We start from the raw sequence: 72,089 nt of genomic DNA on the forward strand, positions 1-72,089 counted from the left end.
GTAGTAATTCTAGAGCTAATATGTGCATCGAACCCCGACTTTGGGAAGGGATGCATTTATTAGATAAAAGTTCGATGCGGGCTCTGCCCGTTGCTCTGATGATTCATGATAACTCAATGGAACACAAGGCCTTTGTGCCGACGATGCATCATTCAAATTTCTGCCCTATCAACTTTCAATGGTAGGATAGTGGCCTACTATGGTGGTGCGGCTATTGCCAAAGAAATTCCAAATGAAAAAATTCTTGCTAACTATATGGCCATATGGAGTCCTCCAGTGAATCAGATATTGAAGAATATGTAATATTTTCCTGGCATGGGACTAGGGAAATATCATCAAGGAGTTCCAAAGCAGCATAGTTTGGTAGTGAACAAAGGAAAGAATGGTCTCAGGTACGCTCCTCAGACCACCAAAGGAAATAAGGTACTAAGGATGACTAGGAAAATATTCGCCTCTTACTACCTTACTCTCAATGGGTATTTTGTAAGAGAAGGAGAGGATTTCCCTTTCTATAGAAATGTGGAGCTATGGTTTGATGAAACCGCTGCAAAGATGCAACCAGGATTTGAAGTGTTTTATCAAGACGAGTGTGACTGGATGACTCATGAAGTGGAACAATAGCAAATGCTAGTCAAAGAAAGTGACCAAGATAGTTGCATCACTGGGATAGCAGAAATTGCACTGATTGAGAATGGGTCTTCCTCTGGTAACCCTACAACATTGATCCGATCAAAGGAGGTGCCAAGTCCTTGAGTCCTCTTGAAAAGAGAATGGGAAAAGAAGATAAGGCTCACCTGGAGTCTACCACTTCTCTACAAGAACCAAGAGCCCGAGAGCTACATAAGCTCAAGCCTCATCCCTTCAGAGGAAGAAGTGCATATGCAAAGCAGAGAAGAGCATAAAGAATGATGTTTTGCATGTACTATGCCTGAATCAACTACAACGAGAAGGTTCGTGAAGGTGGTCAAAGATGTGATCAAGGAACCGGGATGGCCTCCATCAATAGGCTTGACAAGGTGGACTTTATAGAAAGAGGATTGACCAGTCTCCACCAATCGTCGCCCCTCCGAAAGTTTGGCTTCCGAGAGCACGAAATTAATCAGCTGGTATTTGTGAAGAAGTAGGCACTTATCCAGAAGAACCATTGTACTACTGAAGAAATAGCAATAACTTTCTCAGAAGGAGAGGAAGGCCCGTTGCCACATCTCCTCATCCATCGAGCCATCGAACCACTCCTGAATTGGACTAGCATTGGGGAGAATTTTAAGTTTATTCTTACTGTTGAGTCAATTAAACTGAATACCACGGATGAAAGCATCGAACCAGCCATCGAGTCTATAGTTGATTCAGTTGTTTAGTCTTCTATTTATGATCTCATGTTAGCCTCTCCTCTTCAGTAGAGCCCAAAGTCTATGTATGTTGAGTCTGTTACACCTTCTTTTGTGAATAAAATTTTTGATTCCGAGTATGACTTACCTCCTTTTTTCTGATGATGATCTTAATAAATATCAAGAATTAACAAAACAATGCAAACCAAAGAAATCCCAACCCATCCATTAGGATACTCTGGTTATTAATCTAGGAACCAACCAATGCCTTCGAGAGGTGAAAATTGACACTACCCTTGATGACGAAGAAGCAGAATAGATGATTAGTCTTCTGAAGGAATTCACCGAGGTCTTTGCATGGTCTTATGAGGATATGCCTGGTATCGACCCCAACATCGTGTAGCATCAATTGCCAACTTACCCTGGGGCAAAACCTGTAAAGCAGAAGCTATAAAGAATGCATCTAGAATGGAGTGAAAATATCAGAGAAGAGGTTGTGAAGCAGTGGAATATAGGATTTCTACAAGTGGTTAAGTACCCCCAATGGTTGGCCAACATAGTACCAGTACCAAAGAAAGATGGCAAGGTACAAATGTCCGTGGACTTCCGAGATCTTTACAAAGTAAGCCCTAAAGATGACTTCCCATTATCTCACATTGATGTATTGGTGGATAACATGGCGGGGTATTCTTTGTTATCATTCATGGATGGATTCTCGGGATACAACCAAATAAGTATGCACCCAGAAGATCGTGAGAAGACAGCCTTCACCACTCCATGGGGAACCTATTGTTTTAAGGTGATGTCTTTTGAATTGAAGAACGCCGGGGCAACTTATCAGAGAGCAGCTACGGCTATATTGCATGATATGATGAACAAAGATGTGGAAGTCTCTATGGATGACATGATAGTGAAGTCGAAACACGACAGGGGCATATTCCCGCACTAAGGTGATTCTTTGAAAGGATCCAGAAGTATCAGCTAAAGTTGAACCCTCAGAATTGTGTATTTGGGGCAACAACAAGGAAGTTGTTTGGTTTCTTGGTGAGTGAAAGAGACATTGAAGTCGACCCTATCAATGTCCAGGAAATTCAGGAGATGCCCACACCTCGGACTGAGAAGCAAATATGAGGATTTTTGGGTCACATCCAGTATATCAGCAAATTCATAGCTCAATTGACTACAATATATGAACCAATTTTTAAGCTGCTGAAGAAGGATCAACCCGCAGAATAGAATAACAAATGCCAACAAGCTTTTGACAAGATCAAAGGATACCTCATGAACCCACCAGTATTGACACCACTGGTGGAAGGAGAACCACTCTTGTTGTACTTATCCGTCGGAGAGTATTCCATGGACTCATTGCTAGCACAGAAGGAAACAGAAAAGAGGGTCGAGCATGCCATATATTATCTTAGCAAGAAGTTCCTAGAATATGAGACGCGGTACACATCTTTGGAAAGAACTTGTGTCGCATTGATTTGGGTAAAAAAATGGTTGCGACACTACATGGTAGCTTATCCGGTACTTTTGATCTCAAGAATTGATCCAATCAAATACCTCCTTGAGAAAGAAGCCCTAACAGGAAGAATGGCCCATTGGCTACTTTTTCTATCAGAGTTTGACATCACCTATGTTACTCAAAAGTCTATCAAGGGGCAAGCTATAGCCGATCATTTGGCCGCACACCCCACGGAGGATGGAAGGGCCTTGGATGATGCTTTTCCCGATGAAGAGATCATAGCAAAAGAGGAGAAGATGCATTTAATGAATGGCAATTATTCTTTGATGGAGTGGCTAATAAAAAAGGGTGTGGTGTGGTAATATTGCTTGTCACTCCTAACAGCCTTTATTTACCTTCATCATTCTGCCTCGATTTCCCCTGTACCAAAAATATTGTTGAATATGAAGCTTGTGCCTTGGGACTAGAAACGGCCCTGATCATTGGGGTTAAAAGGATCAAAGAGTATGGAGATTCATCCATTGTCATTTGTCAGATGCAAGGAAAATGGAAGACCAGAGATGAAAAACTGAAGTTGTAATAAGAACATCTGAAAGTGATGATTGAACACTTTGAGAAGATCTTATTCGAATACTTCAAGAGAGATAACAACAAGTTTGATGATGCCCTTGTAACCTTGGCTTCCATGGTAGAATGCAACCCTATGGCTAGGGTCCAACCATTTTTGATAGAACAAAGAAGCAAGCCTATTTATCAAAATTCGATGAACTCTCTCACCATAGATGGTCAGTCTTGCTTTACTCACATAGTGGATTTCATCAGAGAAAGAAAGTACCCGAGTGGAGCAATTGATAGAGAAAAGAAGTTTCTAAGGAGATATGCCACCCAATTCATTCTTCAAGAGGATTTGTTATACAAGAGATCCTACAACGAAATACAACTATTGTGTGTGGATGAGAAACAAGCAACAACAATCCTGGAAGAAATTCATCAAGGCCTTATGGACCCCATATGAATGTCAAGATGCTAGTTAAGAAGATTCTCAGGCTAGTATACTATTGGAACGCAATGGAAGCAGACTGTGTAGGTTTTGTCAAGAAATGTCACAAATGTCAGATATTTGCCAACATTATACATATCCTGCCAACAGAGTTGCATTCACTCAGTTCTCCTTGGTCATTTTTCACTTGGGGTATTGACATCATTGGAAAGGTCAACCCCAAAGCATCCAATGGTCACGAATTCATCTTGGTAGCCATTGACTATTTCGCCAAGTGGGTAGAAGCTCAGTCATATGCAATCCTCAAATCTGCTAAAATAGTAAAGTTCATCCAAGAAAATATCATTTTCCAATATGGAGTACCTTAAGAGTTGATATCGGATCAAGGGTCCCACTTTTGGGGTAAAACTGACAAGATATGTACAAAGTTTGGTATCAAAAGGCATCGCTCTACCCCACAGACCAATGGGATAGTAAAAGCAGTCAAAAAGAACATCAAAGTGATCCTACAGAAAATGGGTCAAACATAAAAAGATTGGGCGAATAAGTTACCACTTGCTTTATGGGCATATCAGACTTCTGTGTGATCCTCGATAGGGGCAACCCCTTTTTCTTTTGTGTATGGGATGGAAGAAGTTCTACCTGTGGAAATCCTAGTACCATCCCTGAGGGTACTTCTTGATAGTCAATTACCTGAAGGAGAATGGATGAAGGCTAGACACGATGAACTCAATTTCCTCAATGAAAGGCATATGAAGGCCATGGATAATTTGAAGAAATATCAATTGAGAATAGCAAGGGCCTTCAACAAGAATGTGAAGCCCCGTCACATAGAGGAGGGTGAACCTATTCTTCGAGAACAAAGACCCCCAATTCATGACCCAAGAGGGAAATTCAGGGCCAACTGGAGTGGTTCATTCACTGTCAAAGAGATTTTACTAGGAAAAGCTGTAAAACTCATAGACCACAACGACGGAAAAATACTTGGACTGGTCAACATGGACCAACTCAAGAAATATTATGTCTAATAGGGTGAATAGCCCAAACTACGTCAGACTTGATTCCACTTAAGGGATACGTAGGCAACTTGACATGTCCAAGTGCGGTCTCAATAATCTCAAGGCAATAATTAGTTCCTAAATTAATAATCATGGTATCTTAAAAGATCATCATAGTTTATGTCCTCCAAGAATCGCCATTTGGCATGCAAGGCCATTAGGTATCTGTCATTCACCTGTGGTCCTTCCAATTCGTATCCAGGATTCTATCTCCCCCAAAAAAATCCCCACCTGGCACCAGCTTGTCAATGTTAGCTTATTCTCCATCCTTGATGAGTAAAAAAAAAAAAAGAGAAACTGATGCCACAGTGGTAAAGGTTTGGCTGTGTCATTAGCTAAAGAGTAATGCTTTGAAAAATCATTATACCTTCTTCTTTGCTTGTGATAACTACAGGATAAGTCATGGACCTTGGACATAAGTATAGTGGCACCAGGACTACTAGAATCCATGAATAGGTCAATGCTCAGCCGAATTGGGTGCATAGAGCTACATCACAATCTACTCCGACAGGTGCCTCAACATTGGGATACCGATCTTCATGTGTTTCAATTTGGGTTGGTTGAGACCTGTCCAACTCCCAAGGAATTCCAAGTTTATATGTTATTTCTACCTAAGGGCGAGTTGATTCAACCATCTTTGAAGAAAGATCACTCAGAAGAAATTCAGGACTTTTTCGAATGGGAAAAAGAAGAAATGAAGCAATTCATCAGATATGAAAAGATTAACATTCTTAAAGTGGCTAGGAACTTCATTCAATACCTACCACTAGGAGGAATCCATCAGCAAAGGTCACAAGATGCTTATTTACTGTGCATAATAGCCCACTATGTTCTTCGAACTCGGGGACGTGGTGCACCAGTTGTCTTGATAGAAGTGATAAAGCAATTGAAGAAAGGAAGAGATCTCATTCCCACAGTCCTTGCAAAAACATTCAAAGGGCTTGATGACATGAACCATAGCTATAGATTCGGACTCGACCATTATCGTGGAAGTCCCACCATTTTCCAACTATGGCTAATTGATAAGCTAAAGCTGAACAAGCCATCAAATGGAGGTCAACTTGGGGCTCTTGGTTACCAAGAAAGGAGGGAAGCCCCGAAATTTAAACTCATTGATGATTGGAAAGAATATCTACAAGGAAGAACTACAGAGGACATTGCATGGAAGTGCCCGAAAAAGCCACAAGAAGATTTTCTAATGAAGACCCTGGCTACAACTACGTCAGATTGATGGGATTGACTCACACGTCCTTTTATTTGCCTATGTATATCAACCGATAATATAGGCTCGAGGTGATGGACCCGAAAGAATTAGTGAACTTTCACCCACCCCAAGAGTTGTCTCCCCATCTTGTTACATACCTATCTTGCCTATGGTAGGAAAGTTGTTCCCCTCTCCATGTAATTCACTTGGTAATAGAGTGAGGAAATATTTGGATTTTTGTGTTATCCCGATTATTCTAATGAAGACTTGAGTTATGGAATTGATTATGCCTATATATTTCAAGTCATAAACAAAAAAAGAAAAATATTTTCTTTGTACCAAAGATAGGTTTTCATTCGTAAGATGCTAAAATTAACAAATAAAAGGGAGGGAAAAAGAAAAAGAATACACACATGTTTGTGTTTACAGGAAATACAGGAACAAATCCCTATGGGTCAAAAGTCATGATCTGAACCATGCTCGGCATCATTATCATGAAAGGCCATAGAACTGGATGGTCTCAATCCTGAGCTCATCAGCTTCTATGCCTAGTCCTCAACTTGCCTCCATAAACGGGCAATCTGTAGAAACACAACTCTAAAACGATACAGAAGATAATGGAAAAACAAAACAAACAATGCACACAGATTTTACGAGGTTTGGTAAGGTTGCCTACGTCCCCGGTGAGATGAGATCCTGTTTCACTATCAATGGAGAATAGGGTTACAACGCTCTTCCTCACACCTCTCTGTATTGCTTGTATTACAGAGAAAGAAAGCCTCGCTACAAATATATATAGCGAAAAAACCCTAATCCAAAAAGTACACAATTGCCCTCAAATAAAAAATTCGAGCGGGACCGCCATCTTGCCTGTCTAGGTGCTGCACCAGTACTCCCTGGATTAAATTGCGATGGAATACAAGACATCATACACCAACACAATCTCCCATCGGCAAGAACTAACTTGTCTCCTCAGAGTATCGTTCTCCCTTTCTTGGAGAACACATGGAATGGTCAAGAAAAGAAGCAATAAAAGAGCAAAGAGGTTAAGGACAGGAAAGTACCCTCTCAACCACGACCTCAAACAAGCCCTAGTGCATCCTCCTGAGTTTGGCATAGAGCTCTAGAGACACCTAAGAACAAGCATGTCACTTAAAAGAGTCAACAATCAGTTCAGCACGAAGTATTTTGATACTCACACAGTCATATGGGATGGGAAGTCCAAGGGAGGCATCTCTGTCTACCCTATGCTCCAGGAGCTAAGGAATACCCGAATGGGTCACGCTGGGATAAGACCTACCTCGGAATCCACTGAAAGGACAGACAGCCATCTGAAGAGGTCCCCTCACAACAATGGAAGCCTCGACCTGAGATGAGGAGGTAGCACCTACTCGGGACCAAGTAGGAGGGGGAGCCACATGTCTTGCCCTCCACTAAAAGAACATTAATAAAAAAAGAGAAGAATTTGAAATATGGAAAAAATGTTCAAGAAAGGAAACATACTAGTGGCCCCCTGGGGTCAAAGGAAGCATAAGCGGTCTCCACAAGAAAGGCCTCATAATCCCTTCTATCATCCAGCAACTGCCTGACTCTCAGGGAGATGCCTCGGGTAAAGCATGGTAAATGGAGGGAAACAAGGAGGAAAGCGTACAGTAGGATTAAACCACTGAGGAGTAACACGCTCTCCCAGATACCAGGCATGGCCCTAAATACCCCAGAACAATGTCCGACTCTCTGTCAAGCGCTTGGCCTGAGCAAACTTGTCAGGGTATAATTTTTTTCCTCGGAATGGCCTCCAGTTGACCTGCAAAGTGAAGAAGAAGTAAGTACAACACAAGGCAAAGGAAAAACTTGATATTAAATATGGCTTACCTCTGTGAGACAGTCCAAAAGAGAGTGAGGAGTGATCTCGATAGAATAGCATCAGTTTCTCAACACCTAACTCTCTCCCCATCTGCTTGCCATGGGGAAAGGCAAACTCAAAGGGTCCTTCAACACAGGGCAAAGATATCTAGATGCTCATAGCACCAAGGCTGAATTGAGATATCACAAGTTAGGATGTACTATGAAAGAAAAGAGAAAAGAACCAAAAAAATTTGCAAAGTTACCTGAAGAATGTAGCCTGCCCCCTTGAGGCCCTGGTCCCCGTATGCCAATAGATCTAGGGTCCACAGAAGGTATGCGTAGACGGCCTTGCCCCAATCTCAAGAATCAACCTCTTAAATGTTTCGAAAGAGGGCAGCCATACGAATATCTACTCCACCCTGGAGATCACTAAAGAGGCACTGTACCACAACAAATAACAGGAAAGAGCAGGTTACCTGTGTGAGGTTACCCAGGTTCACTCTCAAGTCCCTCCTCATCCAGTGGGCAGTAATCACACCAAGGTGGATATGTGTATCATCGCCCGAAATCTCAATGCCCATCAGCTCTAGGAAGTCCTATGCTGACAATGTCTCAGGAAGCAAAAGGGGCCTCCCTCCGAAGGGTATGCCAGTCAAGGTATAAAAGCATAAAGGACTGATCGTGATCTCACCGGTGGGAAGATGAAAGGAAAGGGTTCTCGGCCACCACCTCTCCACCAAGACTCCCACCACCGTCAAGTAGAATTTCCTGGTCTTTAGTAGAGCCAGGCGACAAAGGTAGGTAGAATCCACTTGTCTCTGTGCCCTATGAGGAAGCATGTCATACCACTCCCGAACAGCATTGGGATGGCCATACCTGGGCAATGTGGGAGGTGTCCCATCATCATACTCCTACAATAAATGTAAAAAATGAACAAAAAATAAACAAATGCAAAAATGAACAAAAAAAATGCAAAAATAAAGGAAAGGGAAAGACTTACCCATTTGCCCCACGTTGCATTACAAATGTGGTGCCGAGACCTGGAAAGTGTTCGCCCAGCATACCAATCAGTAGGACTATCATCCCCTTGAGAGGATGTACTACATCTCTCTTCGATACCCACCTGGATCTCTCCTGAAGTCTTCGTTCTTCTGTCAGACATACTTCCCATAATTTGTAGAGAACCCCAAGAAGTTTCACAAATTACAAAGGAACCCCAAAAAGTTTCACAAATTGTAAAGAACCCTAGAAAATTTCCCAATTTACAGAGAGGCCCGAAAAGACTTCAAATTCTCCAAATGGCCCCCCTCCTCAAGTACTAGGAAGAACTTCAAGGAGACTAAAGAACTTCAAAGGAAAACTCAAAGAAAACCCGAGAAAATGTGAAAAACTTTGAATCTTCAAAGAAATTCAAAACCCATGTTCACCCACTCACAAGTCTTTCCAAACTCAGTAAACTCAGAACAGTGAGTAAATAGGAGGTGGGGGGACCATTTTATGGTTAAAAAATTCATTCTCCACCAAAAACAAAAAAAAAAATTAATTCCAAGGTGTAATTTAAAAGTTCTTACCACCAAAAAGAGAAATTCAAAATAAATCCTTATGGTAGGTAAAATTGGGATCACATGGCAAGTAAAATCTACTTGGTAGATGAAAACACATGAAAGTGAAATTGGTAGATGAAAAGTCAAAATTGGTGAGGTAGATGGAAATTACCACATAAAGATTCCAAACAAAGCATCAAAGTTCAAACCAAAAGGCAAAGAATCACAACCCAAAAGGCAAAGAATCAAGATTCCAAATCAAGAGCCAAAATCAAGACTAAGAATTCAAAATTCCAAATCAAAAAGCTAAAATCAAGATACCAAATCAAAGTCAAAAATTCAAAGAAAGTCAAGAATCAAGATTCCAAAGCAAAGACCAAAAATTCAAAGTTAAAAGATTCCAAATCAAGAGCTAAAAAGCAAAGAATCAAGATTCCAAACCAAAAGTCAAAATTCAAAGTTCAAGATCAAGAGCCAAATTTTTAATCAAGGTCTTAAACCCAATGGCCCATTTTCATTGACTCAGCCCTAGGTGGCCCAATCTCATTAACTCGGCCCCAAGTGGCCCAATCTTATTGACTCGGCCCCAGGTGGCCCAATCTCATTGAACAGGCTCCAGGTGGCCCAATCTCATTGAACCGGCCCCAGGTGGCCCAATTTCATTGACCCGGCCCCAGGAGGCCCAATCCCATTGAATTGGCTCCAAGAGGCTCAATCTCTTTGAATCGGCTCCGAGTGACCCGATCTCATAGACCAAATCCCTAGAACTGGCAGCAGAAAGTCCAACCTAAAAAGAACATTTTTCATGTACTAACATCTTCTGCATGGAGGGCTCAAATCTCTGCAAATGATGGATCAATCCCTAGGATTGGCGGATGGAAATCCATCCTAGGAAGAACATTTTTCATGTACTAACATCTTCTGCAGGGAGGGCTCAAATCTCTGCAAATGATGGATCAATCCTTAGGATTGGCAGATGGAAGTCCAGCCTAGGAAGAACATTTTTCATATACTAACATCTTCTTTAGGGAGGGCTCAAATCTCTGCCAAAATGATGGATCAATCCCTAGGACTGGCGGATGGAAGTCCAGCCTAGGAAGAACATTTTTCATATACTAACATTTTTTTGCAAGGAGGGCTCAAATCTCTGCAAATGATAAATCAATCCCTAGGACTGGCGGATGGAAGTCTAGCCTAGGAAGAACATTCTTCATGTACTAACATTTTCTACAAGGAGGGCTCAAATCTCTTCAAAATGTTAGTTCAACATCTTCTAACAGGAATGAAAGGGCTCAATTTCTTTCCCGCCAGCAGCGACCCAAATAAGTCCTTAACTTTGAAGTAGTTAAGAGATATTACCTGTTACATTTTCAGGTCTATCATTAATGAGCAAGATGACGGTAGTACATGCTCCGGGTGGCAAAATGTGGTAATTATTTTCTTTGCCCTTCGGCTATTGGCACAGGCCTAGGCCAAAGAGGGACATTCTATAGACACCCAATTTTGTCACCCTCCCCTGGCTATGATGACATATGGATCTTGGACACAACTTTCATTTTCAATCGACAGAGATGATAACTGACTAAGGTAGCTATTCCCAAAAGTATTCCACACTCATCAAAAATTCCCAGAAAACCTGCGCGAGAAAAACAAAGGGTCCAATTATGACATTTCATATACGAAGGAATATGGTCAAAGTGACCATACGGACACATAATACTCAGAATTATGATTCCAACAATATATGGTACATCAAAATCAGACCATCGGATCTCCCGGAATCATTCCCAAAAATCGCACTTCAATTGCCCAAACCCCGCCCATGCGAGAACTCATGCCTTGCCTTGAGTGCCCAAACCCTGTCCATGCAAGCACCCATGCCTTGCCTTGAGTGCCCAAACCTTACCCATGCAAGCCCCGTGTGCACACGGCTAAGCCCTGTGTGCACACAACCAAACCTCGTGTGCACATGGCCAAGCCCAGCATACACACAACCAAGCCCCGCGTGCACACAACCAAGCCTTGCATGCACTTGACCAAGCCCTGTGTGCACATGACCAAGCCCCACATGCACTCGACCAAGCCTTTTGTGTACCCAACCAAGCCCTGTGTGTACCCAACAAAGTCCCACATATTTCTGGTCGAGTTCCTACACCCATGATGAAGCTCGAACACCCATGCAGTAGCCCCAGCACCACTATTGGAGCCCCGGCTCCACTACTGGTGCTCCCGCGACCTTGCTAGAGCCCCAACAGCCCTGCTGGAGCCCTAGCACCCATGTTGGAGCTCCAGCACCCCTGCCGATCCTTTCGCACCTCTGTCAAAACCTCCACCGCTCCCGGTAATGATAAAAATCCCCCTTCCGGTAATCAGATCAAAGAAGGAATTTCCTCTTCACCCACCTATGTACCCTACACTGCCCCACTAGCGTACCCTACACTGCAGCGTTCTATTGGTCAAAAAAGGAATCTTTTTACCTTATTGGTCCAAAAAATTTACCTTTCACCCCATTGGCTATTTTTTATTACCCTTCACCGCACTGGTCCAAAATTTCTTACTTTCACCCTATTGGTTTAGAAAAATTATTTTTTACTAACATTGGTTAAGAAATTTTCTCTCTCCTCCCTATTGGTCCGAAAATTCTATAAATGCCCTGCTCTTTTGGATTTGAGACCCAAAAACCTACCAACATTACCCACAACACCCCATAGTAGTGAAGATCTGCCCTCTCTCCTCCTCTTTCCCCCATTGAGGTTTTCCAAGTCTACGAAGAGATTTTCATTCTTCAGATCTTCGAAGTGTTCTTCAAGCCTTTGGGCTCTTCAATCTTTTTCTTTCTTTGAGTGAGATTTTTAGGAAAATTTTCCTCCTAGCCCTCCGATAGCCTACTCCCAGCAGAAGCTCTGTCCGAGTGCCACCTCAGCCTAGCCCTCTAATAGCCTATCCCCAGCAAAAGCTTTGTCTGAGTGCCACCTCAGCCTAACCCTCCGATAGCCTATCCCCAGTGGAAGCTCTATCCGAGTGCCACCTCTGCCAAAATCTAAAAATAACCTTCCCTAGCCGAAGCTCTGTCCGAACCCAAATCTGAAAGTAACTGTTCCTAGCCGGAACTCTGCCTGAGTATCACTACAGTTAGTATCTCTCAAAAAAGAAAGTTGGAGGTCAAGATCATCTTCCCCTGAGCGAGGAGAATCCACAAGAAAACCCTTACCAGCATCAACCTCCACCCCTCTTGACCCGAAACAGGGGTCAAACTCAGGTATAATTTCTCAACAGAATTAGCACAATGTAGACTTTATATAGACCTTGTTTTAGTGTACATAGTTATTTAAATTCAATCAATGTATATATGTGTGATAACTTAGCCATGCATGTGGAATATGAATAATCGTGAAAAATGTTCGTTCTTAAGCATATCTAGTAGGAAGACTGGTTGAATCGAGCATATTGGATGCCTAACACCTTCCCAATTCTATAACCTGACACTTACCCTAAATCTCTGGACTAGACCAAATTTTAAGCCCTTTTCTCAGGAATTGGGCCCACCCCCGGGTCTTAGGCCCATAATCCTAAGTGGTGACTCCAAACCCTTTTGTATGATCTCATTCCCCGTATTGGACCATCGTCAAATCCCTATCTCGAATGATGAACTTTACACTCCTACGAGATAGGCCTCCACGTATCTCCAACCGACGATACGACGGTGTGGACCCTTGGGTAAGCACACATGACACACCCCACCCTCATAAAAGGGAAGGAGAGGAGAGAGGGTGGAATGAACGCAGGTCCTTTTCCCCCCAAGGGGAAGAGAAATACATTCTCATTTTCGGCCGCTACCCACACACGAGGGTGGGTTTGTGTTTCAAGGGGATAAGCCCAAGAAACCCAAGAAGGTCATCATATCAGCCCTCCAAATGAAGAAGCTACTAGATAAGGGATGTTAAGGCTACCTAGCATCTGTGACAGATACTGAGATAGAGGTTAGACCATTGACCAAGCTAGATGTGGTAAGGGAATTTCCTGATGTATTTTTGGATGACTTGACAGGTTTAACCCCAGACCGAGAGACAATGTTTGTAATAGATCTACTCCCAGGCTTGGCACCAATGTCAAAAGCCTCTTACTGCATGGCCCCCACAGAATTAAAGGAATTGTAGGTGTAACTTCAGGATCTTCTGAAGAAGGGATTCATTAGACCTAGTGTGTCTCCATGGGGAGCACCGGTACTATTCGTCAAGAAGGACGAAAGTATGAGGCTATGCATTGATTACCTAGAGCTCAACAAGCTAACCATCAAGAACCGGTATCCCTTGCCAAGGATAGATGATTTGTTTAATCAGTTGCAGGGTGCCAAGGTATTCTCCTAGATTGACCTTAGATTGGGCTACCACCAGCTTAGGATCAAGGATAGTGATGTCAGCAAGATAGCTTCCAAATCAAGGTATGGACACTATGAGTTCTTGGTGATGTCATTTGGGTTGAGCAACACACCAGCTGCATTTATGGATTTGATGAACCAGGTATTCTAGGATGCTTTAGACAAGTTTATGATCGTATTCATTGATGACATCTTGGTATACTCCAAGAATGCAGAGGAACATGTTGTTCACCTAAGATTAGTACTATAATGTTTAAGAGAGAAGCAACTCTACGCTAAATTCAGCAAGTGTGAGTTATGGCTATCACAGGTGGCATTCCTAGGCCACATTATCTTAGACAAAGGTATAGAGGTTAACCTAGGCAAGGTGAAGGCAGTTCTAGAATAGGAGACCCCCAAGAATGTCACAGACATACGTAGCTTTTTGGGATTGGCCAGATACTACATGAGGTTTATTGAGAACTTCTCCCTCATTGCTACCCGAATGACCTGACTCACACAAAAGGGTGTGAAATTTGAGTGGTCTGATGCTTGTGAAAAGAGCTTCAAGGAGCTAAGGCAAAGGTTGGTATCAGCACCGGTCTTGACTATTCTAACTAGTACAGGTGGTATGGTTGTGTATAGTGATGCCTCCAAATTGAGATTAGGTTGTGTATTGATGCAGCATAGGAAGGTCATTGCTTATGCATCCCGCCAGTTGAAGGATTATGCGAAGAACTACCCACCCATGATTTGGAGTTGGCAGCAGTGATATTTGCATTGAAAATCTAGAGGCATTACTTGTATGGTGAGAAGACTGAGATTTACAATGATCATAAGAGCCTCAAGTGCTTCTTCACCCAAAAGGAGCTCAACATGAGACAGAGGCGCTAGTTAGAGTTGATGAAGGACTATAACTGTACTATCCACTATCACCTAGGAAAGGCCAATGTGGTAGCTAATGCATTTAGTTGAAAATCTCAGTCACTGACTCTTGCATCACTGACCACTAATGAGCATCTCATAGAAGAGGTCAGTAAACTAGATTTGGAGCTACTGGTGGAAGCTGTCACCTTATTACTATCGGTATTGGTGGCACAACCTAAATCTAGTGGATAGGATCACTGCAGCTTAGGGTACTAATGCAGAGTTGCAGAAGCTGATAACAAATTGCAAGGAATGAACCTAAAAAGACCCCAATTTCTCTGTGATTGAAGGAGGGATTCTCAAATTCAAGGGGAGGTTGTGCATGCCTAATGATGGTGGGGCTCCTACTAGTGGAAGGGAATGGAGAATGATGTGGCCACACATGTGTCTAGATGCCTCACATGTTAGCAAATCATGGCTGAAAGACAAAGGCCCCATAGGTTATTATAGTCACTACCTATTCCGAGGTGAAAATGGGAGAATATTACCATGGACTTCGTCATAGGCCTACCCCACACTTAGAAGGGTATGGATGCCATTTGGGTAGTTGTGGACTGCTTGACCAATGCATCCTAATTAAGGTCATATTTTCCATGGATAAGTTGGCCAAGCTGTACATTGACAACATCATCCGATTGCATAGTGTACCAATTAGCATTATCTCTGATCAAGTTCCCAGATTCACTTCCAAGTTCTGGACATGTGTGCAGAAAGCTATAGGAACACAATTGAGTTTTAGCACAACATTTCACCCACAGACCAATGGTCAGTCGGACAGGACTATCCAGACCTTGGAGGACTTACTTCGAGCATGTGCCTTGGATATGAGTTGCAGTTGGGATGAGCACCTTTCGCTTATTGAATTCTCCTACAACAATTATCAGGCCACCATTAGAATGTCCCCATTTGAAGTATAGTATGGCAGGAAGTGCCAGACTCCACTTTATTGGGACGAGGTTGGTAAGCGGCATATTCTGGGTCCAGGCTTGATACAGGCTACTAATGAGAAGGTAAGGGTAATCAGAGAAAGGATTAAAGTAGCTCAGTCCAGACAGAAGAGTTATATAGATATCAAGAGAAAGCATCTAGAATTTGGGGTTGGAGATAAGGTGTTCTTGCGAATCGTCACATTTAAAGGGGTAATGCAGTTCGGAAAGAATGGAAAGCTAAGTCCTAGATTTATGGAACCTTACAGTGTACTAGAAAGAACCAGACTGGTGGCTTATAGGGTAGCTTTACCACCAGAAATTGGAGGGTACACATGATGTCTTCAATGTATCCATACTGAGAAAGTACATTCCCAACCCCACTCACGTCTTGACTTACATACCCCATGAGTTGGACGAGGACCTTGCCTACTTGGAGTATCAAGAGAAGAAGGTCAGCCGGAAGTGCCACATTCTCCGCAATTGCACAGTATCCTTCGTCAAGGTGAAGTGATGAACCACCCAGAATAGGAAACATCTTGGGAGCGAGAAGAGGAAATGAAGAAGTAGTACTCCAGATTGTTTGATGTACCAGGTACGTTCAATTTCGAGGACAAAATTCTTGAAAGGTGGGGGGATGTTATACTCGTGCCCCAACCCGGTCTAATTTGAACTATTGTGATAGGTCTCAGACTGGAGGTGAGAAGTACCACCAAGTTTTGGCTCACGACTACCCATTGCAGAAGGGGGAGAGATGACCCCACATGCTCATGTATTGCTTACCAATCCAACTGGAGGGAATTCAGACCTTTCGATTCAAGATGGTAAGTGACCCGACACCCCACACCTGAATCTCGGCATGCACCAAAACTTTCTGAAGACCATGAGCACAGCCTAGGGAAACTACCTATGCGAGACCAACTGGTGGACAGCAAGCTCCAATTTCTTCCCCACACCTTCCTCATGACATGCACACCTTACAGACCAAAGGGGTTTGTTCTACGTGCCTCAAAAATCAGATTAACCTAGTTGGATCAGACTAAGGTCAGCCAAACAGGCCCTAAGGCTTAACTTACTATATAATTGGAAATGAGGAATTATTCTTCATTTCTCACTTGTACAAGAATGTGGGAGAGGGAAAGGAGAGAAGAGAAAGGAAGAGAAAGGAGGAGGAAGAAGGAGGAAGGTTTTGGACTCTCACTTGCTCCTGACTACAAGCATTCTTGTCTGAATCCCTGTCGGAGGTAAGTGCTACCTCTCCTATCACTCTCTCTTCATTTTGAGCTAGGGCAAGCTAGGTATAGTTGGAACCTTGGCCCACATACCTTCTAGAGCTCGGGGATTACGTATTTCACCTCCTCGGTGCCATTGTCGAGCTTAGACCAAGTTCGGTTAGCTCGGGTAACAAGATTGACCAAATGACTATATAGGGTTTTGATTGTTCGATTGATATATATCCCAAATGGCTCAGTGGAATAGGGATTTTAATGGCTTAAAATGATGCTAGGAATGTCCCCATAAACTCCATGGATCAAATCCCAGCGATCAAGCCTGAGCCAAAAAGCCCCAAAACTCACGAGCAATTTTCTATACTGCAATGGAAAACACTGGGTCTATTTCCGCTGACTATTTCTAGTGACATGAGCAGCCTTAGGAGCTCTGTAACATTCATCGAAAACACCTCTGATGTTTTCGGTGACAGTAGTATCAACTTGGGACTTTGTTTGTGCCGTTTGGGGGTGACTCCTGTGGGATCCTTCTAATGTTTCCAACACGTAATAACACTCAACCACTCTTGTGCCTAGGATAGAGACTCGCATGTACCCCGAGGCCGATAGCTAATTGAATGACCGGTGGCCATACTTGAACCCCAATCCACACAAGCATAATCAAGGTGAGGGATGGTTGACTTTTATTTTTTTGGAATATTTAATCATTTTAGAACTACTCACATGTATAGATTTTCGCATGATTATTTAAATTGCTTAAATGATGATGATGTTAAATTGCTTAAATGATGATGATGTTCTATCATATATATTATTTTAATGGAAATGATATGAGATGTATAGATTTTTGCATGATTATGTGTGGCAGAATCTGGTGTGGCCGAGGTGGTCCCGGTATCGTGATCGCTGTTTGATTGTTGTATGCATGAGACGAAATCCGATGTGGCTGAGGTGGTGTCGGTATCATGATTGTCGTATGTTTGTTGTATTCATGCATTGATATGTGCATTAGAGTTAGTTATAGTCATGGATTACATTTTATGGCCTATGTGTTACTGGTATCGTGTACTCCGGGACTACATTTGGAAATGGATACGCTTCGTGGCCGATAGGAATCCCGATGTTGCATAGTCTATACTCTACTGCTTTGCATGCTACATAGGTATATAGTCATGGGTTACACTTTGTGGCCGATGTGCTCCTGGTATCGTGTACCCCGAGACTATACTTAGAAATAGACCCGCTTCATGGCCGATGGTCATACCGGTGTCTCGTGGTCTATACTAACTGTATCATTATGAAGGCATGTAGGATATTACGGTTAGGCATCATTCTCTATACTACGTCCTCTTGCCAACAGGGGGTAAGGTGTTGGATAACCCAATGGTGGTATGTTTGGTGAACCTTCTGAGAATGCCACGCCGGCGGTATGATGCGATTGTTGTCGGAGGTGAAACCTTGTCCAGCGTGGCAGATGGACATATCAGTGCTGTGATTGCTAGGAGGGAGTTATCAGGGGTTTGCTGGATGACTGATGGACATATACTGGGACTAGCAGGCTCCTAATCATGGCTAGGGTTTGTATCATTGTGTAGTCGATGGCGGTTTTGAGACCAGGAATACAGCCTAATGTGCCATATTAGCATTTACCAGACTTAGTTGTATTGTTAGGTGGATAATAAAATAAATGAATTGCATCACGAGCATCATGGACTATGTGTTTAATTATTGTAATCATGCAATCATGAATTATTTATGCGACTGCCTTTACATGGTTGTGCATGAACCTCACCCCTCACTGAGGGGGTTGGAAAGCTCACCCCACGTATATGCCCTCTTTTCGATGATGATGCAGGTACTATTGTACCTATTTATAATAATTTGGATATCAAGAGTAGTGGGAAAATTTACAGATAAAAGTGATAAGTTTTCCACTGAACTATCTAATTATATTTTTATATCCTATGGTGCATGCTATATTGTGGTTTACTGCATCAGTTGATCCTAGTGATTCGTGTGTTACCCGGAGGTAACCCGATCACCTGTCCGATTCTATGTGAACAGGGCGTGACAACGGTGATATCAATGCGCGATGCTCTAAACATTCACAGCTTGCATGTTCGAACCCTATAGAATCTATAATAGGATTTGGGGTTAGGTAAACATAAAAGAGTAATCATATAAAAGCTATAATGAGAAAAAATCTAAAATGCGCATCATGTTGCATGTATGAAAAGAAGAGTACAAAAGTTCAAAAAAAAAAAAAAAGAGAGAGAGAGAGAGAAGAAAAAGGAAGACATAAGTGGGAAGCATCCTTCAGGGCCATATAAATATAGTAAGACATATACGCCACCATGAAGTTCACCTGGTTCCTATGACTGGCTCTGGGGAGCACGTTGACCTAGACTAGGTAGCTGAAAACACAAACATCCAGAATATATGCAGTCTCAAACTCCAAGAATGCTTCATTGCCACTGATAGTGTAGTAGATGTGGTTCTATAACTTCTAGTCCATAAATGGACCCAAGACCTTGCCCCTAGGAGGTCAAAAATACCAATTTCCCTCCATCGATATGTCGAGGATCTCTACGAGCAGCTTTATGGGTAGTCTGATGTCTCTTCCCTTCACTCGGCTGGTGAGGGAATATACCCTGCGATCATAGGAAGCTTCTAGATGCAGTAAAACTTCCAAACATGGTCGGGGTAGCATGGTAAATCGATGGAGAGCATGGACTGCTAGCCCAAAGTCGTGTACTTCTCTAGCATCTGGACCCTTGCGAAGTCCTCTACTATCACAGACTTTTCCATAAGCACTGGCCTTGGGGAGAACAAGGACCATAAGACAGTTGTCTCCAGGCTTTGAAACGTGTACTCATCACACTCTTCAAGGTTCACCGGGGCATTTCTCCTCAGGCGAGCCCTTGTTGTAGAAGAACTTGAAGCTGCACTTTTCCCCTTTTGGTTAGTAGTTTTTTTGCTCCAGGATGGGGCAACAGCCTCCTTACCTTTGCAAGATGACATCCTGCAAAGTCCATATGAAAGACATAAAAAACTCGACAATAACTCCAAGAGGAAGTCAAGTAAGCAATGGATAAGAGAAGAGACAATGCAAATAGGACCATAAGAATTGGAAGAGTAGTGTGAATGACAACAATCCAACATGGCACTCATATTAGATACATTTTAGGGGGTACTATAGCATTGAGAGGAATTTCATAATAGTGTGTAAAAGAAGGTTCAAATGCATACAAGTACACATATCTCAGCCTTATTGAAATCAAAACAATGAAAAACCCCAAATTTCTCATGAACCCTAACCTGAAAAAAAATAGTGAAATATCTTGCCAAGGAGGTGAGGCATGTATGCAATGGATCATTCTCATCACTATAATGTAACCAAATGTGAGTGAATAAACCTATTTAGGTCATCAATTGGGCAAGTAAAGAGAGTGAGAACATGAAAATCCTAAAACAGAAAAAATTGTTAAAAAGGGTTATGCACCTCATGAAATTGATGGAATACGGTGAATTGAAGAAGAAAATCATAGATAAAGTGCTATATTCTCATGCTATATTCCTTTTAGTTGTGAAAGATCAAGAGAAAAACAAATTTCAAAGGATATAAATCAAGAGCAAACGATAACCCATAGGTTGAGAGAGAAAATAAGAGAAGAACACTCACTTGAAGATCTGAAGTAGATGATTGAATGCTTTAATCTAAAATGGAGAAGAGAAATCAAGTGTAGAGTGCTTAGTAGGAGCTCCCCAACCCTTCCTTGCTTGCTTCAAATGAACTTGAGAGAAGAAGGATGGGAGTCTGCATATGTGCATTGATTACCGGGAATTAAACAAACTAACCATCAAGAACCAGTATCCATTGCCGCACATTGATGACCTCTTCGATCAACTATAAGGTGCTAAGGTATTCTCAAAGATTGATCTCCGATCTGGCTATTATTAGCTAAAAATAAAAAGTAGCGACATACCCAAGATAGCCTTTAGGACTCAATATGGTCACTACGAATTCTTGGTGCTTTCTTTCGGGTTAACCAATGCACTGACAACTTTTATGGATCCAATGAACAGAGTATTTTATGATGTTCTTGATAAGTGGATCATCATTTTTATCGATGAAATTTTGATCTACTCGACAGACAAAAGAGGAGCATGTGCTACACTTAAGGATGGTACTTCAAAGGTTGAGAGAATAACAGTTGTACATAAAATTCAGCAAGTGTGAGTTTTGGCTCAAGAAAATTGGATTCCTAGGACACATAGTGTCTGAGAATGGAATTGAAGTAGACCCAGGCAAGGTAAAAGTGGTAGTGGAGTGGGAACTACCCAAGAATGTGTGAGAGATTAGATACTTCTTGGGGTTAGAGGGCTACTACCGGTGCTTCATCGAGAACTTCTCTCGAATCGCTGCTCCAATGACCAATTTGACAAAGAAGGGCGTGAAGTTTGAATGGTCTAGGGAGTGTGAAAACAGTTTCCAGAAGTTGAAGAGTCGATTGGTGTTAGCCCCAGTATTGAAAATTCCAGAAGGTGCTGGTGGAATACCGGTGGTCTACACTGATGCTTATAAGATTGGCTTGGGTTGTGTTCTCATGCAACATGGTAAGGTGGTGGTGTAAGCATCTAGGGATTTGAACATGAGACAGTCATTTTTGCCTTGAAGATCTAACGTCATTATTTGTATGGGGAGAAGTGCGAGATATTCAGCAATCACAAAAGTCTCAAGTACTTCTTCACCCAAAGGGATTTGAACATGAGACAGAGGAGATGGCTAGAGCTTATGAAAGATTATGACTGTGACATCCAGTACCATCTAGGTAAAGCTAACGTGGTGGTGGATGCATTGAGTCGGAAAAGCTTAGACTGTATCACTTGCATACTTGGCCACTAACTTACAACTTAAGCAAAAAGCAATGTTGATGGATGAAGTCCTTTTAAATGAAGGAGCGACCTTGGAGCTCGATCATTATCCAGGTAGTATTAAGCAACTAACTCTATCTCTAGTGGCCCTGCAGGTACAACCATCTATTAGGCAGGAGGTGATCATGAAACAACCCTTGGATCCTGAGTTGCAGAAGATCAGGATTAGGATTCAAGAGCAAATTGTGGATGATCCTAACTTCACGATAGCCAGTGACAGAGCACTATTGTTTTGTGGTAGGTTATGTGTGCCCAATGACTTGGTGATACAGGACAAGATAGTAAAGAAAGCACACAACTCAAAGGACACACTTCACCCTTGAAGTACAAAGATGTACAAGAATCTTAAACAAAGTTACTGGTGGCCAAGGATGAAGATTTTTGTGGTCCTGTATGTGACGCAGTGTCTCACATGTCAGAAGGTCAAGGCGGAGCGGCATTGACCCTATGGCACTCTTCAACCCCTCCCAGTACCAGAGTGGAAATGGGATATGATTACCATAGACTTTGTCACTGGGCTACCTCGTACACCCAAGGGGATGGATGCAATCTGGGTGATAGTTTACAGGCTTAACAAGACCACTCATTTCATTCCACTCAAGACTACCTATTCCATGGACAAGTAGGCAAAACTTTACATGGATAATGTAGTTCGTTTGCATGGGGTGCCGGTGACTATTATATTAGGCAGAGACACAAGGTTCACATCTAGATTCTGGAAGAGCCTCCAGCATGCCATGGGAACATAGGTGAACCTAAGTGCTGTTTCCACCCACAAACTAATGGGAAATCTGAATGAACCATACAAAAACTATAAGGTATGCTCAGGGCCTATGCGATGGAAATGAGTGGTAGTTGGGAGGAAATCATACCTCTTATGGAGTTTGCTTATAATAATCGCTATCAGGCCACAATTGGAGAGGATCCATATAAGGTATTGCATGGCAGGAGAAGCAAGACACCCTTATATTGGGATGATGTGGGAGAATGCCAAATGCTTGGACCAAAAATGATACAGATGACGTGTGATAAGGTCGATGTCATTTGGGAGAAGATTAAGGTGGCCCAATCACGTAAAATGAGCTATGCAGACAACTGCAAAAAAGATATTGAATTTCAGGTGAGGGAGAAAGTATTTCTTAAAATCTCTCCTACTAAGGATTTACATAGGTTACACAGGAAGGGCAAGTTGAGCTTGAGATATATTAGCCCATTTGAGATTTTGAAGCGGATTGGCTCCGTAGTGTACATGCTGGCCCTTCTGCCCTCACTCAGCAACGTTCACAATGTATTCCATATTTCAATGTTAAAGCAGTACATCCATGATCAATTTCATGTGCTAACTATGGGACTAGAATACCTGAAAACTGATATGACTTATAAAGAGCAGCCCATTGAAATCCTGGATCGAAAGATAAAAGCCCTTTGTAGCCGCTCTATTGCTTTTGTAAAGGTGCGATGGGCTAACCACTGACTTGAGGAGGCATCCTGGGAGAAAGAAGATGAAATACAAGCTAAATAACCTCATCTATTCGGACTACCAGATAACTTCAATTTCGAGGATGAAATTTTTAAAAGAAGGGTGTAAATGTAGTGCATGGCTATCTAAACAAGTTTATTAACCGGTTGGTTTGGTTTGGTCATACAGGGTCCGAACCGGAAAGGGTTAATATGGGTGCCTTATGGTATATGATGACAAGTGTGACTTCGAATGCTGGGTGGTCGGACAGATTCGAGTCAGTGCCTGATGTGGTTCGCATGCCTAATCTATGCCCTTGCACATATCATAAGGCTATGTACGAGTAGGGAAGGTATGTAATCATATTAGACGAAGAGAATTTGGTCCACGACAAGTGGCAGGAGTGAAATATGCTTTAAGATCCCATTTCCCACTCAAATCCCGTAAGGTTGGCCATGTTTTGGCCAATGGGTAGTTGGTCACAAGTGGGTACGACCCTCCCGTGCGACCCACCCATAGGGGAAATGTGGGCCCCAGCAAGCCCAACTTGGGTGAACACACGTGTTTCGAGTTCCCCGTTGTAGTGGAGTCATGTGTGTCTGGTGTTTCTGGTTACTTCGCTCGGTACCGTAGTTTAATGCGATTCAGGTCATAAGGTGTCAAAGCCAAACACACCTTAGTAGATATTTATGACCCAACTATAAATAGCATTTACTCTTCTCCCATTATTATTTCAGCAAGGTTGGTGGAGAGGAGTAAAGAAGAGGGAGAAGAAGGAAGAGAAGGGAAGAAAGTGTGGGGGAAAGTGTTCCCCGCTTGTTGCCAAAGTCGTATCTAAGGTAGGTAAGTGTAAAATCCTTTGAATCTTATGAAACCCTCTTGTGTGGTCAAATCAAAGAGTTAAGAGAGAGTCTATGTGATGTCTTTGAAAGTTTTAAAGGAGGAACAACCAAGATCTAAAGGCATTTAAGTGATATCTTGAGTTGAGGGAGGATCTTAGGTTTTGGGGTTTTCTTGAACTTGAAGGTATGATTTGTTCCCAAATCTTGATTTGAATCTAGATCTATGTTGTTTTCATGTAAATGTGTGAAAATACGAAGGAATCAAAACCCCGGGTTCCAAAAGATCGGGTGAAGAATGGAAGTAGAACAGCAAAAACTCGCTGGACATTAGTGGGCGGCACCGGCGAGTAACCAAATCCACCAGTGAGACCCGCCAGTCTTGCCTGGGCCTCAGAGCCTACCAACGGGTACCTAGACCCGCTGGTATAACCCACTAGTCTTGGCTTAGCCTCGAGGTCCTACCCACCGGGTCTAGGTACTTGCCGATAGCACCCGTCGATGTGGTCTGGGTGCTGCCTACATAGGTGGCTTTCAAGGTGGGTCCTCCTACCCATCTGTATAACCCACCTGTGGTCCAATGAGCTCCATTCAAGCTCAAACTTCATCAATAGCCACCTTTGCGTTATTAAGTACATCGTCACCATGTCTTTCATTTAGTTTTATGGTCTCGGAAACGGACATATTCTAAGCTTCCTTTCTATGTTAGGTTTTGTGAACCTTGTCTTCGCACGCCAGATCTCACTCGTACCGAGTGTGCATATCTTGTACGTGAATAGGTAAGTGGAGAGAGGACGTTGATTTTATTTTGGAGTGTTTATTGCATCATTTTCATTTTATACATCATCTTGCCATTTATGAATGCCATCTTCATATGTCTTGTGCGCTGTGAAACGGGATCCAAAAGAACTATATAGTCGTACTATCTCATACAAATGCATTGGTTTTAAGTTGAAATTCCCTCGTACTATGACCGTTCCCAACAGGGGTTTAGGTGTAGGGTTATCACTGGGGGAAGCATCGATCACGGACCTCCGTGGTGGTTAGAAGTACGCCTGGCTGATCATCAGGACAGTTGAAAATCTTGGTGATATATTAAGAGGGCCGAGTGTACTGCATTTATTTTTTGCTATGATTCGGCCACGATTTACTTTTATGCTATGGTTTAGCCATGATTTACTTTTTCGAGTACTCACGGTTGACCCTCTCCGACAACCCTATGAGTGTATTGCGGGAAGGAGAACGTGATTTGTACCTAGGGCATACACGCACTATGGTTGTGAGTAGCACGTAACCTATGACTTAGCATTGTTGCCTAGGCGAATAGGCCTAAAATGAATTGCATGCATATAGGATCATTTGAAATGCGACTGCTTGTTTGCATCTTTCTTTCCATTTCCTGAGCTAGTGAGCTCACCCCTTGTATATACACCTTTTTAGATAATTTTACAGATTTCCCCATGGAGGACCAGGAGCCGAGGCCCACTAACGAGTTTTCAATAGGGGATTGGTGGGTTCCAAAAGGTTTTATGCATGGTGCTGGGTGCACATGTGAGGGCTGCGTTGCAAGGCAACAGTAGCATTTTTCAACCATCACCTTTTTTTTTTCTTTTGATGTATTCCCCTTTTGTGCTCTAGATATTTAAATTGTTATTTCTTATGTAATTATCAGGCCTACGAGCCCACATGTATATATATAATATGTATAACAATTTGGGTATCAAGAGTAGTGGGGAAATTTATAGATAAACATAGTAAGTCTTTCACTGAACTATTTAATTATACTTCCATATCCTGTGGTGCATGTTGTGTTATGGTTTACTGCATAGATGATCTTAGTGATTCTTAGGTTACCCGGAGGTAACCTAGTCACTAGTTCGGTTCTGTATGAACGGGGCGTGACAAGTACAATCAGGATACCTTTGGATGGCCCAAAAACCTTTGGCTTTGGTTCTCGTTTTAGTACAACCAAGATACCTTTTGATGGCCTAGAATCCTTTGGCTCGGGGTTCTTGGTTTAGTACAACTGGGATACCTTTGGATGGCTCGGAAACCTTTGGCTCGGGGTTCTCGATTTAGTACAACCAGGATACCTTTGGATTCCCTAGAAACCTTTGGCTTGGGGTTCTCGGTTTAGTACAATCAGGATACCTTCGGCTTAAAAACCTTTGACTCGGGGTTTCCGGTTTAGTACAACCAAGATACCTTTGGAAGGCCTTGAAACCTTTTGGCTCAGGGTTTCCAATATAGTACAATCGGAATACCTTTGGATGGCCTAAGACCATTTAATGTTGAATTATTGCGTGCTAACATCTTGGCAGGAATAGATCTAGGAGTGTCATGTGGTGGCACAGGTAAGATTCTAACTCTCTAGTTAGAATTTCTTAGATAGGATCATATTAATTTATTGATTAATCGAGGTTTTAACCGGTTTACAAGAATTTACTGATGAATTATTCACCTGCGTCTGCGCATTTGCACCTCCACCATCATTGAGCAAACTGGCTGTAATACATGCTCATGGTAACAAAATTTGGGAAGTTCTTTTCTTAGCCCTTCGGTCATGGCATAGGCCTCAACCAAAGAGGGGCATTATGTAAACACCCAATTTTATCACCCACCCCAATAGTGACGACAAGTAGGGAACGATCATGGTTTGTGTTTCACATCGGAAGGGAATCTAGACCTTTTGTGATGATGAGGGCACCGATAGTGACTCAAGCCCTCACAGGATCCCAAAACCCTAATCCAAGCTTGAACCCGAAAATAACCCTAATCCAACCCTAAACCAGGAAATAACCCTAATCCAACCCTAAACCTAGCAGTAACCCTAATACAACCCAGAACCTTAACCCCGACAGTGGCCTGAATCAGTTTAAAACTCTAATGTAGCCCAAAAATCCTAATGTAGCCCAAAACCCTAATCCAACTTAAAACCCTAATTTTGAAACCGATCTCGTGGCACACGATAGTAACATGTTATATATTGACGAATTGATTCTATGTACTCTCTAATGGTGCAGGAACAACATGAATAAGGATTGTAGAGAAAAAACCTCAGCTTGCAAAAGGGCAAAAGTCCCCCTTTGCTATTCTTATTTTTACAAGCGAAAAAGGAGCTCAAAACCCATGCCATTGGATAGTTCTCAAAAAGACGATTTTGACAATATATGCATGCGAAAATAAGACCACCGAATCACCCGAAATCACTCTCGAAAGTCAAAACGAGGAACGATCGACCGATTCTGACTAAGATTCCTCAATCCAGCAGGCCCACGAATTTTATTCCAAAAATGGTCAAAAGTGGGCATTTAACACGTGAAAATTGATTTTCTTGGAAATAAACCCTGCCAGGCATGTGAAAGCTTGTTATTTTTGGACGACGGGCCTGCCATGGAATTTACCACTTTTGGCAAACCCACCAAGATGGGTCTAAGCACCTTTAATAGTGCTCTCTTTTCACCAAAGAGAGACATGGAGAGACACGGTGAAAGGAAAAGAAAAGGGAGAGGAAAAAAGAGAGAAAAAAAGAAGGAAGATTGTGAAGGAGAGAGATAAGTGAGAAAAGAGTGTGAGAAGGGGAAGAGTGAAGGTGAAGAGTTCCTCCATCTTTATCCTCGAGAAGCATGCTAGCTCCTGAAGTGCCACCAAAGTCCTAGATTCCCCAAAGAAGAGAAGTGAGCAGCCAAGACCATTAAGCACCAGTCGGGATCCACCTCCTGTTGACCCAGAACAAGGGTCAAGGTCAGGTATAATTTCTTAACATAGTAGCGTAATATAGACCTTTCATTCAATATAGCTTTTGTATAATGTTGTACATTAAATACATAGTCAAGCATGTGGGTTAGGATATAAAGGGGAATATTTGAATTTCAGCATCTAATAGGAAGACTGGTTCAACCGAGTGAAGTGGATGCCTAACACCTTCCCAAGTTCATAACCTAGCTCTTATCCTCATCTCTGGACTAGACCGATTCAATCTCGGGTCTAGTCCACGGATGTTGCTCCCCTTACAATGAGGGGGTGGATATGAGTAAGCTAGTCCCCCATCTTGTTGGGGTAACCATACTTCCTATATGAAAGTTCCGCCAAGGCCTACCATGACATGTAAAAATCTCCACATAAGCGCATCATTAATTTTAATTTTCATTCTAATAAATCTGATCTTCTAGAGAAAAAAAAAAAAAAAAAAAAAACTGCAGTCTCCATTGTCCGGATTCTTCAAGGCTCTATTTTGCCATTTGGCAAGAGCTGAAATTTGGCATGAGATTAGGGGTCTTTGGGTCACCTATCCACAAAATTAGGTCCCATCAAATCTACCACATAACAGATATTTTGGCCACTAATGGAAAGCTTACAAATGTGTCCTATGCTAGAAAGTTTTGCCCCACTTTTGCTACCAGACCGAGTTTTCCTTCACTCCGAGTGAACCTCTTCACCCAGTACTTTGTTGTCCATCAAATTCGAGTATCATAATCTAGACCATTGGGATAAAAACATGGGTTTGTATATGATACGACATTCATAGAGGCAACATTAACACTAGTAAAAATACATATCTTACAACATATATCTAACAATTGGTGAGAAAATTTTCTGCAATTTGTTGATGGTGTAAGTTATTAATGGAAGAAGGTTTGCAACTGTTAGAGAACGACCTTGTGTCCCTGCTTTCTCTCTCTCTAAGGGGTTTTGGATAAGATGACCTTTTTGTCAATCATAAATTGGGTGGTAACAAGAACTGTATCCGGTGATTATAGAGAAATCATAATTCCCTATCAATTTTTAACTAAGTTTTAGTTTCATTATTGAATAAAATTTTGAAATTTGTATTGTAGATTTGGACACATCTATAGTTAACTATCTTTTCATTTTAAAATCAAAATTTCCACGTAATGATATATTATGATTTTATTTTGGTATCCAACACATTAATTTAAAAATTGAACTCTTTGGAATTTGACAATCCTTTTGTGAGAACTAGAAGAGTAAGAAATGTTAATCGAACTTGGTCTTGATCTGGTTCGTTCATGGGTCGCCCATGTGGGACAAGTATAGACCTATTAAGATTAAGAATCCTAATTGACTAGATCTCTATAAATAAGAGGTATGGTCACAACAAATTGTTGTAAACTTTTTGACTTGATCTCAAGAGCTCTCTCTCTCCCTAATCTATTGTCTCGTCTAATTGAGTGTGTTTCTCTAAAGATCTCCATTGCAATCCTTGGATTTTAAGAGTGAAACTCAAACATGAAACTTTACGTAAAGAGATCGCCGCAATTCTTCGTTCGTCACTGTTCATGCAAATCGACACATAGTGCAACCTGATCCATTCCGTCACGTAAAACCCTAAATTCTATATTTTCTTTCAGTTTTACAAGAAGCAACCAAGGAAGATGCTTGGTTTACGTGGACAAAGGTCTGCAACAATAATATGTGATCATTGCATTTTCCTTTAGTTCTGTGGAAATTTATGTTACATATGAAGGATGCAAGAAATGTGATTGTAGGACTGACCGAGTGGGATTGTGTCATGTTATGGCATTTGTTTGATTTTACAGAAATGTTTATGGACATGCTGGCCAGTGATCAAATTGCTATGGAAGCTGCAGACATTGTCATCATGGATCACTCTCTGGTGGTTGGACTCTATGGAGAGGAGCACAATCTTGCACAATCTGCAGCAATGTGATTCCAATGCGTCTATGTATGCCTTTTAAATTCCTTCTGGACCAGCAAGACTCTCCCTGAGGCATCAACAGTTGGACAGAGAGAGAATCAACTGACCATTGACACATTCAATTGGTATGATGTTAGAATAAATTACCTGTTAGCTAATTTCCGTCTATTTTACTGAGCAGCATTCTTCACATCCAGTCCCATTTAATTTACAAGTATCAAATCAATTGAAACCGCCTTATTCTTCCCAGAGATAATTTCTTCTGTATATTACAGACAGGGTGAAACAATTCCAAAAACTTTTACCTGGGCTACTACAAGTGCAGTAAAGTGATCTTAGTTTAAACATCCAGCGGTAGCCAGAGACTCGAGCTCTTCTGTGTCCACCAGTGGTTTTAGTTATTTGTGGGAATGAAAGTTATACAGTATTCTAATGCTCTGATGTTGATGAATTCTCATCGTCAGAGGAACTGCACCGTTGACGAGCATTAAATCCAGGAAAAACTTTCTGCATCATCGGATTTACTGGTACTGGAAATTGTCGGGCTGAACTCACTATTGTTCTATCATTGATCTTCCTGACTTCCTTGCAGACCTGATCAAGAATGGACAGGAAGTCCCTCACCACCATAAATATCCTGAAGGGATGGGCTTCTTCCTTCGCTGAATTCCCATGGAAATACTCGGTAATCTCTTTTACCAATGAGAGAGCAACACTCTCTTGGGCTTGTACCTGCATGATATCCTCCTCAGCCCTTTTCAAGAATGATTTCATTGATTCAGAGAATCTGCAATGGATATCCTCCAATCCCATGGCTTTATTCAATCTGATAACCTCACTAATATTCCCAGACCCCCTAGCAAGCTTCGAGATATCACTGCTAAGCACCTCAGAATCCATTGCAGCAGCTTTTTTCACATTGGTTAACTCCCCACTGAGGCTGGCAACAACCTGCAGGCCAAGCTTCCTTAATTCAACATCCTCCTGAAAAGTGGGCTGCTGGGGGTTTCCAGGAGTCTGACTTTGATTTGCAGCAGAAAGACGAGAGCCTTCAGCTCTTATGATTTCCTGTACAACAAAATGCAATAGTGTGGTCTTCCCATCAGTACCCTTTACATCAACAAGCTTAAGGAGAGTGTCAAGTTTGAAGGCATGGGCATCCCCACGATTGGTCCCGACATTCATACGGTTTCCAGTCTTAAGAACAGCTTCTAGAAGCTTTAAAAACATCCGGCTGTTCCTCAATTCTTCACATGCTGCCTGCAAAATGTAACCCATGAAAGTAGAACAATAGAATTGACTCTTACTGGCTTTCAGCAAGAATGAAATATTGCTCAGGAGAAAAGAAAATAAATAGAATAAACAAGTTCATTAATCATGTTGGAGAACAGTCGTAAACAACAACAACAACAAACTCACCCTTAACACAACTTAATGGGGTCGGCTACAACATCTGTGCAAAAACAAAGTAGGGAAAACAGAATAGGAGAAATGTGTTGGAATGTATGTAATAGGGGTACTTTAGGAACTATTTTTATGTTAAGTTGTCCTAATTTGTATTTTTTTTTTTTTTTCTCTTTCACCTCCCTTAGAGAGGAATATGTAATTTCCTAAAGATAATAGTTTGGAACTAATATAGGTGAGAAGAGCCAAGAGCTCTCTCACGATTTGCCCCCATCTCTCTCTTTCTCCTCTCATCTTCTCTCCTCCTATCTTCCTTCCTCTCTTCCCTCTTTCTCCTACATCTATAATCTTAATCTTCTCAACTTCCAACTAAATGAAGAAAAGTCGAAAATAAGAAATGGTAAAAGAGAAATGAAAGAAAGTAAGAGGAAAGAGGCATAGCCCAGTAAGTCATGAGAAACTCAACTAAATGTGGTCGGCTACATGTATCCTTGCTCTCCAATAGGCACTATCCGAGGTCATACTTGGGACAAGACCTAGAATATGCATGTCATTCCTCACAGTTTCCCCTACAATCATTTTAGGTATGCCCATAGATTTTGTAGCTCCTTCATTCATAATCAGATCACTCCTCTTTACTAGGGAGAACAGTAGTAAGAAACCCTTGTATTTGCAAATGGTTTCAACGTGGCAGGGGAGGCACCATGTTATGGCTTTCCTAATTATCCAACTCAAATTTACAGGTAGAAAGTTGCACCTCTCCCATCCCCCCCCCCCCCAAAAAAAAAAAAAGAGATAAAATCCAACCCCCATGCAGAAGATCTGAAGAGAGAGGATGGTTAATTTATACCAGATGAGTGAATCAAAGGTCTGGATGCATGAATTAAGTTTTATATTTCAAATTATTAGAACTCGCCACATCTATTCACTACGAGCACAATGATACAAGTAAGAAGGATACTGCACATGGGGTTGAAAATATTGAAGATTCTAGGCCTAAGAGAAGCATCAAGAAACCCAGTTGGCCAAGAGATTTTGAAGTGTCTGTACCTTAAGGGGTCTTTTCCTATTTATGGTATACGCTTCCTTTTAGACAGTTAGTCACTCTCTCAGGTAACAAAAAGATTGGGTCATGCTTCTTCCTTAACCAATCTTCTTGCTTGCGCGTGGGGTGTCCTCCTTGAATGGGTTACCCTCATTCTCATGTTTAGGAGAGGTTGGGATTGAGGACGAGTGCACCTTGAGCAAGTGGTGGGGATTATGGGGACTCCATGATCTAGCATTCTTTCCCTCCTAACAGCTGTCTTTGGACGGTTTGTACATTCCTTCACGCCATGTGTTGGCCATCTAACGGTAAGATGTTTTTGGGTATATCAGGAAGTAATCGCTGAATAAGTTCAGCCAATCATAGAAATAAAGAGGGTCATTAATGCAGGAGTAGATTACAAGAAACTACCCCAACAATTTATAACCCCAAACAAAACAAATAGGACCAGGAAACAAAGAAATAAGACCATCAAATAAACCCCCAAGGATACAATACCCATATAGGAGCAAAACCAGCCCAAAACACAACCCGGTAGGAGAGAGAAAGACCTGCTATAGAGCTGGAGAGAGAGAGGTGTGGCCAAGTCTGTAGGAGTCCGATTGAGCTGCACTCTTGGGCGTAGATAGTCCTTAGGGAGGGTACAAAAACCCCCAAAGTTGAGAGGATTCTGACGGCTGGTTGTGAAGTTACAAGCTTTCTTGATTTTCTGACCTAGGAGAAATAATCGCAGGCTTCAGGAGAGAGAATCAAATCTGGTTTGTAACTTGGATAGATCTGAACTTCTGAATACTCACAACAGTCGTATACTTCAACAGCAGTAACTTTAGGATAAAATAGAAAGCTTTAAACAAGAAGAAACAAAGGGAAAAGTGGGGGAGGAGCGGTTGTCTCGGCCCGGGCTTCTCACCCACAGCTATCTCGGCTGTTCTAAGCAATTGACTGCAATTTCTTCATTCAAATATGAAATTATGAGTACATAGGCTCCTCTATTTATAGAGAGCAGAATAACAATCAAACTACTACTAGGAGCTAGTTTCCCAATAGGACTAGACACTCCTACTTCAACTAGGAGCTAGTTTCCCAATAGGACTAGACACTCCTACTACAACTAGGAATTCAAAATTGGACTAGGAATGATAAACCTATGTGGAAAACAAATAGAGTCCTAAGACAATTTGGACTCGACATACCACTTACTCAACTCGATGGGCCCAATGGCCCACTAATTAATTAAAACAATTACTAATTATTCCCCTAGCCGATGGGCCCAATTGGCCCTTATTTGTACTTAGCCACTCAGGTGGACTAAGTAGGGGTTCGGCTGGCTTATTGTCTGGACCCTACCACTCAGGTGGACTAAGGCTGGACCCTTCTTCCTCTCATATTTCCTTCCATAATGTGGATCTACATCAGTAATGCTTCCCATTGCACTCTTTTAGTTTCAATCTCACGTTATGCACGTCATCACAGGGAAATTGGTGGTCGTCATTCTCATCAAATTCTTCACCTCCACCATACATACAGGCTGGTACATTTCTTTGTGCTTGGAATGTGAACCTTCTTTGAGCATTAGGGTGAGCATTCATCATGGTTTTAGAGGCTGTAGTCTCCTTGAGTTCCTCAAACTTAAGGTCCACAGTGTCCATTCTCTTTGTAAGTTGTCAAAGAGAATGTATCACATCTGCTACGGAGTATTGGTTGGAGTCCGTTTCAGCCGCAGCCTTAATACCAAATAATGTAAGGCTAGTTCACAGTAGGTAAAGAAGCCCCAATAAGAACACAACTCTCAACCAATATCTGTTCTGATCTCAGACTTAGAGATCAAGTAGAGCAACAACAAAACCTAAAAGAAGGGCTGAATTGAAACTCACAAGTAGGGAAGCTTTAAGACTTGTCAAACCTGGTCATAAGAGTCCTCAGAGTACTTTTGAACGTGCAATAATACTAGCTGGACAGATCTGAAAGAGGGTAGCAGAACCAGCAATCTAACAGCAATCTACCCTAACAGAATTAGGGTTTTCAGCAGGCTCCCTTTTGGCTGGTCAGACCAGCCTCAAGTCCAGATCGAAGGGGCCCCTTGGGGAAGCCTTCAATCCCTCCAAAGGGGGTTCACAGATGCTAGTAGAAGAGAAGAAAAGAGCCCAGTCGATTTGGCCCCAAAACCCTGACAAGCTGAAATCGACCTTGGGGTTTTAGGCTGGTCTTCAAGCTGAATTCGATCCTTGTTTAGGTCTTCAAGTAAGGTTAAAACAGCTCTCAGATTTCTCTCTCACGGAATCAATTAAACAAGAAATAAGAAGAAATGGAGAGAAAGATGAAGATGGATAGTTGTGGGTGGGATAATGGCTACCTCAGCCTGAGCATCTCACCCACAGCTATTTCAGTTGTTTGCTCATCCTTTCTCAGGAGATGGAGCAAGCATAAGCTGCAAAAGACTTCATTAATCAATTGTCTCAAACTGTTATAGCAATCTCTACTAAATAAAGAGTCCAAACTTACAAAATAGAAACTAGTTCCCAAATAGGAAACTAACACATAACAGTATCTTATCTCTAATTTGCAACTTAAGAAAACTTAAAAGCAACTAATATGGACCTTCTAGAAAGAAAAACAACTTAAGTAAAGTATCTTTGACCATTCAAAACCATAAAGCAAAAAACATAACTGTACTTGGAGATCGCATGCCATAAGAGAAATTTCTGGACAGCTGTAAAACAAGCTGGTTCAATGGCAACTGAGAGGCCTTCTAGAAGTCCAAAAACTGGAAACAAATATGCAATAAAAAGGCGTATCCTTTGCTGGTCGATAGGCTGCTGATGTGGCCAGCAAAGGGTCCAAAAAATACGGGGAGCAGCTAGCTCAAATCAGCCCAAGGTTGGCTGGTCGTCTTCTTTCTCCTTCAATACTGAGCCCATGATGTGGATCTACATCAGGCTTCAAGGTTCTCTTCTTCGGTTCTTCTCGGGGACTCTCTTGCTCTCTCTTCTCGTGTAGAGTATTTTCACATTATTTTCGTACTCACAGCACCTCCTTATGTGGCAAATGACTCTTTAGAAGAGAAAATTTCATCAGGCCCACCTGGAAGGGCATCCATCACTGTTCTTTCTCTAAAGAGTACCCCATAAATCGACCATAACTTGCTCTCCTGACCTCAGATCAACTTGATTCTTGAGCCAAAAGAAAGCTTAAAGGCTTCAAACTTAATGTTTTCGAGTTTCAACCCAGAATGAGTTCTCAAGGCTCAAAATTAGGCTTGAAGCTGCTTGATGTGCATAAGTAGAGTCCTGAAGCTCACAGACCATGTCTGATGTTCAAGTCATAAAATTCAACCCAGATATCCAATCAATCTGATTCAAATTCCAGACGAAAGCTAACTTAACTTCCAACAAATTTCATGTTTACCACTCTAGGACCCAACAGTCAGATGTGAAGATATAAGTCAAACCGACAAGTTAATGCCCTGACATTAAACCTGCAATCCTTAACTCCTTTTGCTTCAAACATTGCAACCATAAGCTACCAAGACCAAGTGAGTGTCCAAGTGAGTGTGTCAATCAACTGAGGGTGTGGACAAAAATAACAACACTTTGTTCAATAACAGGACCATGCTCAACACTAAGATGGGCTGAAATCATGTGGATGGGATCCCATGGTTCCTTTTGTTCACATGATAAGTTCCAGCCTAATTAGAGTTACCCAAAAAAAAAATAAAGGTTAAAAATTCAAGGCTACAAAGAGGGTGCATAGGACTACACAGAGATGCATAGACATAAATGGGAGGGTATCCTGTTACATGGATGAGGGAATGATATAATCTGAGGCTGAAATTGGAAATGTGGCTAATCCTGACCATTCCCTAGATACCAATGATCGGATTTGCCACATGGAAGAATGAGAGCAATGTTAACAAAGCATTTGTCACCATATGTGGTGAGAACAAGATTTTCCCAATACTTTATTTTTAAAAAGAAGGCATACACTTTATGCTAGTATGTCTTTATCCCATTATTTTTCCTCCAGAATAGCTCTGGAGAATAATTGGGGTGCACAGGAGATATTAGCTTTTCTATTCTGCTATTGACATAAATTTATTTTCATTAATGTTCACATGCATGGTTCAGTTACAACTAGTCAAGTAACCATGCAGATCCAGTAACAGCCGTGAAATTGAGCTATAGACAGTATACACTAACCATTTCACAAATTAATACCTAAAAATAAGAGGAAGAAAAAACCAGTGATACATATTAAGCACTAACAAAGGTAAATTAGATGGGGAAATCACTAAATAACTTGTAAGCAGTCAGGATTGAATTATGTTTGCTGGCTATCTTACCCTCTAATGGATCCATGTAGCCGAACCCATTTAGTTGGGATAAGGGTGAGGTGGTTGTTGTCACAAACATCTAGATTCTTATAGTAGGTAAAGTCTACAGAGCAAGTCTCACTTCTACTCCCAAGAACAATCCCGCAAAAAGGATATCCAAGACATTAATCTTGTAGTCATTAGACCATAACACCAATGCAGAGAAGTACCCATGTCCAACATTGGACCCCAGCTAGGAAATCACTTGCAACTCATATGACCATCAAATTGAAGATTTTGTTTCACTTCTATGTGTTGGGGGTACGATGTCTTGAATTCTGTCACTTGTGTTTGTGAGCTGATTCTGAAGGGTCATTAAAGGGCCATAGGTTTCGCCATAAATTTGTAGTGATCTGTAATAGGAGAGAGGAGAGAAGACGAGCAGATGGAACCTTATCCTCCATTGATAGTGAAGCAATCTCATCTCACCGTGGACGTAGGCAATCTTGTCGAACCACGTAAATTTTGCATTGTGTGATTGTTTGTTCGCATTTTCCTTTTTTTTTTTTTTGGCACTGTTTTAAATAAAGTTTTTTATAGTATGCGTAGGTCAGTTGTCCCATTTTTGTGTAAAGAAGTGAAAAAGCTACACTGAATTTAAAGTGTAGACACAACGAGCTTACTAAAGTCAAAAGAAAAGGGCATGCTTTGTAGAGAATTCAGGTTGTTGGGAACGAACGCATAGCCACAAGGAAGAAACCAAGCAAACAATCACACAACATGTGGAATTTAACATAGTTCAACGTGAATGCCTACATCTACCCGAGAAAACCAAAGATATTCCACTAAACATGAAAGACTCTCTACACCACTCTCCAACTCACAATGTGATCTTACCGTGCTTATCTTTAGGGTTTTTCATATTGAGGCGATATATATGGAACCCTAAAATCCACCAAATTACAATTTTACCCCCATACACATATAATGGAGCAAAACCCAACCCGATTACAAATACAGACCCAGTAGTAATTATGTGGACCTAAAGAATACAAGACACACCCTACCCCAACATATGTCAAGTCCAACCATAAGACAACCGGTGATTTCACCTCAACCCCATTCGTTTTTAGGGTTTTTCTTTGGGGGGGTCAACCCCATTCGTTTTTAGGGTTTTTTTTTGGGGGGGGGGGCAGGAGGGTGGGTGAGGGAATTTGAAACAAAAATTAAAGGCTATCTTTATAAATGTTTTCAGCAGCATAAGTAAAAACGGGAATAAAATGACCAATTGCAAAAATGAAGCAAGGATTTTCCTTACCTCCAAAGTTTCAAATGACTTCTTTAAGTACTCAACCTCTGGATCAAAATTGGCTATATAAAGTATTGCATCCACTCTCTTGAACGCAAAAGGAATATCAAGCACTGCCTTAAGAAATTTTTCTGCAGGGCCAAGTTTGTATGGTGAATCATCTTTGTACTCTTTCAATTTACATTCTTCCTCTTTGGTTGGAGCCATCTTCAATAGACTTTCAAGAAGTTCTGTCCCCAAGGTATCGGCACTACCTGTGGGGAAAAAAAAAAAAGAGGAAGCTTTAAACCATGCCAAAATTTCTAGGATACACATAATACAGGTGACTTTGGATGTTTTATTAGCAGCAGACCGTTTCAAAGCATAGGAAGTCCATGGCTAGAATATATAATTAGTTCAATTGATTAGCAGGAATCACATGTTCAGGCACATACAAACAGATCCTAGAGTAGTCAACACCATTTAATGGGAAGCAAGCCAAGTCCCAGACTTTGACCCTACCTTTCCAATTACTAAAAGAGACCTTTATTATGTTTGTGTGTGTGTGTGCGTGTGTGTGTGGGTGTGTGTGTGTGGGTGCGTGTGTGTGGGTGTGTGTGTGGGTGTGCGTGTGCGTGTGAGAGAGAGAGAGAGATGTTGAAGATACCACTCACCTCCGGAGCTTCACTCCAAGATTGGTTTTGATGATAACAAACAAATGAGGAATTTAACATTAATATGCTAAGTGTTATGCATGAAGGAATTTATGTCAGATAGATTTCACTCATCTAATTCAACATATCAAGTAGACTCTAAGCGTTGGAGAATTGAAAACTTGTGAATGCAAGAAAGTGAATAAAGATAGTTTGGATGATTACTTACAAGAATGCGGTGAAGGCAATTGACAATAACTCAAGATTGAAGACCTTAAGTTTTTGTTATATGTAATTAGCACACACTTCACTTGCATTACACGGCATATGGATAGTATGAATGAATGAGTCATTATTAACTTAGGTGACACCTATTATTAATTCTCTTAAGACCTAATGAAGGTGGAAACCCTATTGGCTAGGTAAAGCCATACTCTTTGATGTCCTAATAGTAAAGCATATCTTCAAGGGCAGCTTAGTCAACTAAAAGATTGATTCAAGAATGATTTTATTCTGCAAAATTGTACGCATTGAGTTGTGAAAACAACACAATTTGAATCATGTCATTCCACGCCCAAGCGAAGAAGTTACACTTGTTTTCATACAAACAGGTCTGTAGCAAAAAACCAGAAGCCTTACCGGTTCTTGACAGGGTATTGAACACAGAGGCCAACAGGTAAGTTATCCTGCTAGCCGTTAGTCCACTGAATGAATTGACTGAGCCTCTAAAGGCTAGTTTGACCCTCCACAGCTATATTTTGTCCAACGGTAACACATACCGGAAGTTACCAATACAACTAAAATATATCCGTTAGATATATTATTGGCTTAAAAAATCCTGATTATTTTCTTACCTAGTTTAAGACCATTAATCACCCATATAAATACCTCACTCTAGGCTCATTAATAATTAATTAATTCTCTTAAAAAGTGTGATTGTCAAAAAGATTAAAGTGAGAAAAAGGGTGATCATTGCTTGAGTGTAAGCTTGCTCTTGGTGCTATCTCTTCAAAGAAGAACTCAAGCACTTCAAAACATGTCTTCCACATTCATTAACAACCTTACTTGGAAGACATTAAAAGGTGCTCTATTAATTATCGTTGCACACTTGCATACTCATATCACACACCACACGAAGTAATTCAAAAACTTTCTATTACACTTATATTTTTCATTTACTAGTCTAGACTGTACTTAGGCTTATATGTGGGATTCTCTAATCTTTAAAAGATTGTGTAAAGGTTTCTTTCTACCTATAAAGAAATTAGAAGGTAAACTCTACCTGTGAAAGAGATTTGTAAAGGTTTTTCCTCCTTACCTACTGTTATAAAAAGGAAGAACTAGTAGGAGTGGACTAGACTCAGGTTGAGTCGAACCACTGTAAATCTTTGTGTTATGTGTGATTGTGACTATTAAGTATATTCTGCAATTTTTGTTTACAATCACATATATGAGGATCTTACCAAAGAATTTTTAAAATCCACTAGTATAACCTATTCAGTATTCACCACCCTCTAGGAGAGAGAGAGAGAGAGAGAGAACAAATGCAAATGCTTGGGTATCCTTATTGTTAAGTTTGTCTCGAATTCTTGACCCGTTTTGAAGATTGACCCACTCCGACATATTTTGGTGGCCACCCGAATGGGAAGTTTTCTGAAATTTGTGATGGAAGCAGAAGGGTTGGGCCGATAGACCCAAGCCCGAAGCCCAGCGCTGATCTCATATGGGGGTGAGGGGGCGTAGCCCCCCCGCAATATGGTTCGACTAGATCGATCGTGACCCAATGGGTCGACCCGCGACTTGGAGTATATAAAAATACTATTGTCTTGTTGAGCAAGTCATTGTATTTTTTTAGGTTTTTCGAGCTAGGATTTCAGAGCGAGTTTTCTCACCGCTGCTTGGGTGTAATCTCTCTTTTGCATAGTGAAACATCTTCTTCTTCACCCGAGGACGTAGCACACCACACTGGTGTGTGAACCTCGTTAAATCTCTGTGTCGTGCGGACCTATTGTATATTTATTTTCGTATTTCTTGGTATTTGATCTAACACTTATTAAATAGTTCTTACTTATTTTGAGCTATAAAACTCCACCCAAATACAGCCAAGCTTCATTCCAAAAGAATGCACCTATGTCTGTGACTTAACATTCCACTCTATTTACAGTACATGTTTGGACCTATAAAAGGCCCAAAAATCACTAAAACCCCACAATCAAAGTAGCTAATATAAAATGAAAGAGTGGGTCTTGCACATCAAGAACATTTTTCAAATTCCCACATAGGGCATTGAAAAAACCTTCTAGCTAAATTAAAAAAGCTACTAGCTAAATTTGCACCCCACGCGCCCACCCCCAATAAAAATAAATAAAATAAATAAAAAAAAGCCAAATATTTCTCAACTTTAATATAATGCAATTGAAACATTATGAAACTCCCCTTAAAAAAAATCATAACGGGAACCAATCTAGCATAATATTGAACAAACTCCAAGAAAACAAATTTGATCTATCATGCTAAATTGTAACATAATCAATCTAGAGGGAGTTCAAAGGAGCGTGCTTCTCATAGAAAGACTATTACCTTCCCAAAGGGCTTCACAGACTTCTTCTACAGTCACATTGAGTGCCCTCAGCAAGATTGCAATATTCTGAGACTTCTTCGGATCAAGTACCCTATTCTCTTGGTTTGGCAAGGGAGAAGCTTGAGGCCGAGTCAACTCCTTCGAGGTCAAGTTTGTGGCGTTTACAACAAACAGTGTCTCAATCATCTCTTCATTCAATCTGCAACCAACTCCAAATTCTACATACTTACACAAAAACCACCACATAACCTAACAAAATCAAGAGGAAAGACGATCAAATTTACTCTAAACAAAAGATATGGTCATATAGGGAGTGTTTTAAGAAGATATTACTGAAAGGAACTCGATTTCAGCTGATCCCACACCATGGCACGATCAGAGCTCGCTCGGACCTTGTCCCAGTGCAAAGGCTTCAATTTTGGTTTTGGAGTTTCCTCATTTTTTTCCACAGAATCTAAATTATGTGTCAATTCATCTGGAGAACATGCATTAGGCATCTGCAACCCTACAACTCTGAAAGGAACACCAAGCTCTGGAGGCATACCAACGGGTTCACAGATCGGCTGAGCATGAATGGGGGCAACCCAGAATCTATGTGGAGGAGGCGGCGGCGGAGGTGGTGGTACAGATGCGGGCTGCCTGGAAACATTGCCTATTTTTGCCGGACATTGCAGATTCTGCTGACGAGTATCCAAATTCCTCTCTGGCGATTGTTGCTTTTGCTGCGAAACGTCCGAATTCCTCGCCGGCGACAGTGAGTTCATGTCCACTGTGCTTCTTGCCGGCGAATTTGGGTTCTTCTCCGACGAACTTCTTGCAGGAGACACTGTGATCTTCTCCAAAGAATTTCTTCCAGGTAAACTCATGATCTCCGAACCTTCCCCGGAAGACGATGGCGACGGAGTCAATGAACGCGGAGGCGGCAGTGGAGGTTGTGGAGGAGGCAACTTGGTCACAAATTCTGGAGATTTTGACTTTGAGCTTCTTGAGCTGATGCTAACCGGCGGAGAAGGAGGACTCCCAGATGCCAAATTCGAAGAAGGGTAAGAGGGAGTACTCGAGTACGAGCTCCTGCTTTCAAAATTCTCTGCAACCACACCTTGAAACATTCTTCTTGAGCTCGATCCAGTAACAGCTGAGCAGTCCTTACTACCAACAGAGCCTCTCGGCGAGTAAAACTCTTCTTCTTCCTCATTTTCCGACGAACCCTCTCTAACATTTTCAAAACTGTGACTGAAATTATGCCTTGACAGCGGTGGTAGCGGGAGGAGCTCAGGGGAGCCCAGCTTCAGCGGAGCTCCGGCACCCGCACTGGATCCATCACTATCACCATCACCATCACCATCACCATCACTATCGACTCGACGAGTGTTTACAAGAGTACCCAGATAGAGAAACTCAGAGCTGGTTGCAGAGATGCCACGGACCCTATGATGGTGGGAGTCAGAAGGGGCTCTGTTCGCCGGAAACAAGCGGTGGCTGTCGGATCTGGAGGTCTTGCCATTGGTAAAACTGCTGCCACTGCTGCTGTTGTGTCTTCTGCAGTAGACGAGAACGGCAAATGCGACAATGAAGGAGATGGTGACGAGAGAGAGGATCACAGTGAGTATTACTAGTTTTGGAGAGAAAGGTTTGTGGTGAGGGGATTGGGGGAAGATGAGAGAGGAGATGTTAGCAGGGAATGTGACGGAGGAAGGAATGGGAGGGGGAGGGGGAGGGGGAGAAGGGTAAGACGGGAAGAATGGTTGGTTGTTGGAACCAGAAGAGAAGGGGAATTTGGGATGTTGAGGAGGGGGAGAGGAAGATGGGGATGGGGTTGGAGGGAAGGAGTCAAGAGGATAAAAGGGTTGGTGGAGTATCCGACGATTGTGGTGGAGGGGAATAATGGGGTTGGAGGTCAAGAAGGGGGTGTTGCAGAGGAGGAAGAAGAAAGGGATGAAGGAGAAGAGCATTGTGGGTTCAATCAAGTATGAAGTTTCTCCCTCAGGATGAGAGAGAGAGAGGTAGTGTGTAAGAAACGCAGAAATGGTGGATCCTTGTGGGACTATTTTGACTGTTTAAGTCTGTCCACAGAGTAAGAAAGCTTTCATTTCCACACGCAGTGAAAAAATAGAAGTGCTTTGATTGGTATTTTGAAAATTTGGGATGTGTTTCAGATCAGATGGTAAAGAAAGATAACGGTCCACAAAGAATAATGGTTAGAAAAGTGAGAGAAAAAATGAAGATCTACATGAGTAGAGTAGACATGTTTGCGTGAAAAGGGAGAGAGAGAAAAGGCGGTGGGCTCCAAACCGGTGTAGGTTTATTTAGGAAGATTTTATTTTATTTTATTTTTTCTTTTGGGTAGAGTTTAGTAAGATCGTTGGACTAGTAAATAGGTGTTTAGAACAACACAAAATCCAAGCATAAAAGAGTATTTTCGTAGTTAATCGGGAAATTATCCAGTACCATCCCTAAAAATGAAACTAACTTGGAGTAACACCTAAAAATGAAAATAATGTCTAGTAGACCCCTCACTTTCTTAAAATTATATCTAAAAAATTAATTCTGTTAGGTTTAAGGTGTTAAATGATAATGTCATCAGTCAGTTTTTTACTAAATGGCCAATCTACCCTTATGGGTATATTAAGTTACAATGTTGACCTTCGTCCCCAATTAGTAAAGTAGAGAGACTTGAAATACTTTCCCAAAATTGACAGCTATTACTCTGACATCCCTAACCTTCGATCGCCGTTGCGCTGCTTTACTCCTTCATCGCTGCGCTACTCTGCTCCTTTCACCTACGAAGACTACACGAAGGAGGAAAACCTCCATACGATGAAGCTGAGCACTTGGTGAAAGTACTAACCTCTACTCGGACTTCTTCTATTCCATTCACCTGCGAAGACTACACGAAGGAGGAAGCTTCTCAGTACGACGGTGAAGAAACTTCTGCACGAAGACGACGAAGCACTCTTTCTCTCTCAAAGGCCTAGGATCATAAACGACATGGTTGAATCCAGAGATTCATCGAGGTTTAGGGCAAACAACCACATCTTTAGCGCTCCTCATGTCTTCGCAAGTTGTGAAGGTGTTCTTCTGGTATCTGCAATAGTTCATCTCCGTAGCTGCTTAAGATCCAAAGCCAAACGTCGGTAAAACTAAACAAGACTCGAAATTTATATAAAGCCGAGGCTAGAGTTATGGATCTAACAACAAAAAACACAAATCTATTCAACAAAGATGAGATCTTTAAGATCTGTTAAGTTTTACAATCCATCTAAACAGATCACCATCTAGATCACCAGAAAAAGTAAAAAAACAAAACTTTCAATCATCTATAATTTTCTGACAATAATTTAGTGAGATTAATATTAAATCATTCCATCTGTTCACAGTGGTTCACCTCTTAACACCAACAATCTATGCAGTATGCTTTTAATCTGTTCTCACACAATGCACCTATTCTCGTCAATGGGTACAATGAGGAGGAAATGAAGTTTGAAGGAAATAAGAAAATTTTGGGTATGTATGAAGATGAATCACTATTGTTCTCAGTTATCAAAGTTGATCAATTTTCTTCTTGACTTTCCTTTCTTCGTAGATGGAGGCGAGCGTGGAGCTACAGTAGTTGCCCAAGGTCTTGTCTTCCCAGGTAAACTGAGAGTTGGCTGTTAAGCTACTGCTTTTTAGAACTAAGGGCAACTAATCTTATAGCTGTCTGCTCTTCTTCCTGACTATTGAGCTAGAGCAGGCCACACAAGTGAGCCTCTTAGGTGCGAAGCTCTCTCCGATCTATAGAAAGATGATTAAAAAAAAAATACTTTCATCTAGAGTAAAGATTTTTCCTCAAGAAATCTCAGAAAAAAGAGCTCAGGAAATCAATACAACACCTTAGAGAAATCAAAAAACATAGAACTACTCAGATCTATCGCGACACATTAGAGAATAGAACAAAACAGAATTTGCTTAAACGGCATTCCCAGTGAGAGGAGATAACCAATAACGATTTACTCTCCTAGCTAAGGTCACGGCTGAGAGAGTTTGGAAGAAAATGGGTTCTTTTTAGAGTTTAAGTATAAGGATAAAATGGACAGTTTTCACTTTCAGTTAACGGTGTTACAAATTAGGGGTGTGAATGACATTATTTTCATTTTTAGGGGTGATACTAGATAATTTCCCTAGTTAATAATATAAAGAATGATAAAAAAAAATAAAATATAAGAAGAAGAGAAATATTGTCCACCCAAGTTATTTTCAATTTTAAGGGTGGTATTGGATAATTTCCCTAGTTAATAATATAAAGAAGGATAAAAAAGAAAACATAAGAAGAAGAGAAATATTGTCCACCCTTCATCCTCGTGGGAGAGAGAGGAAGATTTTGACATTTACTCTATCTTGTTGCTCAGATTTCCCCACTACTGTATGGTTCCTATTTTTATTATAATGATTTTTCAAATTTTTATTACAAAAATTAGGATTTTTTATTTACAGAGGAAAGAAATGTGGAATGTGACTTTAATCACTGGTCTGACTCAGGAATCACTGCTCTAACTCAGGACTCAGAGAACGAGAATGAGAAAGAGAAAGAGAAAGAGAAAGAGAAAGAGAAAAGGGGTTTTGATTTGTACTTGTGACATTTTTTGTCGACTTTGGGTAGTGCATGAATGTTGGAAATAGGCATTTTTTTTTTTAAGGAAATGAGAAGTTTTAAGTCTTTAATGCAAAAGTGCAATAGACTTTGGAAATTGTTAGAAATTGTCCTAATTAAATCTTAGGCCAGTAAAAGAAAATATTTTGGAGGATTACCTTTAAGAAAGCAAGAAAGAGTTTTTTTTTTTTACCTTTGCTATAGCCTATAACTATTGCAAAGGAAAGGAATAAAGGTGCGGCACGTTTCTTGTTGGGATCCAATGGTCAATCCTGGTAGGGTTGAATTATTGGAACTTCGTTTATAGATAGTAGTTCTACTGAAAAAAAGTTTATGGGTGTCAGTAGCCGTAGATATATAAATTTGGTGTCATGGTAGCCGACAAAACATTCTCTCTTTTCACTTTCCACTCGCCTTTCGGCACAGTTTTACTTCAGTGACTGATCACTCGATCACAATGAGAAAACTTAGGCATCGTTTGATAGCGTTTCTAAAACATGTTTTTATATTTTTTTGTGTCGAGAAACGAAAAAAATGGCTTTAAAAGCATTTGATAAATCTATTTCATTCCACCCATTGTTAGAAAAATAAATAGAAATTTATGACAATTTATGATACATGAACCGTAAATGATGAAACACGTTATACTTGTTTCGTTATTTTTAAAACAAATTGAGGCCAAAATATTAGAGAAAGGCCCGATAAAAAATCAATCAAAAGGCAACACATTTATCAAACACTAAAAAATCCTTGAAGGTAGTCATTGACGCCATTGTCGGTGTTGTAGATCTTAGTGCGGATGATCCGAGAAACAATTTTATCAAATACCAAAAAAATCCGTTTCTGTTCCCAGAAATGTGAAAAATCGTTTCTATTGTTTCTAGACACAAAAACAGTAGAAACATTATTAAACGGTGCCTTAATATTGCATCGAATTCCATCTTCTTTGGGTATATTAGATTATAATAAAAAAGGGTTTTGGAGTTAGATTTTTTTTTTCTCTTTTTGGGGTATAAAATAGAGGAAACTATTTCTTTTTTTAAAGTGTTGTAGCTAGAAAATCATCTTATATTTCTCGTACATCTTACACAGTAGAACAAATAAGAGAGTGAACGTCGGATTGCTCCGGCAAGGACTCTTCAATACCTAAGTCAAATCTCTCTGCAAATAGTAGTCCCATATAGAATAAAAAAGTTTTGATCCATTTGAAGGAATGGCTTACTTGGGTATTTATAGTTGATCGATAGATAACTTTTGTTCCATTTGTAGGAACTGTTTGAGATTTTAAAAGTAACTGCAAGCGTACGGATCAGTGTAGCTAACGGGTCAAACACAAGGAGAGCAACCACTTTATTTTTTGCTTCTTAGAGAACTAATTAATTATAATGATCTACTTCTAACTATCACCCTAAACGAACGCATCTAAGAATTTAAATAATCAAACCATACAGATAAAAAGTAACTAAAATTAAAAACTAAAAATAAAGAAGATGGTTCTCTGGCTAGGAGGGGGTAGAGCCAACGCATACACTAGTCATGAACCTTGGGGGAAAAGGTAAAACAATAAAGTAAAGACTGAAAGTAAAATCCTAAGTTAAGAAGGAAAGGATAGTCAAAAGAGAGAATGAGGAGGGGGAGAGAAGACTTATGAGAAGCCTACCTACTTGAACTTCAATACTTGAACTTGAAAACTTGAAAACTTGGTTGAAATTTAAAATACTACCAGTACTAAAAATTAAATCTGAAATAAACTAAATCTGAAATTCCTAGTACTAGAGAAGACAAATCTAAACTTGAAAGAGATGCTCCATAGCTTGTTCTTGTCACTTAGAACTAAACCTATAACTAGAAAGTAAACTTACAACTGAATAAAATAAAACCATGAAGATACAAGAAACTTGCATTCATTAAGTAGAACTCCATTACATAAGTGCATAAGCCAAAAGCAAAAGCAAAGAACTAGAGAAGAACTAAACCTAGAGGACAAGAGAGACCAAAGAAAATCCTAAGAGAGAGTGGTCCACTCTTTGCTTGAGTGTGTTCCTTATATAGGGGATGGGGGTAGGGTTAGGACAACAAGTTGAAGATAAACTTACAACTGAATAAAATAAAACCATGAAGATAAAAGAAACTTGCATTCATTAAGTAGAACTCCATTACATATGTGCATAAGCCAAAAGCAAAAGCAAAGAACTAGAGAAGAACTAAACCTAGAGGACAAGGGAGACCAAAGAAAATCCTAAGAGAGAGTGGTCTGCTCTTTGCTTGAGTGTGTTCCTTATATAGGGGATGGGGGTAGGGTTAGGACAACAAGTTGGTTTCCTAGTTGGAATCTAAAATACTGAGGTGGCAGCAAGAGAGAGTGAAGAGATAAGGGAGAGAAAAAAAAAGGGAAGAAAAATCGTATGGAGAGGGAGAGGTATCCAACGATTTGGGTGTGATTGGGGGGATCCACAACAGCATATTCCATATGTTAGTGATGAGGTGGAGGAAAGGGAAGAGAGAGAAGAGGAAAATCATGTGGGAGAAGAGGAGATCCAACGATTTTGAGTTGCTTTTTCCCTATTTTTCTCTCTTTTTTCTTCTTTTATTTATTTTCTCTCTCCTTTGCCAACTTGCGCACAAACTCCCTTGGCCGACCCCCTATTCCTTAGTATGAGAGAGAAAATATTTCAAAAAAAATCTCTAAAAAAATAGCAGCCAAGAGGTTCGAACTTGAGATCTCTTGGTAAGCAAAAGATTTTTACACACTACAACTCACCAACTACGTTAGGTAATTGTTGTCACCAAAAAAGAATCTTCAATCTCTCAAGGGGAATCCATCGATCCTTGTTGGCATTTAAAATATTCCTTATACACCTAGGACAACTGCAAATGGGTTGGTTTTGCATCTTGGTTCAGTTCTGATCCATAAATCTTTTTCTTGCCCTACATGAATAATCACTTGTACAGTTGATCAAACGGATGTGTACTTTTAATGCAACACATCCATCTCTCAGAATTTCATCATCTTCGCAAACATAAAAAGAAATAGATCTCTTTACGTGTAAAATTGGAGATATGGTACCCGATATTCCTTAATGCCTATAAAATACAAAACCTGCAAAAAGAGAGTAAAACCCAAGGTAGCTCCATTCTAGATATGTAAAAATAAATGCTTTACTACCTAAGATTTCATACATAAATGTGCTCATCAGAATTCCCCCACACTTAGACTTTGCTAGTCCTCGAGCAAAACAAAAAAAAAAAGAATAAAAAGCAAAAACCTAACTCACTTTCGTAGGAATCACAGTTACACTTAGCATGTGCAATAAGCCTTTAAACCCCTAGGTTACCCTAGTGGATGAGTTATGTCTTGTGGGTGTTTGCAATGAATATATACCTAAAATTTAGAAAAGAAAAACAAATCCATCATTGGCTAAAGGTAAGGTCCATACTGATTCAGAGCAAAGATAATTTCTCTTACAGTTGATGTAGGGATCCCCACACTTGAATTTTTATTACCCCATATCAATTCCAGGCATAAGCATATTTCTTAATTCGGAACTCACCTTATCTCTTCCAAAACATCCTTATTTTAAGGCAAAACCACTTGTGAAGTAGTAGGGAACCAAGGACTAAGGCATTGGATTGTTTTTTACCAAACATGTTACCAAGGCATTGATGACATTTATACATACTTTCCTACTGTGTGGTTTTTTTTTCATAATAAACTCTATCCACTACTGTTGGTCTGAATGACATGGTGGAGCAAACACTAGACACCCAAGTTTTTATGTAGTTTCGCTTTTTGCATATGCCACATAGGCAGTGATGCTAGAGTTCTTTCGAAAATTTCCTCTTTAAGAATTTTGATAAAGACACCACACTTCCTGAGGCGCAATGCCCTATCTAGTTCTAAGGGAGTCAACTCTAACTATTACTTTCCACACTTCATTTAAAATTATGTATTCGTCAACTCATACCCATCTAAAATGAAAGTCTCAACTCTAAATCAAGAGTACAAGGAACCCACAGACTTACATATGGTCCAACACCGTAAAACAAAGGTTTCTTATTTTCAAAAGAGCGTCCCACCTCAAGACACATGCTTGTTCCTTTGTTCTCAATAGGTTTTTTATGTGTTCAAGATGGATACCATAATAAAAAATTGTCACTTTCATACATCAGGAAACTAAATGGTATGATCATTAACCAAAAGCCAAAGTAGGATTTCATCCTTAGCAAGCTCAAAAACAAAAGAAAAACAAACAAAGGGAAAAAATAAAAACAAAAAGAAACTGATTTCCCTCCCCCACACTTAAGTCATGCAATGTTCTCAATGTATAGAAAGAATTAAAAGCAAAGACAATGCAAGGGGGTCATACCTAGGTAAAAGTCAGTCATTTGTGTACAGAGGTTCATGGAGATCCATGACCTCTTCACTAGCAGTAGTAGGAAGCTCAAAGAATTTTTTAGACACTGACCATTGACCTTGAAAATTACATCTGTTCTAGTGTTCAAAATCTCAATAGCACCATGAGAAAAAATAGTCTGCACAATATAAGGACCATCCCAACGGGATCTCAACTTGCTTGGAAAAATATGCAACCTAGAATTGTAAACCAAAACCTTATCACCAGGAGTGAAAGACTTCCTAAGAATTTGTTTATCATGAAAACACTTGGTTTTTGCCTTATAAATCCTAGCATTGTCATAGGCATCATTCCTAATCTCCTCCAACTCTACTAGTTGGAGTCCTCTATGAGTACCGGCAGTAGACAAATCAAAGTTTAGCTATTTGATAGCCCAAAATGCCTTATGTTCTAACTTAACCGGTAAGTGACATGCCTTTCCATACACCAGATGGTAGGGAGGTTGACCCATATCGGTCTTATAAGTACTCCTATGCGCCCACAAGGCATCCACCAATCGATTAGACCAATCCTTACGATTAGGGTTGATAGTCTTTTCCAAAATTTTCTTAATCTACCTATTGGATACCTTAACTTGACCTCTAGTTTGAGGATGATAGGGTGTAGCTAGCTTATGGGTGATCCCATATTTCTTCATTAAGGCCTCGAAAGGCCTATTGTAAAAATATGCACCCCTATCACTAATAATACCACGTGGTGTACCAAAGCGAGAGAAAGTGTACTCTTTCATAAACTTGACCGCCAATTTGTGGTCATTAGATTTGCAGGCAATGGTTTCAATCCATTTGGAAACATAATCTACAATCAATAAGATATATAAACTCCCAAAAGAGTTAGGGAATGGTTCGATGAAATTAATACCCCACATATCAAAAATCTCGATAACTAGAATTGGGTTAAGGGACGTCATATTTTTCTTGGTCACACGTCCTAAAGCTTGATAGGCTTTACAAGACTTGCAATACACAAAAACATCCTTGAAGAGACTATGCCAATAGAATCCACATTGTAAAACTTTGGCCGCAGTATTCTTCGCACTAAAATGGCCTCCAGATGCCTGATCATGACAAAAAGAGAGAATAGAATGTTGCTCATGATCAAGAATACATCGTCGGATAATCTAATCTGAACACATCTTAAAAAAAGTGTAGACACCAAATATTGTCACCCTCCCCCAGCTCCGATGACTTATGGATCTTGGACGCGACCTCTCACTTCCGATCAATAGAGATGACAAATGATTGAGGAAACCTAACCCAGCAACATTCCATACTCACCTAAGAATCCTAGAAATCCCGTGTGAGAGAAAAGAAAGGTCCAATTATGACTTCTTATATACGAAGGAATCCAGTCCAAAGTGACCATATGGATGGATAGTACTGGAAATCACAATTCCATCGAAATATGGTACGTCAAAATCGGACTGTCAGATCTTCTGCAATCATTCTTGGAAAAATCACATCTCGTGCGCGTGCACCACTGCCTTGCATGTGCCCTGCCTGCCTCGGGCAAGCCCTTGCCTACCCCGCGTGCACACCAACCTGCCTCACGCTCACCCCTGCCTACCTCACGCGGGCCCCTGCCTGCCTCATGTGCCCCTGTTGCCTTGCATGGGCCCCTACGAGCCTCACATGCCCTTACTTCCCTATGTGTGCCCCTGTGTGCCTCGTGCGCCCTTGCTGCATTGCACACACCCCCGCGAACCTCACATGCCCCCACTGCCCTACGCGAGCCCCCGCATGCCTCGTGCACTGATGAGAACATCATATGTGTGAAATCTATGGTATAAAAACATGCATTTTACATATTTAGAAAGGAGTTACATTGAGTTTTACTCTCTTTTTGCAGGTTTTATATTTTGAAGGCCTTAAGGACTATCAGACATCGTATCTCCAATTTTACATGTACAGAGGTCCCATTTCTTTTTATGGTTGCGAAGAGAACGAAATCTTGAGCAAGATGGATGTGTTGCATTAAAAGTACACATCCGTTTGGTCACCCATACAAGTGATTATTCTTTTTGGGCTAGAAGAAGAATAATAGATCAGAACTGAATCGAGATGTAGAACCAGCCGTTTGTAGTTGTCCCAGGTGTACAAGGAATATTTCAAATGCTAACAAGGATTGATGGACCTCCTTGAGTGATTGAAGATCTTTTTTGGTAACAACAACTACCTAACATAGTTGGTGAGTTGTGGTGTGCAAAAATCCCTTGCTCACCAGGAGGTCTCAAGTTCAAACCTCATAGCTGCTATTTTTTGGAGATTTTTTTTTGGAAGATTTTCTCTCTCCAACTCATCACCTAAAGCAAAGGGCATGGATGGAACTTCCTACTCAATTAGAAGATGTCCAAATCAGCAAAGTAAGGAAAGTAGAAATCGTGTAAGGGGGGAGTTTGTGCGCAAGTTTGAGGAGAGAGAAAAATAAGGAAATGAAGGAGAAAAAAAAAAAGGACAGAAAATAAGAAAAAAATCATTGGAAATCCCTCCTACCTTTTCTCTCTCTCTCTCTCTCTCTCTCTCTCTCTCTACCACCTCATCACACAAATTCGGCTAAGAGGTTGCACACAAAAGAGAAGAAAAAAAATATAGGAAAAAAAGGTAAGAAATAAAAAAATCCCCTACTTCCTATTTTATCTCCCAATCCCCCCTCCACCTCTTCAAAATCGTCCAAGGGGATCCACCCTTCGATGTCCTCCTTTCTCTCCCCTATTTCCTATATAAGTGGACCATCCCAAGCAAGGAGTGCATCCTCTCTAGTCCCTCTCTTTTTCTAGTTTTCTTCTTCTAGTTTTTTTTTTTTTCAGTTTAGCTCTCTCTCTCTTTAGTTATTCTTCTTAGTTTTTTCTTTTATGCAAGCACCTTTGTATTTTTTTTTTTATTGATGTAAGTCTTTGTTTATGCTTTTCAAGTCTTTATTATTCATGAAATTCAAGTTTTTCAAAAGTGTAATAATTTTAATTTCTAGTTCTAGGCTTAGTTCTAGGTGACAAGAACAAATTGTGGAGCATCTCTTTCAAGTTCAGTTTTTCTCTTCATGATTTGTTTTCTCTAGGCCTAGCAATTTTAGATTTGGTTTTTAGGGCTGGTAGTATTTCAAATCAATCAATTTATTTTAATTCAAGGATTGAAGTATGGAAGTTCAAGTAAGTAGGCTTCTACAGTAGTCTTCTCACCCCCCTCTCATTCCATCTTCTTTTTACCTATCATTCTTAAATTAGGTTTTAAATTTCAGTTTTACATTATTGCTTTCCCTTTCCCCCAAGGTCCTTGGCTAGATGCATGTGTTAGATTTGCCCCTCTCTAGCCATGGAGCCATCATTTTATTTTGATTATTTATACTGCATCTCTTCCCCTAAAGCCAAGTAGAAAAGCCCTTGTAAGAGTACTCTCTGGTCAAGTAGGGAAGCTCATATTATTTATGGTGCATCTCTTGGGCTAAGTAGAGGTACCTACTTATGTCCTCTCTCTAGCTTTATTCCCCTTTTTATTTTATTTATTTACTTTTCAGCACTTTTACTTTTAGTTATTTGTTTTTTAATTACATGGTTTGAGTATTTAAATTCCTAGATTACGAATGGTTAGGGTTAGATATGAATGGTTTGGTTGTTCAATTTTTATTGTAATTCCAATTTCCAATTTCCCTAGTTGTGTTGGTTAGGACATTTTTAGATGCATTTATGTTAAGATGGTAGTAGAAGATCACCATAATCAACCGTTACACTTTCACATTACTAAAAGAAGCTAAAAATAAAGTGGTTGCTCTCCTTGTGTTCAACCCGTTAACTACAATGATCTGTATGCTTGCGGTTACTTTAAAATTCAAAAATATACGCCCCCGTTGCCCTGCGAGCTTCCCTGTTGCCTTACGCGCGCACCCCCTTTCCTACCTCGCACGCTCCTAGCCTGCCTCGTGCATGCCCTCTGCTTGCCCCGTGCTCCAACTTGCCTCGTGCACACTCATATCTGACCTATGTGCCCCCTCTCTTGCATGCCCCTCCCTGCCTTGCACGCCCCTCCCTGCCTTGCACACCCTTGCTCAGTCCCGTTCCTTCTACCAATAGCCAAAATCTTCACTGCAATGCCATGAGTTGTGAAGAGATTCTCTCTTCACCCATTTGTGCACTTTGAATTGCCCTGCTAGCGTACCCTACACTGTGACCTCCCATTGGCCCAAAAAATGTATCTTTTCATCTCATTGGCCCAAAAAAGAAATTCACCCTTCACCTCATTGGTCCAAAAATTCATTTCGTTACTCTATTAGTTTAGAAAAATCACTTTTTAACCCCATTAACTAAGGAAATCCCTCTTTCCTCCCCATTGGTCCAAGAAATCTATAAATACCCCTTCCCTTTGGTTTGATACACTCAAGCCTCCTAGTGAGCTCCCCTTGTTGAGAGGCTCTGCCCTTTCTCCTCCCCTTCCCCTTTGAGTATCTTCAAGTCTTCAGAGAGATCTTCATAAGTTTCGAAGTGTTCTTCGGGCCTTCAAAGTTCTTCAATCATCTACTTTTTTGTGTAAGCATCTTGTGTAGGAGAAGGTTTCCCTTAGTCTCCCCTCCCCCTTCGAGGTTCCTCAAGCCTTCGAAGTGATCTTCATGAGTTTTTGGATCTTTGAAGTGTTCTTCGGGCCTTCAAAGTTCCTCAATCATTTAAGTTTCAGCCTATTCTGAGTGGAAGCTCTGCCAGAGTCCCACCTTAGCCTAGCCCTCCCATAACCTATCCCCAATGGAAGCTCTGCTGGAGTGCCACCTCAGCCTAGCCCTCCCATAGCCTATTCCCAGTGGAAGCTTTGTCAGAGTGCCACCTCAACCTCGCCCTCCCATAGCCTATTCCTAGCGGAAGCTCTGCCAGAGTGCCACCTTAGCCTAGCCTCCCATAACCTATCCCCAATGGAAGCTCTGCCAGAGTGCCACCTCAGCCTAGCCCTCCCATAGCCTATCCCCAGCGGAAGCTCTGCCAGAGTGCTACCCCAGCATAACCCTCCCATAGCCTATCCCCAATGGAAGCCTTGTCGGAGTGCTGCCTCAGCCAAAGTCCAGAAGTAGCCCATCCTTAGCAGAAGCTCTGCCGAAATGAAACTTCAGTCTAAGTCTGAAAGTAACCGTTCCTAGCTGGAACTCTGTTCGAATATTATTACAGTTAGCATCTTTCAAAAAAGGAAGTTAGAGGTTAAGACCATCTTCCCCTGAGCTGGGAGAATCCACAAGAAAGTTCGTGCCAGCACTAATCGGGGGTCCACCCCTCTTGACCCAAAACAGGGGTCAAGCTCAGGTATAATTTCTTACCCAAATTAGTATAATATAGACGTCAAGCTCAGGTATAATTTCTTACCTAAATTAGCATAATGTAGACTTTATATTGACCTTGTTTTAGTGTACATAATTATTTAATTTCAATCAATGTACATATGTGTGATAATTTAATCATGCATGCAGAATAGGAATAATTGTGGAAAATGTTCATACTTAAGCATCTAGTAGGAAGACTGGTTGAACCAGGTAGATTGGGTGCCTAACACCTTTCTAACTCTACAACCTGACACATACCTTAAATCTCTGGACTAGACCAACTTCAGGCCCTTTTCTTAGGAATCTGGCCCACCCCCAGGCCCTAGGCCCATAATCCTAGGTGGTGACTCCAAACCCTTTTGCATGATCCCAATACCCCATATTGGACCATCATCAAATCCCCGTCTCAATGATGACCTTTACACTCCTACGAAATAGGCCTCCACATATCTTCGAGCGGTGGTACAGTGGTGAGGGGCCCACGGTTAAGCACACACGACACATCCCTCCCTAAGAAAGAGAAAGAAAGAAGAAGGGGTCGAATACAAGTCTTTTCCCCTCCCCCCAATGGGAGAGAACCTCCGACCGCTACCCTCACACAAATAAGGATCATCCCAAAAAAAGTACTTAACTTGGGAATGAAACCTATACTTATCTTGGGTGGACCAGTGATCCGAAATCACACCCAAGACTAAGAAGTTGACAATGTAAGTAAACTATGGTTCACTGGACATTGCAAGTAACTATTCATCAGGAAAATTCTCGTTGACTGGAGAATCGATAGTCAAGGAATTTGGAAGTCGGGATAAATGGTCTGTAACTAGGTTTTCACTTCCTTTCTTTTCCCTAATTTCCAAATCAAACTCTTGTAAAAGTAAAACCCACCTAATGAGATGAGCTTTGGCATCCTTCTTCTGAACAAGGTATCTAAGAGCAGAATGATCAGTATACACCACCACATGTGACCTGACTAAGTAAGACCAAAACTTTTCTAATGCAAACACAATAGCTAAAAATTCTTTTTCAGTGATAGTGTAGTTGAGTTGTGCATCATTTAGGGTCCTACTAGCATGGTAAATGACAATGGGTAGCTTATTAATCCTTTGTCCCAAAAATGTTCCTATGGCAAAATCAGAAGCATCACACATCAGTTCAAAAGGTTCAGTTAAAATAGGTGGTTGAACAATGGGTGCATTGATTAACTCCTTAAGTTGCTTAAAGGATTCTAGGCATTCTGTAGAAAACTCAAAAGTTTGATCTTTAGCAAGTAGTGAAGTGAGAAGTTGGGCTAACTGACTAAAGTTCTTAAGAAACCTTCTGTAGAAGCCAACATGACCAAGAAAAGATTGGGCATCCTTAACAGATTGGGGAGATGGTAAATTAACAATTACATCCACTTTGGCTCTATCTACCTTAATTACCTCCTTGGATACTAAATGGCCTAAAACAATCCCAGATTTAACTATGAAATGACATTTTTCCCAATTCGAAACCAAAATCTTAGATATGCACCTTTTAAAAACTTGGGAAAGATTGTGAAGACACTCAGAATTGGAATTCCTATGAATCGAAAAGTCATCCATAAATATTTCTAAGAATTTTTCAACCATGTCAGAAAAAATGCTCATCATGCATCGTTGGACCATAGCAGGGGCAATGAAAAGCCCAAAGGGCATACGCTTGTAAGCAAATGTTCCATACGGGCATGTAAAAGGGGTCTTATATTGATCTTCTAAAGCAATTGGGATCTGATTATAGCAGGAATATCCATTAAGAAAACAATAATATTTATGTCCAGCTAACCTCTCTAACATTTAGTCAATGAATGGCAATGGGAAGCGGTCTTTCCAGGTTGCTGCATTAAGTTTCCTGTAATCTATGCACACTCTCCACCCTGATTGGACACAAGTTGGAATCAGTTTGTTATTGGCATTGGAAACTATAGTAACACCAGACTTCTTGGGCACTACATGAACTGGGCTTACCCATTGGCTATCAGAAGTAGGATAAATTATTCCATGATCCAAGCACTTTAGGATCTCTTTCTTAATGGCTTCCATCATCACTGGATTAGTTCTTCTTTGGGGTTCCATGGATGGTTTAGAATCTTCCATAAGATGTATATGATGTTGCACAATAGATGGACTTATACCCTTGATGTCAGCCATGGTCCAACCTAGGGCTTCCTTATTGTCTTCTTGGCTAGAAGTCAAATTTGATAAAATTATTACTGGAAGAGTCTAGTCAGTCCTTAGGAAAGCATATCTCAAATTAGATGGCAATTCTTTAATATCTAGCTTAGGAGGTTTAATTATGGAAGGTTTGGGGATGGGATTGAAACAGGGTCCTAAGGGCTCCATAGGTGTGTGTGAATACTCAAGACTTCAGAAAAGAAATTTTCACTATCATCATCCAACTCATCCATATACTTTTGGAATTCCGAATCAAAATCAATATCAAAATTGACAATTAAATCATCAGAAAAATCCAAAAAATCCTCAAGCATATTGATCTCTTTTTCCATACATGGTTGCTTGCCTATCCTAAACATGTTAAACTTAATAGGTTGGTTGCCAAAAGATAACCTTAGGAAACCATTCCAAAAATTGATTAGTAGAGTGAAGTCAGAGGCCCGAAAGTTGGGGAAAGTGCCCCAACAGATTCTATCCATAAATGGACAGAATTTTGCTATCTGCAGACCTGAATTGGTGGGCATGAGCGGCCAGCTAGTTGGGCCAAGCCATACCTATCGGTTGGGGTTTTAGAGCCCTAAATGGTTGTTGGTCGGGTCTAAGTGCACCTTGTACAAGGGTGGGGCGTGTTGATTTATATTTGAAAATTAAGCCCTGTAAAGATGATTGTGGTAGGGATTCCAAAGCCCAAACCTGTCACTGAACTGGCTGAGAGAACTCTGCCATAGTCAGGGAATGTACATAGGGAGTGTAAGGTCATGCCCCTTTATAGTGAATAGTATAGAAAGGGAAGAAGATTGTATTGGGAATCAGCCCAGTCAGTTGAGGGTTGTGATAATTCACAGGTGGTCTCTGATGGGTGTTTGATGACCCCTGTACTGTGTGGCTTGGTCTGTTTAGACAAATAGGAACCCTGAGATTGTGCGAATCAAGTTAGTGACCTATTTAGGGGTTAGGGAGCCAAATTGTTTAAGTATGTAAGTTGTTGGGCAAGATGCTAGTCAGGAATCAGTGCCTCTGTCCGACCATTAGTTTGGATTCCAGTAAGGGAATTCAACAGGTGTTTAGGAAGTTAGGTTGTCCTTGGACAGTGAATAATGATCCATCCCCTTTTTTGGGGGCTTACTTTGATATTTATAGATAGTGAATGAAGACAGGCGGTTGAGAAGAGTCCTATTTTGGCAAGTTGTTCACTCTTCTTAGGTTAACTCTTGGAAGAGTCCCACTAGGTAACTATTACCTTATTTGTTTAGGATATCTCCAAGAGATAAGATTGGCTAAACTAACGATAAAATATTCTAAGCTAGCAATGAGTGATCCTTGGGATTATCTCCGCAATCATTAGGATTGGATCAGACTCCTTAAGGAGGCAATCCAAGGGGTCGGCTCGACCAAGGATGACCCAAGGGTAGGGATGACCTGGATGGTTGGCTCGGCCAAGGATGTGCCAAGGGGTTGGCTTAGCCAAGGATGACCCAAGGGATCGGCTCGGCCAAGGATGATCCAAGGTGTCGCGCTTTACCAAGAGATGACCCGAGGGAGTGGCATTTTTACCCCTATCATAAGCCCCCCCACTCCTTCAGGTCGAGGTCTATAGATTGACCTGTAGGAGTTCAACAAGCAAGGTTTATGTGCTTGGATGAGGTTATGGTCTTTAGTTCAGTGAAGACATCTTTGTTTACTTTGATTTTTTTTTTCAATTGTCTTTTTGTACTGACCTTCAAAGTTTGGGTTTTGAGTGCTACTGCTGACCACCAAAGGACCTATTGTCTTGGTATTTTCTACCTTAGAAAGTAAGGTCTTTGGTTTTGAGCTGAGGCTAAGTCATGAGGTGCTGAGTTGAGGATCAGACTCACGTGCCTTAGTGCGTAAAGTCTTGAGGTGTTGAGCCTGGGCTCCGGCTTGTGGTGTCAAGTTGGAGCTCGGACTTACTGTGCCAAGCTAGATCTTAGACTTGCTGTGTCAAGCTGGAGCTTAGGCTTGTGTGCCTTAATGCCTAAGGGCTTGAGGTATCGAGCTGGAGCTTCAAGCTTGTGAGGTGTCGAGGCTGAGCTCGGGCTTACATGCATTAACATATAAGGGCTTAAGGTGCAGAGCCAGAGCTCAGGCTTGCATGCCTTAATGCCTAAGGGCTTGAGGTGCTAAGCTTGGGCTCGGGCTTGTGAGGTGCCAAGCTAGGGCTCGGGCTTGCCTGCCTCAACGTCTAAGGGCTTGAGGTGCCGAGCTGGAGCTTGCATGCCTTCATGCCTAAGGGCTTAAGGTGCCGAGCTGGGGCTCGGGCTTACATACCTTAGTGCCTAAGGGCTTGAGGTGAAAAGCCAGGGCTTAGGTTTGCGTGTCTTAATGCTTAAGGGCTTGAGATGTTGAGCTGGGGCTTGGGCTTGCGTGTTTTAGTATATAAGGTCTTTGGTGCCTTAGAATAGCCCTTTTTTCCTTGGGTGCAATCTCCCTTTTTTTTTTTTTCGACCAGGTCGGGTCGGTCTTTTCTTCCCTCTCTGAGGAGGTCTTCTTTTGCCCACCATTATGCTCCTGCTTTTCGTGGAAGACTGGAACACTGAGGAGCTTGTGGGATAGTGTGTTGCTTTGGCAAGTCATGCTCATCTTCGTCATCAAAGACCAGGTACTCATGCTTTGTGTGGGCATCAAAGATCATACATCCTGTTTGGTTGCAAACATCATGACAAGATATATTGCTTGGTTGAGGAATATGAGCTTATCATCAATCAGGGAATTAAGTCGGTTAGGCGTAGTCTCAACACTTGTTGGGTTTGATCCAATGTGCTTATTAGGGATTATTGATATCCTTTTGTGGTGAATAGGGTCGAGAGAAACTACGCTCTCCTCGAAAGTGGGTCTAGATTTTAGTTTAAGTTCACATGACTTCACTGAGGCCCACCTACCTGGCTCTGATATATCAGAGTAGCTTCCTTATTTCTTTTTTAACAGAGATGTAATCCCAGTTTTCTTTAGACAACTTCAATGAGGGGATGAATCTACATGAAGCTTCAGAACATTGGCTTTTCTCTATTTTCCACAGACAACAACAATCTGTCGCGGTAAAATTGACCGGGTGACCTTCCTTACAAGACTTGTTACTCCATACTAGATTTGCATAGAAGAGCCGACAAAGGAGATCCAGGCTGACCTGACAGGGGACCGTCCGATGCCTAAGTCAGATTTCTTTAACAATAGATACTCAAGAGAGTTTATTATAAAATGATCCATCCCCTTTTTTGGGGCTTACTTTGATATTTATAGGTAGTGAATGAGGAGAGGTGATTGAGAAGAGTTCTATTTTGGCAAAGAGTTCACTCTTGTTAGGTAAACTCTTGGAAGAGTCCCACTAGGTAACTCTTATCTTATTTTTAGTATCTCCTAGAGATAAGATTTGCTGGGCTGGCAGTGAGTGATCCTCGGGATTGTCCCCACAATCATCAGGATTGAATCAGACTCCTTAAGGAGGTGACCCAAGGGGTTGGCTCAGCCAAGGATGACCCACGGGGTCGGGATGACCTGGATGGTCAGCTCGGCCAAGGATGAGCCAAGGGGTCGGCTCGGCCAAGGATGACCCAAGGGGTTGCACTCGACTAAGGGATGACCCGAGGGAGTGGGCTTTTTACCCTCATCAAGTAGTATTATAGTTGTGTGTGATGGTATGCTATGACCTAAGATGGATGCATATAGATTGCATATGGTTAGGAACACATCCCAGTGCTATAACCCCTTGCCAATAGGGGTGATGTCACACCCCGTTCACACAGAACTGGGCCAGTGACCGGGTTAACACCGGTTAACTCAAACCTACCAGGATCATCTGATATAGTATTCCACCACATCATACACACAACTAAGAAAGAGCTCATCAGTTCAGCAGAAGACTTGGCTTACCTGTGAATATTCCCATAATACTTGATACTCGAATTGTGATACAATAGTTAAATACATGTGGGCTCGAAGGCATGATATTTACACAATAAGAGTACAATTCACATATCAAGTACATAAAAGAAATCATCAAAAATCAGAGTATACAGCTCGGCTCGGTATCAAAGCCTAGAGCTCAGCTCGATATCAAAGGTTGAGCCCAGCTCGGCATCACAAGGTAGAGCTCAGCTCGGCATCAAAAGTGGAGCTCAGCTCAGTATCAGAACTGCGGTCCCGCAGCACAACTCTCGCACGAGCAATCAGTGCCGTGCTCTAACTCCTCAGGGGCCCACCAGTCCTCTCCAAGGAACTCAACTGTGGGACCCGCCCTGTGCTCTTCAGATGGATGACCTGCAAAATCATCTAAAAGAGGTGCACACGTGGGATGAGCTCACTAGCTCAGTAAGTAGAAAGATGGACCACATAGCAGTCCACACAACAAATCACAATCATATGCACTATATGCTATGTAATACATTTTAAATCACAGCCACCTAAGCAACATTACTAAGTCTTTGGTTTAGTGCTACTACAACTACAGTGCACGTATGCTCCAGGTATAAGCCTCAAACTCCATCCCGCAATACGCCCATAGGGTTGTTGGAGAAGGCCCACCGTGAGTACTCAAAAAAATAAAAACATGTTAACCACCGGCTCTCAACATAAAGTAAATGACTGAAAATTAAAGGTGCTGACTCCAGTAATTTAAAAGCAGTACGATTGGCCCTCTTAAATATACCACCGGGGTTGTCGACTGTCCTAATGACCAGTCGGGCGTAATGTCTAACTGCCACAGTGACCCGACAACCGTGACCACTGCTTACCCCCAAATGGTAACCCAACACCTTAACCCCTGTTGGGAAGGGTCGTAGCACGGGAAGGTGATAATCCTAAACCGTAAGCTCCTATATGACAATAGTATGATTGTATAGTGCCACCGCGTCTCATACCACGGGCCACCAATGCACTCGTTTCCAAGCCGACTACGACATCTAGTCTATTAATGCATCATGAACAATGATGTCAACATTCATCACATAAGCATATCATCACTTGGCATTTAGAAAATAAACACAACACCCATGCATAACAATGTGAGGATGACTAATCTACATAGCATTCTCATGATGACATGGCTAGACTAGATACGATTAAATGAATGCCAAAAAATGCCTTGAAACAAGGCCAAACTTCCTCTCCCCACTTACCTGTAGTGTACAAGGACTCACGCTCGGTAAGGGTGAGATCCGGTGGGAGAAGCATAGGATTTGGTGAACCTATCATGAGTGAGCGGGGTTAGTATTTCACCACTTTGGGATCAAGATTAACACGATCCAATGATAAGATCATGTTTAGAATCCTAAAAGAAGGTCACACATCCGTTTTGGGTCCAATCGGACGTAAAAATCACGTTCGGAGCCTCTCGGGTGGGTCGGACAGCCCAACTGTTTGACCCACTGGTCTGACCCATCGGTTGGGCCCGAGGGTCCTACTAAGACCGGCGGGAAAGTGGCCCATCGATCGGCCTGTCGGTTGGGCCTGAGGGCCCTGGCCTCTCAGGCGGGTGCCCATAGGCGGGCCAAATGGCCCACCGGTCTGGCCCACCGGTCTTGGCGGGAAACGGATGTTTCTTCCTAAACTTCCCCCAACCTTTGGGGATTCAAATGGGGCTTTTCCAAACCCATTCTTCACACATTCAAGGTCTTATAAGATGGTTCTAACCTAGATCTAGGTCAGATTTAAGGAATGGGAAGCCATCTTACCTTCTTTGCTCAAGAACTCCTTCAAAACCCCAAAATCACTTCAAATCAACAATGCTTCTCCAACCTTGTAAATACTTCTTCAAATCCTTCAAAATCAACACATAGATCATCTATTAAACCTTAGATTCATCATTTCAAAGGGGATTTACAATATCTCAAGAAACCCTACCCAAATCAAGGGTTTTACTTGGGTATGGTGAAAGTTTAAGGAACCCAGCCTTTGCTCACCTCTAAACGTAGATCTAGTGTTGGAGATCACTCTTCCGGCATCGAAATGGGAAGATCAAGCCTCGGCATCGCTGAAATCCATCTCTTCTTCCTCTTCCTTCTCTTCTCCTCTTCTTTCACTTCTTTTCTCTCTCCTCTTTACTCTTCTCACCAACGTACGAGTGTCATAAATGAGAAAAGAAAAGAAAACATAAATGCTATATATACTTCTTAAAATGACTAAGTATTCACATGGGTGGGTCACTTAGGTGGGTGGATGCGCCCACCTGTCCGCCAACCTGAGGGCCAAAACTTGTGCAATCAAGTGGGATTTTGACAGAATTCGGCCCACAGCACGAATCTCACTCTTGGCGTATGATGTAATATACGTATGCGCCTTAATATACGGCTACATACTTGCTTTATCCGTACATGGCCTTATGATAGCTGCATGTACACGGCTTGGGTACACCAGTCTCTTCTGGCATTGGCTCGGACTTGCCGGGCCAGCCGGTGTTTAAGGTCACCCTTGCCATCATAGTCCATAAGGAACCCGCCTTAACTCTCTCCGGTTCGGGTCTTGCATGGTTAAACCGGGTCATCCGTGGAATCAGACTAATTTAAGAAGTTGGGTATTACAGGTGAGGTATTGGCTAATCCCACTCGGTGGTAGGTCCTGGACGACTACTATACCCAGATACGATATATTGTATCCTGAGAGGGCACAACATTGTATGACATACTATACGCATGACTATTAGACAGTATGGGAGACCGATGACGGTGTGGGATTTTAGGACTATAGCTATTAGGATTACTATTTAGGGTTTAGCTGGGGGACCGAGGTTCTTTTCAGGACTGTCTGACTCTTGCCTGCAATTAGCTTGTATCTTTGTGGCCCGCTGTACTGGGAAGGGGATACCACCTACATTGCTTATAGCACTTATACCCACATATTGGGACTTAGTAATTAGAATGGATATTATAAATAAAATGGATCATGTGGTTGTGAATCTATGGATATTACTGTAAGTATGTGTTGCATTATGATGTTGTGCATGCTTGCATGCTCACCCCTCACTGGACTTGTGAAGCTCACCCCTCGTGGATTTATGTTCTTTTAAAAGGTGGAACCTGAGCTGGAGTGAATCGAGACTCGGCAATGGTCGTGAGGTTGTGTCAGTGAGACATATGGTGGAGGACTGAGGCTTCCTCTGCTTAAAGGTTTGATTATTATGCTTATAAGATGTAATTAATTATGGTATTTGTGAGTTGTAAGCAAATGTCGGTAATTATTATTGATCATTTAGATTTGATCACCATGGTTATGTAAAATACAAATTTTCCCTTATTATGTGTACTTTGATTTGGTGGAAAATTTTATACCTATGTAATGTCATATTTACTTCAAATCCTGATGGTTCAGGCTGACTGGTACGGTAAGGTACCCAGTGCCGCATACCTTGGCTTGGAAAAATTGGGTGTGACAACTTGTCTTTAAATTGAAGCTGGGTTTAGATCTACATACTAGGGATTCACTTTCCTTAAGTAGGAAACTGTAGACACCCAAATTTGTCACCCCCTTCCGGCTATGATGAATTGAGGATCTTGGATGTGACTTCTTGCTTTCGATCGACAGAGATGATAATTGATTAAGGAAACCCAAAAACATCCCCTGCTCACCTAAAACCCCAAAAATCCTGTGCGGGAGGGAAGAGGGCCTAATTATGACTTTTTATATACGAAGGAATCTAGTCAGAATGATCATACGGATGGATAGTACTGGAAATCATGATTCCAACGATATATGGTACGTCAAAATTGGACTGTCGGATTTCCTATAATATTTTTTGGAAAATCACATTTTCGCTCGCGTGCAGCCCTGCTTGCCTCTCGTGCATAGCCCTACCTGCCTCTTGTGCACAGCCCTGAGCATGCCAGCTAGCCAGCCCTATGCTCCCCACACACAACCTTGCATATGCTAGCCAGCCAGCCCCGAATGCCCCGCACATGCTAGCCAGCCAGACTCACGAACAGCATCGCGCGCCCCCACCAGCCAGCCCCTGCACGCACGTTGTGTACCCCAGCTAGCTAGCTCATGCACCCCCGCAAGCATGTCGTGCGCCCCCACATGCAAGTTGCACGCCCCCTCTAGTCAGCCCCTTGCTCCCCCATGTGCATGCTACGTGCCCTGGCCAACTAGCCCCACGCACCCCCGTACGCATGTTGTGCATGCTTGCCTTCTTGCCCTGTGCACCATGCCTACAATGTGCACCGCTTGTCGCATGCAGCCATGCCATGTGCCGCACACCCCTGCCAGCCTCCCCGCACACACCCTGCCTGCCTTGTGCACCCATGACTACCTCGACCACCCTTACCCAGCCTCGTGTGCCACCATTAATGGCCAGAATATGTGTTCCATTATCTTATTGGGTGAAGAGATTTTCTCTCCACCCATTTGTGCACCATAGACTACCCCGCTAGCATACCCTATGCCGCAACCTCCCATTGGCCCCTAAAGGTATCTTTTTGCCTTATTAGCAAAAAAAAAAACTTACTTTTTCCCTATTAGTCAAAGAAAATCACCTCCAACCTCATTGGTCCAAAATTTCATACTTTTTTTCCCATTGGTTTAGAAAAACCACTTTTTCCCCCCATTGGCTAAGAAATTTCTCTTTTTCTCCCCATTGGTTTAAGAACCTTATAAATACCCCCTCCCTTTGGATTTTCACACCACAACAACTCAAGCCTTCAAGTGAGCATCCCATAGTAGAGAAGCTCTGTCCTTTCTCCTCCCCTCCCCCCTTGAGGTTTTTCAAGTCTTTGGAGAGATCTTCATAAGATCTAAAGTGTTCTCTGGATCTTCAAAGTGTTCTTTGGGCCTTTGAAATTCTTCAACCCTTTGCCTTATTTGAGTGAGATTTTGTGTAGGAAAATTTTCCACTTAGTCTCCCAACCCCTCTTGTGGTTCTTTAAGTCTTTGGAGAGATCTTTGTAAGATTCCTTTGAATCTTTGAAGTGTTCTTCAGGCCTTCAAAGTTCTTCAACCATTTAGGTCTTAGCCCATCCCTAACGGAAGCTGTGTCGGAGTGTCACCTCAGCCTAGCCCTCCCATAGACTATCCCTAACGGAAGCTCTGTTAGAGTGCCACCTCATCCAAAACCAGAAAGTAGCCCATCCCTAGCGGAAGCTCTGCCGAATCAATACCATAGTCAAAAGCCAAAAGTAACCATTCCTAGTCAAAGCTCTGTCCAATCAATATCTCTCAAGAAAGGAAGTTAGAGGTCAAGACCATCTTCCCCTGAGCCAGAAGATTCCAAAAGATAGTCTACGCCAGTACTAATCAGGGGTCCACCCCTCTTAACCTGAAATAGAGGTTAAGTTCAGGTATGATTTCTCAATCGAATCGTCATAATGTAGACTTTAAATTGACTTCGTTTTAGTGTACATAATTATTTAAATTCAGTCCATGTATATATGTGTGATAACTTAGTTATGGATGCGGAATAAGAATAATCGTGGAAAATATTTATTCTTAAGCATTTAGTAGGAAGATTGGTGGAACCGGGTAGATTGGGTGCTTAGCACCTTCCCAACCCTACAACCTGACACTTACCCTAAATCTCTAGACCAGACCAACTTTAGGGCATTTTTTCAGGAATCGGACCCACCCTCGGGTCCTAGGTCCATAATCCTAGGTGGCGACTCCAAACCCCTTTTTGTATGATCTCAATCCCCTAGTATTGGATCCCCCATCTCAATGAAGAACTTTACACTCATACGAAATAGGACTTCACGTATCTCCGAGGAGTGATACGGTGGTACGGGGCCCGCAAGGAAGCACACACGACACTCCCCTCCCTAAAGTAAGAGAAAGAGAGGAGAGAGGGCCAGATGCGAAAGACTCTCTTTTTTCTCTTTCCCCCTAAGGGGGAGAAGAGAGAGAGAGAGAGATCTCTGGCCACTACCCTCACAGTGGCGACTCCATTAGGGATAATGTCAAGCTTCCGACACTAGATGCTACCTCTAAGTGCAAGAACATTTTCCACCACATCTGTTTGAAAACGTGTTTGGCTGCTTGTATTTGTACTTGCAAACCGCATCATGCATCATGCTCAAAGTGAAATCATTTGGTGAGGGACTCCCTGCCATGCCTGCACCCTCGGGGAGCTCAGTGCATGTCATGGAGAGTACTCTGAGAGCAAATGGTAGCCGCTTCTTGTACAAGGGTGTGGGTTATTGTTAGACGACGAGGATCTTCACAATTGTGCCAGGACCCTTGAGGAGGTCCGTGCACTTTATGACATTCTGAGATCGAATAATAATATTCCCGCATTACAGTGTAGCACAAAATCACTCATGGTTCCACCACCCCATGGCCAATTACTTAACCTTGTGTGTAGTCATGAGTAATGGGCAAGGAAGTCACCCCTTTAATCTCGTACCTCTGGGTATATCAAAAGGATCACGTACCTTGCGTATATAGATACTGTTAAGGAAACATTGTCGGTCCTACTGCATCCACTGTATGCTTGCATCATGTAAGAAATAGATGGAGAACACTAGGAATGCCATAAGTTGATCTGTAGAATTTGTTTACAATTTTGAAAAGGATTTTTCCTATGATACATTCTAGTTGTAAAGAAATACTCTCCTAAGTGGGTTTTGGATAAAAGGTGTCCTTCCTCCTTAGAAATGAAATATGGATGATTTGGCATACGCGATCTGAGCTGATTTCTATCAAAGTCCCGTGAAATGCCGAATTATCTAAAAGACTTGAGGAAACTAGGAGGAAGGTCACCTAGTTGGGTGAGATTAAGGAAAGCATGACTTTATAGACCGAGAATGTATTATTAGGAATATTCTGGTCAAACCATTTGTATGAAATTTCCGCTTATAACATTGAATGGACTAGGGGCATGGATCCCTACCCACTCCCTATAACTTTGGGTGGTTCAGTTGGCATTTAAGTGGATGAATGAATAAAGGGTTGGGAATATAAGATTCCTAAAATAAGCCACTTTTGGTTCAGGCACAATTGCACACCTCAAGTATTCTCTGCAGTCCATTTGGACACATTAGGGTAACCGGTTGACTCGATTAAGTCCGGTATCACCTCCATCATCTCTTTGAGATTGTCTACTGCCAAGTGATTACAACCCAGTTCACATGGATCATCATGACTTTGAATCATCCCGAGCAAGCATGGGTCCACCCCATAGAAACCTTGTAGACAAATGGCCGAGGTTAAGAGAGGAATAGCCCAGATACTGCATACACTCCAAAACCCTCCTAGGGTTGAACTAGCATAAGCTATAGGAGATTTGGATTAGAATGGACCTATGGGTCATCACAGGAATTCTTCTCGAGTTGACTTAGGTTAACCAGAACAAGTTAGGCCAATCGGTCAGAGAGGAGTTTCACCTACCCATCCAAATGGTCAATGGGGGCCCCATTCTAGGGTCCCTCCTCCTAGGGTAGTAATTGAAATGAAGAAGAAAAGTTTGCGGCACACATCCAAATGGAACCTTCAGAGACGGAGAGAGAAAGAAAAATCAGAGAGCAATTAGAGAAATTGGAAAATATGCTCTAAACAGGAAAGAGTTTGAAATGCCAAACAATGGATTCTGATGAAATGAGTTTCTTTTCCAGGATAAGGATTCCCAAGAAGTTTAAATGGCGGACTGATAGATTTGATGGGTCAGGAGACCCCAAGGCTCATATCAAAGTCTTTCTCAGCATTGCCAAGTCATGGCAACTTGCTGACAACCAGATGGGACAAGCCTTCATGTTAACCTTATCAAGACCAGCACTCCAGTGGTTCACACAATTGGAGTCTACCCAAACCTAGAATTGGACAATAGTGGTGAAAGCCTTCACCAAAGAATACTCTTACAATACAGCCTTCACCAAACAATACTCTTACAATACTGAAGTGGATGTGAAGCATCGGGAGCTTGAGATATTGAGACAGTAGCCCAAAGAAGGATTCTCCGCCTTCTTGATCAGGTTTAGGGATAAGGCCCATATCGACCTTCAGAAGCAAAACAAGTAAAAATGTTGATTGAAAACTTGTCAAAGCCTTATTATGATGTTCTCTATTATCAACATCTGTTATTCTCACTTGATTTTATATTATCTGCTGCAAATTCTTCTGATTTTGATTTTGTATATCATTTAGTTGTGGTGCTGTGGTCTCTCCTAGATTAGGATTCTGGGGTATGCAGGTTGACTAGGTACGGTAAGGTAGCCAGTGCCTGCATGCCCATGCCATATGAAGGGCAAGGAGTGGCATGTTACTTTAAAAATATTCTATTTTACTAAATGGTGTAGAGGACTATAAGATATGGGATTATGAAGTTGTATGTTATAGGAATGCATAAAAAGGGTCTCAACCAAACAGACCCTTAGGTCTGATTTGGTTAGGGTATAAAATAGGCCTAGGGAAAAAATATTGACTCTCATGAATCGTGGGATTAATGTAACAGCAAGAAGAATGGAGAAAAGAGGAGGAGAAGAAAAGAGAAGGAAAGAAAGGGAGAAGAAGAAGTGAGAAGTGAGAAGTGAATTGCTTCACTTGAGGCTGCTTTTGGATCAGCTCTGCCCATAGATGAGTACTATTCCTCATTACAGTAGGGTAAAGTTTGTGGTTCAATTCTAGGGTTTAGGGTTTTGCTTACTTTGGGAACTCCCAAGGAGCTCCAGTGAGGAGAATTTCTCCCCAGTGATAGAAACCCTAAGTCTAGAAGAATTAGGGACTAGGAACTAGTAAGAAAATTTTCTCTACAAACCCTAAAGCATTAGGTTACTGTCATCTCAATGGAATTTTGGGTAAAAAAGAATGAATTGATGTTGATTGGGTGAAGTTTCACCATAACCCTAGTGTAGGAACCCATAATAGGTTAATTCATTGTGATGCCTTAACTAAATTCTTCTCTAAAAGTTCCTTCTGAATTCAATTTAGGTAGGAATTCAATTCTAAGGTATAACCTTTGAATTCTAACTTAAATTGGTGTAGTAACTTGTAAGAAGGAATTCAATTTTGCTTAGAAATTTCAAAGTCTTAATGAAACTTTAGAATTCTGTATAAGTGAGTAATTAGCCTTGGGTATGACTAATTGGAAACCAAAGAATGGCTTAGTATAGAGCCCCAATCATGCCCTGTTAATTTCCTAAGTAGAATAGAATACTAAAAAGGAGGTGGAAACCCAAATTGAAGCTTGAAGGTACACAGAACATACTGGTAGAATCGGATTCTGCAGAGTAAAAGGTAATCGGAAGGTCATGACTGGCCAGCCGGTTGTTACCCAAGTAACCCACTGGTTAGGGTTCCAGAAGCCAGATAGGCTGTGCAATAGGTCAGCAGACCTTTGGACACATTTTGGGACTTGAATATATAGGAACTAATGGAAAATATAACCCATAGTAGTAGAGTTCAATGCTTGGAATTTCATGTGACCTCGAGGACTACAAGTATGGATGGAACCCCTCCACCCAGATGAGAATCTATTGGTGATTCTCTATACCTAATTTTACTATAAAGGAGGTTTGGGGAATCAATACATATATATGGCGAAGGATAGACAAAGACCTCTATAAAAGACCTTAGGTTGAAAGTGGGAATGCCATATTTAAAACGAGTGGGTAGAATATGGGATTTTGCTATATACTTAATCATTTTAACATCTTATGGATTAGGAAGTCTAAGTGGCAGTGTTGAAACCTACTCAAACCAAAGAAGTGAATTTTTTAGACTTGAACACCAAGGTGAGTGGGTGCCCTGACTTATTTTATAGAGTGTTTATTTTTGTAATCTTACTTGTAACTCATGCATTATGATTGTGTACATATCATTATTGTTATTGTTCTAATACTGATTTATGAAACAAGAAATTGGAATAGGTAAGACAGGTAAGTTGGGACATTGAAGGGTGCCCAGTGTGTATTCTATGTTCTGTGAATGATGGATATTGACTGTGCATCATATAGAAATTGTGGGTTAGGTTACCACCACCGGAGTGCTACAACCCCTTGTCAGTAGGGGGAGAGGTGCTGATTAATCCCGACCCATGGCTACTTGATCAGTAATACCCTTTTGTGGTATACCATACTATGCCAGAGACAGATAGTAGTAGCGTACGACATTCTGTACACTTGACTACCTATGGTAACTAACCTAGGGGTTAGCTGGGGGACCGAGGTTCTTTTTGGGAATGGCTGACTCCTGCCTGTAATGAGCTTGCATTCCTGAGGCCCAACGTACAGGGTAGGGAATACCACCTACGTTGCGTAGCACTATACCACTAATATTCAGACTTAGTAATAGACTAGGGAGTAGTGTAATATTAAATGAATCCATGTGCATCATGTAAGGCATGGAGCATGATTTGCATCATTTGTATTGTGTGTGCTTGCTTGCCCCCACCCCCTCACTGGGCGTGATGTGCTCACCCCTCTTATTTACTTTTCTAGATGATGAGACCAATGTTTTGCCATATTCTTGCTCTGCTTATGAGACAGTGGCCTTAGATCACTTGCCCCATTTTTCAGAGGATGAGGCTGACCATGGACCCGATTGTGGATGTGATGACTG

At 41.5% G+C, this 72,089-nt stretch overlaps 1 protein-coding gene across 2 annotated transcripts; it reads right to left on the bottom strand.

Annotated features, from left to right (window-relative positions):
- Nucleotides 1-30,018: 30,018 nt before the first annotated feature.
- On the bottom strand, nucleotides 30,019-43,184 carry LOC122069559 (formin-like protein 1). Of its 2 annotated transcripts, XM_042633613.1 has the most exons (5): nucleotides 41,621-43,184; nucleotides 41,410-41,551; nucleotides 41,076-41,275; nucleotides 37,873-38,117; nucleotides 30,019-31,056 (listed from the first exon to the last, which is right to left on the bottom strand). In XM_042633613.1, the coding sequence occupies exons 1-5, from the start codon at nucleotides 43,026-43,028 to the stop codon at nucleotides 30,226-30,228; spliced, it is 2,826 nt and encodes a 941-aa protein (XP_042489547.1). In that variant the 5' UTR covers nucleotides 43,029-43,184; the 3' UTR covers nucleotides 30,019-30,225. The 2 variants fall into 2 exon arrangements, with proteins under 2 accessions (XP_042489547.1, XP_042489546.1); XM_042633612.1 differs by having other exon boundaries at nucleotides 41,410-43,182.
- Nucleotides 43,185-72,089: the final 28,905 nt, after the last annotated feature.

The sequence above is a fragment of the Macadamia integrifolia genome, unplaced genomic scaffold (genome assembly GCF_013358625.1).
Source record: "Macadamia integrifolia cultivar HAES 741 unplaced genomic scaffold, SCU_Mint_v3 scaffold651, whole genome shotgun sequence".
Classification (NCBI taxonomy): Eukaryota; Viridiplantae; Streptophyta; class Magnoliopsida; order Proteales; family Proteaceae; genus Macadamia; species Macadamia integrifolia.

Coding starts and splice junctions, on each gene's coding strand:
- LOC122069559 (XM_042633612.1), bottom strand. CDS start 43,028: ATGCTCTTCTCCTTCATCCCTTTCTTCTTCCTCCTCTGCAACACCCCC. Junction 41,276..41,409: donor CTGAAATCGAGTTCCTTTCA/GTAATATCTTCT, acceptor AGTTGGTTGCAG/ATTGAATGAAGAGATGATTG. Junction 31,057..37,872: donor AGTCATTTGAAACTTTGGAG/GTAAGGAAAATC, acceptor TACATTTTGCAG/GCAGCATGTGAAGAATTGAG.